This window comes from Anarrhichthys ocellatus, unplaced genomic scaffold (genome assembly GCF_004355925.1).
Source record: "Anarrhichthys ocellatus isolate YVR2014 unplaced genomic scaffold, GSC_Weel_1.0 scaffold70, whole genome shotgun sequence".
NCBI classification, from domain to species: domain Eukaryota; kingdom Metazoa; phylum Chordata; class Actinopteri; order Perciformes; family Anarhichadidae; genus Anarrhichthys; species Anarrhichthys ocellatus.
The window spans coordinates 1-68196 of NW_022280100.1; the positions used below are offsets into that span (position 1 = coordinate 1).

The 68196-nt window shown below is 40.9% G+C and overlaps 3 protein-coding genes across 5 annotated transcripts; 2 read left to right on the top strand and 1 right to left on the bottom strand.

The window, feature by feature from the left end:
* Window positions 1–1199: 1199 nt before the first annotated feature.
* immt (inner membrane protein, mitochondrial (mitofilin)) lies at window positions 1200–13174 on the top strand (the record flags this gene model as incomplete). The annotated part of the gene is made up of 12 exons (XM_031873253.1): window positions 1200–1421; window positions 2915–3050; window positions 4546–4638; window positions 5631–5780; window positions 6132–6265; window positions 6741–6844; window positions 7047–7182; window positions 7876–8005; window positions 8778–9001; window positions 9204–9335; window positions 9632–9761; window positions 12141–13174. Coding segments are annotated over 12 exons (2199 nt in total), but the record flags the coding sequence as incomplete, so codon positions are not given.
* A 3190-nt stretch (window positions 13175–16364) lies between these two features.
* On the bottom strand, window positions 16365–26981 carry hars (histidyl-tRNA synthetase). 3 transcript variants are annotated; one of them, XM_031873255.1, is made up of 14 exons: window positions 26775–26863; window positions 24479–24871; window positions 24245–24334; window positions 23174–23293; window positions 22974–23069; window positions 21585–21710; window positions 21359–21466; window positions 20862–20960; window positions 20566–20659; window positions 19972–20099; window positions 19511–19783; window positions 19038–19154; window positions 17756–17902; window positions 16365–16916 (listed from the first exon to the last, which is right to left on the bottom strand). In XM_031873255.1, exons 2-14 carry the CDS (start codon window positions 24581–24583, stop codon window positions 16857–16859), a joined length of 1563 nt encoding a protein of 520 aa, XP_031729115.1. In that variant the 5' UTR covers window positions 24584–24871; window positions 26775–26863; the 3' UTR covers window positions 16365–16856. The 3 variants fall into 3 exon arrangements, with proteins under 3 accessions (XP_031729115.1, XP_031729116.1, XP_031729114.1); XM_031873256.1 differs by lacking the exon at window positions 24479–24871 and having other exon boundaries at window positions 26775–26981; XM_031873254.1 differs by lacking the exon at window positions 26775–26863 and having other exon boundaries at window positions 24479–26768.
* A 3767-nt stretch (window positions 26982–30748) lies between these two features.
* Window positions 30749–53077, top strand: ugl (ureidoglycolate lyase). The gene is made up of 15 exons (XM_031873266.1): window positions 30749–30778; window positions 31652–31780; window positions 31864–32082; window positions 32597–32687; window positions 32799–32875; window positions 33532–33642; window positions 33732–33791; window positions 34372–34528; window positions 35074–35272; window positions 35891–35969; window positions 36045–36137; window positions 37633–37705; window positions 37812–37879; window positions 40787–40911; window positions 52244–53077. The coding sequence occupies exons 1-15, from the start codon at window positions 30773–30775 to the stop codon at window positions 52413–52415; spliced, it is 1659 nt and encodes a 552-aa protein (XP_031729126.1). The 5' UTR covers window positions 30749–30772; the 3' UTR covers window positions 52416–53077.
* The last annotated feature ends 15119 nt before the right edge of the window (window positions 53078–68196 follow it).

The following is a 68196-nucleotide window of genomic DNA, read 5'->3' on the forward strand; positions in this document are numbered from 1 at the left end:
TATATATGTATGTGTATATATGTATATATATATATGTATGTGTATATATGTATATGTATATATGTATGTGTATATGTGTATATATGTATGTGTATATGTGTATATGTGTATATATGTATGTGTATATGTGTATATGTATGTGTATATATGTATATGTATGTGTATATATGTATATGTATGTGTATATATGTATATATGTATGTGTATATGTATATATGTATGTGTATATATGTATATGTATATATATATATGTATATGTATATATATATATATGTATATGTATATATATATATATGTATATGTATATATATATATATGTATGTGTATATATGTATATGTATATATATATATGTATGTGTATATATATATATATGTATGTGTATATATGTATATGTATATATATATATGTATGTGTATATATGTATATGTGTATATATATATATGTATGTGTATATATATATGTGTATATATGTATGTGTATATATGTATATGTGTATATATATATATGTATGTGTATATATGTATATGTATATATATATGCATGTGTATATATGTATATGTATATATATATATGTATATATATATATGTATATATGTATATGTATATATGTATGTATATATGTGTATGTATATGTGTATATATGTATATATGTATGTATATATATGTGTATGTATATATATGTGTATGTATGTATATATATGTGTATATGTGTATATATATATGTATATGTATGTATATGTATATATGTGTGTATATGTATATATATATGTATATATGTGTGTATATGTACATATGTGTGTATATGTACATATATATGTATATGTATATGTATATGTATGCTATAGCTGCTGATGGGGGTAAAAATAATAAATATATGTTGTGTATAAATATACAACGCTTAACAATCAAATTAACACAATATGACGATATTAAATGTCTAGATGTGTTTGAGTAGTTAAAGAGCAAATATTTGTACGAGTACTGGCACGGAACCATCAGTACGGAGCGTGTTGCAACACGACTACAAAGCAGTGGTCAGTAAGGACAGCATGGATGTCGACTCGCTGTACGAGGGTCTGGGATGGCACTTATGATACGCGTAACGGAAGGGAAGTGGGTGGGGAGCTGGTTTGGAACTGGGCCTTCAATGAGCCTCATGGAGAGCTGGTTTCATTGTCACACCACATGCTGACTTCAGATTCATGTCTCTCCCTCTGCTGTCCTCCTCCACCACAGTGGTGCTGCTGCTAAAGTGATTGCTGCTGGCCTGGTGACAGTAGGCGGTGGCGTTGGAGGTACAATACTCTACGCAAAATGGGACCACAAGTTCAGAGCCGCCGTGGAGAACAATGTTCCATACTCGGACTGGCTCCTGGGTCTGGCTCTGGGACCTGTTCCTCAAGGTGGCATCAACAAACAGGTCAGGATGGATTCACAACATGTTTGGGCAATAAATAAGAGAGCTGGATTCTCTTCTTCTTTAGATCAGACTGTTTCCAGAAAACAAATAAATTCACTCCGACACAGAGCTGGAAAATATATGAATCCATTTATTTATATTACAGATGTGCCGAGCAGGACCTTAGTATCAGGAACACAGTTTAATGGATACGTATCGGTTAAAAGAAAGCAGATCAATATGGGAGTGAGTTTGTATGGGAGTATGAAGAATTGTTTCAGCCACCTGTGACTGACTCTGTTCTGACACACAGCTTTACAAAATCCATTATATCTCCTCCAAAGCTCCGTTTACAAAACTGACAGGTACAAATGATACACGTCATATAAGCTGTCACTGAGTCACCTTCACTGTGTGAGTAAGCTGAGGACAGGACAGAAGGAGACTCTCTGTTGTGTGCTTTCTCTCTGCAGCAGATGTGTGCACAGAAGAATCTCTGTGACACGACTTGAGTTACAGACTGACTCTCCGCCAACTCATCCGCACTATCAGATCAGTAATTAAGTTCATCAACTTAATAGTTCCACGAGCTAGGTCTGAACTTGGAAAAACTGCTTTGAATGTTGGTGCACCTGACTCCTGGAACAAAATACAGCTCCTCTTTAAAATCACTTCACGTAGACCTTTTGGATAATTTAAAAATTAGATCTTAAATCTCCACCTTTTTTTACTACCAAGTCAAGTCTCCCTCAGCTCCTTCTGTATGTCCTGGGAGTTTTTTTTACAAATGTATAAATACACGGTTGATGGTCACTGATGGAACATATCTCCTATAATATTGGAGATTATATGTAAAGCTGTAGAATGCAGTTTGAAAGTGAGTTATCTAAAAGGCTGTTTTAACATTTCATTGAAGGTGTTTAATGTTGCTGAAATAAAGCCACTGAATGCTGTTGAGCAAAGATCCAAACAGTGTATAACACTTAAAAGCCACTGTTTTATTCACCCCAAACCTCATTACTGGAGCAGATTGTGCGCTTAAAGCAATGGCTCTTATATTTATTGTTCTTTATATTTTTCATCTTCAGCTGCTGGCCCCTGTTTTTTGTTAAAGCAGAAACAATCTATGAATTAATCGACAATACTGAATTGTGTTAACTTACTGACTTTCCCCTCTCTGACTCAGGCAGAAGGTAAATGTGCAGTCGCTATATATCTTACATGCATCAACATCTCTACGTCCACTAGATTAACATGGAGGCCTGCCTGTTTATGGTGAATCGTGGTATCGTAGCTCTATTTTTCATTCACCATGAGCGAGCGTAACTCACAGTGATAAAACTCAGTTGATTGAACAAACTCTGATCAGCTGTTCTGAGTTTTCCATCTCCGGGTTCATCAACTCAGTGTTCAGAGTTAGCTGCTTTCTGTGGCAGGGCACTGATTGTGATACGTGGCTCTGTACAAAACGTGTTGAGCCCTCAGGCCTCATGTCTGCTGTTGCTGCTGTGTAGATGGAGATGGCCCAGCCTGCCTCTATGATGGAGAAACCGGTGAAGGCGCCCAAAGAGAAGAAGAAGGTGAAGGAGGCAGAGAGTCCAGCCAAAGAGACAAGTCCCGTCCCATCACAGCCCGCACAGAGCATAGAGGGTAAGTCTCTGATTTGTCATGTACACTCTTGAAACTCTTGACTTGAGTTATTGCCTTTGACCAGGAGGAGTTAGGGGCCAGTGTGATTTATAAGCTGCTAACTGTAGTTTTAATCACCGTAGGTAGATTTCTTTTTACAGCACAAAACAACATGTAAGAACAGTCTTATGGACCCAAGAGGGAGGAAGGCTGAGCCAACAACGTGTTGTGATTGTAAAAGTCTTTCTGTGTGTTTTCTGTGCACCCATAGTGGTCTCTGAGGGTAAGCGCTCTTCTGTGCTCTTCTAGCTGTAGAGTGCTGAGCTCGTGCCTTTCTCTAGACTTTAGAGGTAACACACACAGGCGACAAGGTGGCAACTGCTTTCTCAAATGAATTAAAAAAGCGAAATAAATAATCTATATTTCAAAATCAATCTGTATTTAAATTATCTATTTATTTGCTGTTTCATTCCATTTTGAAATTTGAACTATTGTTTGTTGATTGGTCATCTTAAAATTCAGTCTTTAGTCTTTGTGTTTTATTCCGTTCTTAAATATACATTTAAGTTGTTTATTTATTTATGTATCTTTGATTTATTGCTGTTTTTTTACATCATTTTATCCTGAGCAAGAAGCCGACGACAGTCTGAAGTCACATTTTAAAATACGAGTGAGCAATCTCTCAGCCAACATCAACTCCCTCTCTCTTTGTTTAAATACTATTATTATTAGTAATAGTACAAACCCTGTCCAAATCTTCATCAAATGGCTGATAATCTGTTAAAAACCTCTGCCCAAAGTATAAGAAAACTTAAAGTGTTATATATATATATATATTTCACCAGATAGGTAACAAATCCTGGACTGTTAAGTGATCACTAAATCATATTTGGGTAGGCTAAATATCAACACCTTCAGCATCAGTGTCTGTGTGTCTGTGTGGGGGAGGGGCAGCCTGGATGTGGTGATCCACGGAGAGACGGTGATGATGATGTTGCTCTTGAAGGGAGCGTCCCTGCTGGGGAGGAGGACAGTGATGTAACCGCTATGATGTCCTTACAATCCTCGTGGTCCTTTTAAGGGATAAGTCTACTGTCAGGGAAATATTACATTTAAGCAAAATGACAGAATTCACTGCCTCTACGCTTTATGTCTCAAAGGGGAAGATTCATTAGTACAGTCTGATGGGACTGTACTAATGACTAGTGTTATAATGTAGTTTATAACCTAGTCCTTCACAGCATTTAGGGCACACTGTAATGCAATCCAGAACAACCAACTCTGATAAATGCTTCCATACATTTGAAGCTATTGGTGCAGAAAATTGATCTAGTTTTATTTTACATTTACAAAATCTGTGTATGAGTCATCATGGCTAAATGAGGTGTCGGGGATACCGACTGTAGCAGGAAGTACAGCAGAGGAGGTTAAGAATACTTTGCCAAGTGTTTATATTTCTGTCTGTCTGTGTGCAAAAAGACTCTCTGTAACCTTTCTGTATTCATGTCCCATCCAGAGGCTTCAGCAGAAGCTACTCATATCATCTCAGCCATCAGTGAGATCTCTACAGTCCCTGCTCCATGTGACACAGAGGCAGCAGCAGTAAAAGGTAACACCATTCAGCTGCACCTCTCCACCACTGTACGCTTTGGTATCTTAAAGCTTGGGTTGGTAATATTGAATACACTCCACAGAGCACAACAGGTTTTAGAAGGTATCCAACTCTTTTTCCTCTCTGAAAGTTGCTAAATGTGGTTAGAAAGTCTGCAGCACTGGCCCAATCCCAATCTCCACCCTCACCCACTCACAGACTTTGAGGCGCATTCTTCCCTTCTTTTCATTTGTTATTGAAGCAGTTTTGATAAAACCAAGTAAATAGATTTTTTGATTGGTTGATTTGATATTTAACAATTACCTCTCATCTTGTAAGGCAAGAGCCTGGAAGACGTTCACATCAGCAGAGTAAAACATTAAAAAAAAATCTCCCTCAGGTAGTCCATTCAGCCCAAATGAAATGATTGGACAGGTTGGATGGAAGTACCACGCTAATGTTAGGCTATAAACGAACTACACCACGGTGACACGGCGTGAGTACACAACCACGCTGTGAGGGTGGACTAGTCGGCATGATGGCATTTAGTCATCTCATTAGCTACTGCTTTTTTAAAGTCACCCAAAAGCCTCTAAATTCACAAGAGTATTTACAGAAGACTTTTATATCGCAGAACAGCAGCTTGTGTTAACCACAGACCCTTACAGGCATCTAACCAAAAAGCCATTAATAAACACATTAAATTTGAGCTGACTTGTTTCCTGGTTTTAAGACTCATTCCTGCAGCAGTCTATTTCAACAAATATGACAAACAATGTTTTTGAAGAACACTACCAACCCTAGTTTTAAAGTAAAAGCACAAGTTCAACCTTTGGACATTTAGATCAATGTATAGATGAAACTCAGAAAACTCAAAGATCAGAAACTGCCACCTGGAAGGTACAAAATAACCAAATCTTTAAAAGGATGAGGGTTATATCACAGTGAACACAAGTCAAACACATAGCCACATACAACCAGGTCACATTGTTTGTGCATGTTTTCTCTAGAGGAGTGCGAAGAGTGCCACGAGCATACGGAGCCTCCAGTGACAGCACTGGTTCACCCCGACACAGAGGCCCCGCTGCGAGAGAGACCAGTAGAGGAAGTGGCAGCCAGGCTGGCTCAACAAGACCAGGAGGAACAGGACACCCTCGCATGTAGGCTGACCACACACGCACACCACACACAGACACCACACACACGCACACATAATTAAGCAGTGACATGTCAACCACCTAAATAAGTGGGTAAATGTGTGTTAAGTAGTGAAATAATGGTACCACTTCAACAAAAATGATGGAAAACCATATTTATATATTTTTATTTATTTTCTTCACAATTTCAATCTATACATTAACCTCTCAGAAACATTACAATTCTTTTATTGGCCGATGTCGATGATTAGCTTTTTTAGAAGGAGGTATGAACATTCCACTGCTTAATCTCCTCTACTCTCGACTCTCTCCCGACCTCACGTGTGTCTGTCTGTGTGTGTGTCTGTTTTGCAGCTGTATCAGCCAGTCTTGAGGACTCACTGGCCAGCTCGGCTAAAGCTACACTGCAGGCCATTGGAGCTCAGGAGGCAGCCCTGCAGGCTATCGCACAGCACACACACAAACTGAAGGAGGCTATGGAAGCAGAGGTAAATAATACAGTGCCACTGGTACAGGTGTCGAAAATGTCATTAGATCCATGTGGTTTGTTGTGTTTTAGTGTTAGACCCAGGGGCTGGGACTCCAGAGGCTCCAGTTACGTATTAATCAGTTCCATCATTATCACCATTGACTTTCCACCGTGATGGTAGAGATGAGGATCATTACACAAGGACTTTAAAGATCTCCATCCATCTATTTCCTTCTGCGTATCCGGGGGCCCTGTCGTGGTGGCAGCAGGGCCCACCAGCGTTTTCCAGCTCCTCCTGAGGGATCCGGTGGTGACCTGGGTCTACCTGGGATGTCCTACCAGCTCTAATGAGAGGCTTTCATGAAGCGTCCTGATCAGATTCCTGAACCACCTCACTACAAAAACATTGTACCAGTGTTTCCTGTCATGCAACATTGTTAATGCGGATCATGATTGCTTTGCAGTAGACTGATTACAGTTCATATTAAATCCAGGTCCCACCTCAGGAGAAGTCGGCCCAGTGGAAGGATCTGGAAGCTGCTCTAGCTGATAGAACCGCTGCCGTGAATGCTGCTGGAACTGCTCTGTTGAATGCCAAGTAAGACATATATCTAAGCACACACACACACACCTGCTGGGCTGAATCAGACAGATCCTTGCTCATCGCATCGAGTTTATCATACTAGATTTTGACAATCCTCTCCCTCTTCAGATATGTGGTCTTCGCTCTGTGATGATACACGACAGCTCCACTCCGTCCGCTTCCTCACCCCTTCTCTCCTGTCTCTCTCCCCCTATAGTGAAGCTCTGGGCAGTCTCAAGTCAGAGATTGACCAGTCTAAAGGGCTGAAGGTCTCTGCTGTTCGCCCACTGGTTTTAGCAGCAGAGGAGAATCTCCATAACATGGTGGTGGACTTGGACAAAGTGGTCACGAAGGTAAGGACATTATTTTGGACGTTCTGTACAACCAGACGAAAATACTGTTCAGGGTATTTCTACATTGCATTGAATGAGACCCTTGAATCTACACTTACGTGATTGGCTGAAAGGGAAGCAGCCATCTGATTGGCTACAGATAATTCCCTTTAATGCATTTGTGAATGGAGTCAAGTCATGGGAGTCTCAAAAATGCACACAAACACACACATAAATGTAACAAAATCTAAATATGTTTTGATTAAAATTTCAAATACTGTTAAATACTTCTATTTGGGGATTATATTTTTGTGTGCATTGAAAAATATTCATGTGGCGAGTCTTTTATATATAAATCCTTAAATACATTTATAAGAACGTCTATGTGCATTCATATTATATTATATGATATTGAGACTGATATGACTCCATATGAAAAATGGCGATTCTTTTGGCTCGGCGGTTGCACAACGAGCCCAGTGACCCACAGAGGAAACTCATTTCAGACATTCTGAGACTTTATATCTCAGTGCAACTATCCCGGATAGATATGAATAGTGAGGGGTGGAATGTAGATCTACTGCTAAATGGAAATCAGCTCCCTCTGCGTTTTCATTACCCAACAGAAATGCAGTGCAATGTCAGTACATAAAGCTGCTTAAAATTGTGTGTGTGTGTGTGTGTGTGTGTGTGTGTGTGTGTGTGTGTGTGTAGGTGCAGTCTGCAGAGTCAGAATCTAAGATTGTCACCCAGTACAGTGAACTGGTTAATGAAGCCAAACTACAGTTCCAGAGGGAAGTAAGCAGCCTCACTCCAGAGATCCAGGCCAACTGGAAGGGACTCAGTAAGACCACGCGCACGCACTCAGGCAGTAACAGGAAACACATATTTGACAAAACGTTCTAGTCCAAAAGGGAGGTGGGCAGAATCCATCCCGTGGAAGGTGCTATAAAGAGTTCCTCCAGCAACAGAACAGAACATACACCTGTTTTCATGTTAGAGGCATATTTGATTGTGACACATGAAAACAAATCATGTAAAATGGAATGTAGCATATTCTATGAGAAACGTGTTAAATGTGCATATAATTCCAAAGTTCCTGATCCCATCACCCCACTGATGTCTACGAATACTCTAGTTGCAATTTAGGGGAGTAACAAAATATTGATACACTTGAGTATTGCACTACTATGTTTTATGATACTGTTAAATTCTCTAAAACACTATTGATTTTTAATTGATAATTTACATGCAAAGATTGACAGCAGACAGTGGATCATGTTGGACTCAGATCACACTGTTATGATTTCATGAAAGTAAACTTTTTATTACTCAGATTGTATACATATTGTGGTGTGTTCTCTATGCTATGACGGCTAAAATCATTTTAGTAGTACAGTATATTGATCATAACCCCTGTATCATGATGCGTAGTGTATCGTAAGATTCTTGCCAACACACAGGCCTACTGTCAACACTAGTACATAGTGTATCCTCTTTATCTATGTGGGATGGGACTGTGATGCACTTGTGCTCTCTCATAAAGATAAACACCTGAAGTGGAGTTCTTCCGACAAAACATATTTGCAAAATAACTTAGTGTCTTTGTGTGTTAGCCGGTAAACTGTCAGCGGATGACCTGAACGCCCTGATCGCCCACGCACACCGTCGCATTGACCAGCTGAATCGAGAGCTGGCTGAGCAGAGAGTCAGGGAGCAGATCCACATTGATGCATCGCTGGAGCAGCAGAAGTTGGAGGACCAGAAAGCCCTGGAGAAAGCTGTTCTCACTGCCGTGCAGCACGTCAAGGAGGACACCCGGCTGGAGCAGGAGAGGAAGGTAAGGACGGGACACCAGCGGTTCAGGGTTTGCTGACCTTGATCTGCATTTGGAGCCACCAAGATGTAACGGTGGCTCCAAATATATGGCACAAACGTCCTCTCAGACAGCCATGCATTGAGGCTGTCTCTGTTATTATCAATGTTATGTTATTGTTAATAATGAAGTGTGTGTGTGTGTGTGTGTGTGTGTGTGTGTGTAGCTGTCTGAATTAAGGGAAGTGATGGAGGCAGAGATGAGGACTCAGCTCCGGCGTCAGGCAGCTGCTCACACGGACCACGTCCAAGATGTCCTCAAAGTCCAGGAGACGGAGCTGAGAGCTGATGCTGAGCAGGTCTCCACACTGCCTCACACATTCTTCACACACACTCAATCCAAAAGTTGGCGCACACCGATGAGTAAATGATGCGTCTATTGAACGTCAGTACTTTATCTACTGTTCTTCTTTGATCACATAACTCATTAAATCATTATAGCAAGACTGCACTCAAACTCTGTAAGAGAGGACTCTGTGTGGCCAGGACACGTGAACAGATGCAGCCAGCTTGGTGCCTGCAGCATCCACACATCCACTTAACTGGCATAGTCGTGGGCACGTCACCTTCAACGCTGGGCTGTGTGTTTGTTCAGGTCCTGGGCAGTAAGATGCTGGAGCAGGAGACCCACTACCGCCAGCTGAGCCAGGAACAGCTGGATAACTTCACTCTGGATATGAACACTGCCTACGCAAGACTGAAGGGGATGGAGGAGGCCATAGACAGTGAGATACACACGCACACAATGAATGTTAATTAACTGTAATTGACACTGAAGTACACCATATTGGTGCTTGCTCCAAATACTGGAGGTCCTGATGCAGGATGATTCAAAATTCATCTGTTATTTTCTTGTGGTCTAATAAGTCCAAAAACATTATTAACATGAGCAAATCTCCCAAATCCCAAAGTATAAAGTGTGGAAGAGAGATTTGTTATAGGGTATGTCCCAAGTCTCTTAATTGCATCCCCGTTTCCCTCACTTGCGTCCTTTCCTTGCGTCAGTCCCTCCCAGGGATGCACGGAGGAAACCATACGAGGAGAGAGGAAACGAGGAAATATGTTTTAAGAGACATGAAACGTCCTTTCCTCAGTTGCGTCTCGTGAAGCGACGTCTGTTTCTGATAACGGCGGCCACTGATCACAGCTGATCACAGATGGATCAGCTGTCAGTCGGCTTTAACAGCTGGAGAGACTTTTGAGAAGTTTGTGTCTGTTCACATGATCACTGTACTTAATAATAGTAACTAATGATACTAATAACTAATAAAGACACACAGTAAATTACCACTGTAGAGGTGTTTCTCTCTGTAGTCTGTTACCTCTTTAACAAACTTCTGTTTATAAGCACAGGACCGATTTCTACCGGCAGAATGCGTCTGTACGTTTTGAAATTCAGATTGTGACGTCATTATTAATTAACCCAAACTATGATTATGGTTTCTCTTGACTACTGGAATTAATTTATTAGGCTCGATGTTTCAGGTTAAATTGAAATGATAAAACTCATCAAACCTGACACAGGAATGATCAGCCTCACGTGACTGAATGGAAATGATGATAAATAATGTAAAAAGTGTTTTGTCTCCCCAGCTCTCTCTGACTTTAGTTGTATCCATAATAAAAGTTATTGAGGGAAATATCAGATCATGAAAAGACAAATCTTTCTAATAAATGAAGAAAATTGTTTGTGGTCCTTTTGTTGTTCAGACTACAATGAACATATATTTAAACCAGACGGTGAATCAGAAAACTAATCAAATATAAAACTAGAGTTTAATCTGCGATCTTTCTTCACTCTGGTATGAAACTCCAGCCAGTCACTCCGATCAGCTGCAGCGTCCAATCACATAACTGATGAACAATGAAGGGGGCGTGTCCGCCGTTAAAACACTTCCTGGAAGGCTGTTCTTGTGCATCCTCACTCATGGCTCCTCAGAGATCCCTCCTCGCTCCTCCGAGCCAAATAAGAGTTTTGGGACGGCCGTCAATATGGCGGAGCAGAACAACTTCCGGTTCAATCGAGGAGCGAGGAAATGACAATTAAGAGACTTGACATGTACCCATAGATGACACCCAGGGGAAGGTAATAGGGTCCCAGTTTATTTCCTGTTGCAGAACAAAGAACATGATGAAGAAGGAAAGTGGTGTTCTACATTGATCTGATGTTATCAGAACACTAATTCAAAATTTGAACATATCGATATCAAAACATCAGTCAACATCACGTAACGTATGTATCCGCCAATACATTGCCAGGAAGTTGTTATAGAGTATTGGTATATAGTTGCAAAGCGTGCCATCCACAAGTGACTGCAAAGAGGTCCAACACTTTGAATATATTCCAACATCTTGAAAATAATCATCCAGCCCTTTATGCTGAAGTCAAGGTAAAAAACAGTAACTTGCTAGCTGGACCAAAAGAGTTTAAAGTGGGCCAGGAGTAGTCCATAATAATGTGTGGATATCATACTACCAACAGAGGAGGACTGTGTTCCTACACCTTCATCCTATTTAACAGTATATCCGGACGTTACACTATACAAATAACTGGAATCAGTAGAAGCTGATAAATATTTCAGTTTATTAGCTATATTAGAAATATTATGATTTAATAATCGTGAAAACCAAGAAATTGTGATATTTCCTCCGATAATAATCGTGGTTTCAAAATCACACATTGCGACATCACGAGACCCAAACTGTTGCCTAGCAATGTACTTCTGTTTCAGAACTGACAACACTGATTGGTATTTGACTTCCTTTTGTTAGTCTCCTATCCAAATGTTATGCTGGATGACTTCACAAGTTTGACACTTTGAGAGAGTAGCTCATGTTCACAAATATTAAATATTAAATGATTGTGTGTTGCAAATGCAGTCCGTCCACGACTGTAGAGCGAGTCAGAGAGAGGAGTTACTTGGTCTCTGCTGATAAATGTAGAAATAATAATGTGGGTTTGATCAAAGCTATGAAGCATATATACACTGTTCAGTGGTTTATTTATGATTTATTTAAAGATATGGACTCATGGCAGAATAGTACAACATCTGGACTCTTCATCCCCGGGCTCATGTAAACACCTTCCTGTCTTTTAATTGCAGGTCATGTGGTAGCAGAGGAGGAGGCCCGTAAAGCCCACCAGCTCTGGCTCTCTGTGGAGGCTCTTAACTACTCGTTAAAGATGGCTGACGCTGACTCCCCCACCATGCCTCTAGAGGGCGCTGCTCAGGCTGTGCGAGACAGCTGCCACGACAATCACTTTGCCTTGGCTCTGGCAACGGCCCTTCCAGAAGAATCCCTGCAGCGCGGCGTGTACAGCGAGGCCTCCCTCCGTGCCCGCTTCAACTCCCTTCGATCGCTGGCTCGCCGAGTCGCCCTCGTCGACGAAACTCACAACTCCTTGTACCAGTATTTCTTGTCCTACCTCCAAGCTGCGCTGCTGTTCGAGGCCAAACAGGAAGCCCCACCCGGCCAGCTGGGCAGCGAGGATTTAGACCCATTCAAGCTTCTGTCGTATGCTAGCTTCTGCTTAGAGCATGGGGATCTGGAGTTGGCAGCTAAACTGGTGAACCAGTTGAGAGGAGAGGCCAGGAGAGTGGTGGAGGACTGGCTGACTGAAGCCAGACTCACACTGGAGACTAGGCAGGTGGTCAGTCTGCTGTCTGCTTATGCAAATGCTGTGGGGTTAGGAACCACCCAGGCTCCGTAGGTTGCCACGCTCATGTAACCTGGCAACCCTTAAAGGAACAATCCACTGAAAGTCCCTCTTTTGAGTATCAAGGAGTCTCCACTGGCTTGAAAGGTGGCGAGGTGGTGTTGGGGGAGTGTTTGATGCTCACTAGAGATTGTTAGTGGTGTATTCCTTTAAGGGGACTGAAGTTAACCAAATGATTCAAGTTCAGATGTAACATAAGTAACAGAATCGTTTTAAAGTCACTATGGAGGATATTTTGAATAATTGAATTATTGCACTTATCAATCTAGTCTTGTCAATTCTACTGGTTTGGTTCAGGTATTTACCCCCCCCACCCCCCCTCTAACCCTGAATGAAGCCTAAGACTCGTTGAAGAATGTCCGGCTGCATTTCTTTTTGTCAACACTGCACATGTTCCAATAAATCATCAACTACTATGCTTATGTTAAATGTTTTATTTCCTACTTCACAACTGTTACTATTCCAAAGACTAAGGAAAGATGATCAGGTCTAAAGGAACAAACCAAAAAACAAACAAATCTTCATTCATGTTTTGATTATTGAACTTAGACTTGCATGGCTTAATCTTTGAGACAAGCATATGCTACTGGCAGGATCAACCAGGTAGGTAGACAAACTACACCATAAGAGTTGCTGTCTGATTCAGTGATCAGCTCAAGAGAAAGCAGAACAAGATTAAAATACCTTCAGCCAACACTTAGGGTTGTCCCGGTGCTGGTTCTCCACGTGTGGACAGAGTATACAAAGAAGCCTCCATCAGGTCTTTGGTTGGGTTTGGACTTCACAAGTCACACATTTGACTGCACAGTCACAAGCTGTGCAGTCAAATGTGTAGAAGATAAAGGAAAGGAAGGGCATCAGTGCACATCTGTCCAGCTGTAGGTTGGGGTAAGGGTTTGGGTTAGACGCGTTTCTGGAGGATTAAGGTTTACAAAAACACCAAGATTAGAAAGTCGAGGCCACATGAGAACCTTGAGAGTTGCTGCCAGGATTCAAATACAGTGTAGTGGCCTCCGTCACCTGTGAGGGGAGCAGTACCTCCATGTAACCTGGACGTGAGGAGGTTCATCAGTGATCGGCTCATGTTTATTGGAGCAAAGTTTATCCTACGGTATGTCAACCTGTATGATTAAAGCTATGTGTATAAGAGATGTTTTCAGTTCCTGAACAGAGAGGTGGTCGTGAAGCGTTAAACTTTGTTGTAATGTGAGACTGCAGTGTAATGGACCTGTGAAGTGTCTGTTGATCATAGTGAGATAACATGGTGTGCTCAACATGGACTTAAAGTTAATTAGATTGACATTTACAACCAACACACATCAGAACCTTTGTTTGAGCGGTCACAATAATACAGAAAACCTCTCTCTGTCATTATTACCATCCTCATTTACATACAGCTACATTCATGAAATGTGACCTCTGCATTTAACCCTTCCTAAGCATTTAGGAATATAAATAATTAGTGGGCTGCTGTAAAACATCCAGGCGGTGACTTGGAGTTTCAAGAATGCTTTATTGTCTTGACTGTCCCCAGACAAATGGGACCAAAAGGACACAGACGTCACGGCTCAAAAAGACACTTTGAGTTGGACTGTGAAGCCTCTGCCAAGAAGGAAAACCAAGAAAGATGGTGTTTGGAGATTTGTTTCATCAGTAATGTTTCCCACCTTCTCCCTGCGGTCCAGTCCTCTCAAGGTCTAGTCCACTCGGGGTCCAGTCCTCTCGGGGTTCAATTCTGTGGCTCTCTGCTGTTTCTGCATGAAGACTAAAGGACAACATGAACAGGCTGCTCACAGTATATGACACTGAACAAAGTGTGTGGAACATGATAACTATGTTTGGAACCGAACATTAAATAGGGCAACATGGGTCACATATTATATTATTATTTTCTATGTATCTATATTATTCAGGCTTATAGTGCTTCTATTCACTCTTCCTCGTGTTTCAGTTTTTTATAACTTTGAATCACAGAGGATTTATTATGCTGCATCTTATGTCTCAACCCTTTTAGAACTTTTAAGATAGAGAGCATTTAATTGCTGTAGGACCTGAAATTACAACAATTGAACAACAACCATATTTGGATGAAACATTTCTAAAGGGCTGAGGTTAAGGTGGTTAGACTCAAACTATAACTTATTTGGATATATAATATATTTTATGACAAACTATAATCTGACATTTCATGGCATACTACAATATGACATTTTTCTGACTTTATTTCAACAAACTATACTATGAATTTTTTGGACACTATAATAAGACTTATTGGACATACTATTTAATGACATATTATACTATCACACTTTATGGCATTTTTATGTTGTACTATGAGATTTTCTATGACATACTATAATTTTATGGCATACTATTCTTTGACATTATGGCATTTATATAGCATATACTATATTTTTTATGGGACATCATGCTATGACTTTTAACAACAAACTACTATATTAGTTATGACTTGTGTATGACAACCAAACAATTTCCAAATGATCACGTCGAGCTGAAGTGTTTGGGAAACTGGTTAGCTATCAGGTGAGAATGTTTTTATCAGAACACTGGTACCAGGTTTTAGACCGGGAGTAGAACTGACGGGAGCATCAGATCTTGAATTAAGTTGCATTCACGCTGATCTTTTTATTGACTTATCAATACTGTTGATCAAATTATTTTGAAATGTCTAGAATCTATTGGATTTGAGGAAAAATTATGTCGTTGGTACAAGCTGTTGTGGCTGATGACGTTTAGTCTAGCTTTAAGAGTGAGAAAGGAGTAAAGTTAGAAATGGTAGTTCATCTGTAGATGATGCAATTTTATATACAACAGCACCCTCTGTTGCCTAGAAACCATTCAAAACTTACCTTTCATTGATCTAAATTACTGTTAAATTCAGATAAAACCGAACACATGCTGTTCTCTAGAAAACTTACAAGTCCCACTGAAATGAGTATTATTACTCTTAATGGGACACTAATTGAAAATGTAGCCTCTTATATATATACACATATGTAGGTATACCTACATATAGGTAGGTATATATATATGTAGGTATATAATATCTTGGTTTATGGCTCGATGTCCTTCAAGAAACATAGAAATTAAGTCCCAAGATAGTTCAATAAACCTTTTTATCCATCATGGAGATGTAATTCAGATGCTCTCCTAGCGCTACTCCATCAGTCGGCCCTTACATTCATAACTAGGGATGGTATGAGAACGTTAGGTGAATATTTATAGCATAACTTTGTCAAACAAACACTACATCCTCTCCCAACGTTCCATCAAAGGAATCCATATTTTTGTCAAAGCTTTTGATTAAAAGAGAGTAAAAGTTTACAAAGTGATATGGTTATTGCTCGCACTATGAATGTTTGTAATGTTACGTAAGCAAATGTAACAGATTTCACACATCATTGAAGACATCACTCAATCTTTTTTTGAAAAGAAAAAAAATGTCTTCCGTCTTCTGTGGTTTGGATAGGGATGGGTGATATGATCCAAACTCTATATCACAGTATTGATGGGGGGGGGGGGGGGGTTTACAGCGACAATAACTAGCGTCTATAGACAAAAGCACACAACTTTGTATCAACACAGCAGCTGTTTGATATTGAGCAGAATGATGCGTTTATTTCAGACACTTACAGTACAGCCATCTTTGATACAGGCAGACATGAGCCTTTTTTGTGAGGAGTTGAACTGCAGTAAATCATGTGATGGGTTCAGGAAGTAAATGTCTCTAACATGGTCTGTCATCTTGGTCCTGGACAGATGAACAAAAAGATTTAGCTAATGAATCTGATTAAACTGATCTCCAGCAGCTTTATGGAAAATAAGAAACCTTGACTTGAATAGTTAACATCAATGATTTGTTCCTCACTATTATACAATGTTGACACAAAGCAAGAACGTATCGTTTAGACATAATCCAGAACACATGTCAACTGCAACAAATCATTCTAAAATTAGTTTTTTATGACGGTGTTTCCTTTCAAGAAGCTCTTCATGTTCACACTTAGAGTCACGGTGTGTGAGGCTCTGCAGAGTGTCTGTTTGAAGCGATCGGTGGTAGTAGCTGAACAGAAGGGGAGGACTAGGCCTCAGAGGTCCTCCTCCGGATCTCCTCTATAAGAGCTGCTCTGGAGACATCGACCTGTGGAGAGAAGACAAGGACAGTGAGGTTAGTCCTGAAACGAAGTTCTGACCATGTAAACAGCAGTGTGTGTAGGCACAAAGGGTGTGAGCCATGTGCACCTCACAGCAACGTATCCTCACTCCCCTCTTCATAAACCCTTGGAGAACTAGATCAAGGCTGGCTGGTTGGTGGTACTGAAATCCTCCATCATGCTACCTTACTATTTTTATTTAGCTTAGAGTTTCTAACTATATTGTGAAAGCTGGTTAGCACGAGAGCCAGGCAGCTGGTTAGCATGAGAGCCAGGCAGCTGCTATACTTATCCGACTGCAGCACCACAGTGAGAAAGACACTATAACTAACCAGCTATCTCTATAAATACCTTTATGATCAAACCGACATGCTCTATTTCACACGTCTACGGTTCCGATATTGATCTAGTCTGAAAAAGACAATGACAGTTATGGAATGTTTAAGTTACATCTCCTCTCAACGTTCCTTCTCTATCTAAAACAGTTCACTCAGAGCAGCTGTCAATCACAACGTCACACCCCCTTCTTACAGAATCAAATAACTAATAACTAATTAAAACCTAGAAAAATTAACACTTGAACTCACACGTGATAAGAACTACCTAAAATGAGAGAAACCATCTTTTGGAAAAACATATTTGATGTGTTCTTTCTTGGTTTGGTCCATGTCCCATACGCTAACATAGAGGGGGCGGGGTTACGACCTATACTGGCGATCGAGATGTTTTTACTTAATTTTGGGAAGCTGTCATATCGTCCATCTTAATGTAAATAAAATCAATTCAAATGACTTTTCTGTGTGTGTGTGTTCTGTAGGACTCGTACCTCCTCCCTGGAGGCCACAACGCGGAGCTTCACCACTCCATCCTTCAGCTCCTGTTCTCCCAGTATGGCCACCAGTGGGATCCCAGACTCCTCGCAGTGCTGCAGCTGACTCAGCAGTTTGGGGTTCTTCTTGTACATCACCTCTGCCTGGATATATGCCGACACACAGGAGTCAGTTGACACTACTTTTCAGAATTAAAAGTCTCAATAGTCAGTTCTAAATGACAGCATTGTATCTTAGAACAAAGTGGGGCTCACAGATCAAAACCAAATTTATTGTGGAATTTATGTGAAAAAAAGACATTGCTGTCAAAAAAGATCTTTCCAAGTTACTCTCTCTCCCAAATCACATACCTCCGTCAAGCAGTCCCTTGCAAAAATCCCTACACTGAAAGAAATGTCCACTCTACCAGTACTGCCTGAACCACAAGATATGACACAAAAAAACTCCATGGTGAAATTACAAACACCTCCATGTGAGGGACTGCCTTTGACTTGAAACTTGAGATTGAGACCATAAACTCATGTTTACAATGTTTACTGAGGTAATAAATCAAGAGAGAAGTAGAGTCATTTTCTCATAGACTTCTATACAACCAGAGGAGTCGCCCCCTGGTGGACACTAGAGAGAATGCAGCTTTAAGACACTTCCTCATCGGCTTCACTCGGCAGAACCGGAGGTTGTCCCTGGACAGAAAGTGCTGTCTGACATCGAGCTGAAGAGATGACAATATAACTGAGATCAAATCTTTAAAATACGTCCACAGTAGTACATTACTTTGCTCCCGTACTGGTACGCCTGTCTGGTCTACTGGAGGTCAAACTGTAGCTCAACTGCTTTCAGCTGAACCTACTAACTGAAGCCACAAGCTGCTGTATTTACAAGTTATAACCAGCCATGAGGAAAACACCACATTCAGACTGATGATAGTGGACCACGAACAGAGGTAACTAATGCATGTCATTCGGACTGACCTAAAAGTTATTGTAGTAGTTAATAAATACTGATATTATCATATTATAGATGTAGTTAATTCAAACTAATTCACTTTGAGAAGAACACATACAAATATGAAACACTATCATGTGAGGTTAATGGGTTAATCTGATATCTGTGGTGGAAGTGATGGTCAGGCCACATGACCTCTTCACAAAAATGTGATCCCAGACTAATTTAAAGTCGGCTGTATCAGCTAACATGTTCGCCAAGAGACCAAAGTAATAAAGGAAATAAAACTATACAGAACAAACAACACACTCTCCTTCTCTCACACACACACACCTTAATGCCAGCATTCCAGAGCTCAGTGACAAGTTGGAGTCTTTCCTCCAGCAGGTTCTTCTGAGCTGACGCCACCATGACCTGAACCTCTGTGGTGCGGACCTTCTCTGCTGAGGCCTGAACAACACAACACTGTTAGAGTCTGGACATCTACACAAACTTGATACCAGTCCTTGATACTTCGACCTGAAACAGGTCAGATTTTTTGAAGAAAGAATAACTGTCAGAAAAATTAGGTTTTCTTGTAAAGCTGCATTTCCACCAAGAAGTTCCTGGTATTTTTAGTTTGGGGTTCGTTTTCAAGGAACTAAGAGGGTTCCTTCAGCCCATTCTTGTACATTGAGAAAGTACTCTCTCCTGACCAGGTCCTTTTCAGGGGACAAAATGTCCCCGGAACTTCATTTAGTCCCTGTGATGTTCCTCAAAGAGGCTATAATCATTTCTATGTAACAGATCACAGCGGACGCATTTACCTCAGCCTTCTGCTCCATGATGGAGAAGATCCTCTCGATGCCGATGCTGACGCCCACACACGGCACTTTCCTACCCTTGGGGTCAAACATGCCCACTAGGCCGTCGTATCGACCACCGCCGGCCACGCTGCCCACACTCACACTCTCTTCTGCAGGCGCCCCATTTTGGGCTTCAGTGGACACCAGGGCCACACCCGCCTGAGTCAGCACCGCCTCATAAATGATTCCTGTGTAGTAGTCCAGACCCCGAGCCAGACTGAGGTCAAACACCACCTGAGACGATGAAGAGGAGAGAGCAAAGATAGAAAAGATACCAGATCAGAACAGACAGATACCAGTTACATTGTAAAGAGAGAAGAAAGTAGAAGGTATGATGACAAAGAAATGACTTCAGTGCATAAAAACACAACCATTATTATGGAAGAAATTGTATGGGATGCATGAATGACAGCATGTCTCACCTTGTCTGTGACCTGGAAGAGCTGCAGGTAGGTGAAGAGCAGCTTGATGTCGGACAGGCCAGCACAGGCCTGCTTACTGCGAGACATCTTCTGGTCCTGGAGGAGGCGCTCTGCTAAGTCCATTCCACCTGCAACACACACAGTTGCCTATTTACACATCTAGCAGAGATCTGTTTGTGTACACCTGGGGAATGGAAGTCCAATACTCCTTCAATGCTCCTTCTTGGTCTCCACCAACCCACAGCTGGTGTTGGTGGGTTTATCATGAGATCACCTGCCTGCTGCTGCTGGGATCCAGGCTGATGAGTGAGGAGGTTGTGAGCCTCACAACAATGATAAAGAGCAAAAAGAAACAACAAAGCTCTGTAATTGTCTGTGTGTAAGTCAAAGTTGGTTACAATGTACAACATATATAACGTCCTGGGTTCAATTCAAGCCGTGGGACCTTTGTTGCCCCCCCCCCCCATTCCTTATTTCTACACTGTCCTCTGTCAAAAAGGCAAAAACAAAAAAGATTGAACGGAAGAATGCCTCACTAGTGACCAACATGCCACTGATGTCTCACATCTTGTGTGCATTTGGGTAAAGTCTCACCTTGTAAACTGACGTACCCCCCAATCTGGTCGGCTGCCTCCTCTGACAGGCCCTTCTCATTCACCATCTCCTTCCTCACATCCTCCCAGGTCATCTGGGTTTGGACAAGGAGATGGGTCAAAGCCAGATATTGAGGATTGATGGGGAGAAGATGAAAGAACGAAGGATTCATCACACTAACCACAGTCCGTCTGTTTAGTCTCAAAGTGTTGTCTCCATGTCAATAGATCGACTACATGGAGTTTCAGCTTTTCATCATTGAGTCTGGAACTGAAAAGCTCAGCATGTTCACATACCTTGTCCAGTTTATCCACTGTTGAACAGATGGTGCGGAACTTGTCATCTGGAACACCACACACAGCAAACATTCCATCAAGAATACGTCTGTCGTTGACCTGGACACCGAGGATGTGATAATTAATAATAACAACAACAACAACTTTAATTATACAGCTCCTATTCCAAAGGGTTGGAGTCCGAACAGCAAACACCCTGTCCCCCTCTGTCTTCAGCCTGGACCAGGTAGTGGCCTTATCAGAGGCTACAGGTTGATCCGTAAGGAATGAGAAGCTCAGCCATACAGAACAGAATGTTAAATTCACTTCGCTAAAATAGGGGCGATATGAGATCTGGTTTAACATCTGGTGGCTGTGTTTAGGACACACTGAAGTGAAGTAATCTTCACTTCAGTGTGTCCAAGTCCAGAGGTTCAAGCTAAGATGACACAGAGATGACACCTGCTGACCAGTCTACAAGTTTCATCTGTAAATGTTAGTGAATGGACGTGACCAACCTTGATCCGGAAGTCTCCGAGGTCCAGCCCACTAAGGATTTCATAGACAATCTTCAGACACTCTGCATCTGGAATCATAGCGTCATACTGCCCTGCTATGTCAAAGTCCTGAAACACACACAAACATTCATTAGTTCATTGTCTAAGTGGAGTAAGTCAGGTCGGACCAGATATTCGCTGCGTGGTCCCGGTCAGGAGTCAACACATGTATCGGAGGACGACTCACACACTGGTAGAACTCTCGGTAGCGTCCGCGGGTCATGGCTGGGTTGTCGCGGCGGTAGACCTTAGCGATGTGGTACCGCTTGATGTTGGTGATCTTGTTCATGGCCAGGTAGCGGGCAAAGGGCACCTGAAGAGGGCGGGTCAAGGACAACACACGGCTCTTTGCTTTGATGGAGGGAATCCAAATACAGGAGTTTATGTGGCAGTGTTACTCATCAACAAAAACTTTAAAGCAGTACTCGTTGACAACTTTTTCTTTTCACGATGAAAAGACTAAAATGACTGTAATGAAAGTAACCTTTGAAAATAAAGAGACCGAATGACGAAATGTAATTCCATATTTCTTCACTGAATAAAAACTTACCTTAATGTGACGACAGACAAATGATCAAATGGATAATTACTGTTTTCAAACTAAGTCTTATTCAGAAAACCGGCATGTGTCTGCAGAATTACACACACTGTACCAGAGTTTCCTCCAGCAGCCAAATATATCTCGTTCTAAAGTGGATGTAGCCGTTTGACCCGTTCATAATGACTTAACTCATCTTTGATCCACTGAGTACTGTGGATGTGTAGTTAACATAAAGTCACCAACCATTGAGGTCCAGACCAGTGTTGGGGGGGCACCCTCCGCCCCCCCCTTGAAGGTCGAGTTAATTTTGTTTCATTTTATTTTCTGTATAGCGCCAGATCACAACAGAAGTCATTTAAGGTTCCCTTTCCTATAGAACAGGTATATACCTTGTTCTTTTATTAAACAAACTAAATAGCCTTATGTTATTTATCTTATTGACACGACGGCATGTCATTTCTGTCTGTAATCTGGGAACCCACCGGCTATCCACGAGGATTTAGATTTTCATTGGTTCAAAATGAACTTGTAAAGTGACTACTCGCGAAAGAATCCAGATGTACATGTTGTCTCTCACACCAACTCCAGTCTCACATCTGAAGTCTGGACGGTAAACAGCGAGCATCTCACAGAGAAGACAGTCTTCTGAAGCCCAGCAATTTAGATTCTTACCAGTCGTCAGACCGATATCCAGTGCTACCTTTAACTGATATGTGTTTGCCAGACTTTACAAGCTTCACTCGGAAATAGGAGTCTTTTTACTGACATTTGAGATTTGTCGTTTGTGTTGAGGCAACATAGAAGGTGCAGTGTGTGATATCCGGCCAGCATCTTAGTTTAAAACATTTAAACATGAACTACCACCAACAGGGTGTGAAGAGGTTACAGTGTTTATGTCAAAGACGTCTGTGTGTTAAAGAGAAATCGACTGACATGAGCATGTCATATCTGTTGAGTCCAGTTATCTAGTGTAGACTGAACAGTGGGTCTCCTCCATGTTCCTGGTGCTCCTTGCTGTGTGTCTTTGAAGGATACGGTGAGGTCATATCTGAGGGACAGCAGCTCTCCTCCTTGGTCCTTCAGGTCGTAGATGAGCTTGGACTCTTCTCCATACTTCCCCGTCAACGTTTCCTGGCCACCACAGGGACATCACAAGATACCGTGTTTGAATGCAAGACGTTCATGTTCACATGCACCGAGCGGCAAACCTGTTCAATTGTGTTGTGAAAATGTACCTTCAGTTCAAAAACAGGTGTGTCGATTGTTTCTGCTCCGTGGCGTTTGAAGCAGCCGATGATGGTGCTGAAGACTCTCTCTCTGATGGCCATCTGCTTTGGGTTGTAGTCCCTCGTTCCCTGACACAGAAACACATTTGTTGGGTTTCAATCTGACCGGCAAGTACATTTTCAGCTGCTTCAAATAAATGTTTATTTGGTGAGAATCCATCAGCAGGGTTGTAGTAAATCCACTGGCTGAGAGAACATTACAAACGACTTATAACAATGTTTTCTTCTGTAGCTTGGTGTCAGTTACTGTTTTGTGGCATTTTTCAAGTCAAAGGGTAACTTCAGTACTTTTCAACCTGAATTCTAGTTTCTCATGTTTTTGTGTCTAATTGACTAAGAGGGAAAACAATGCTAACAGCAGCTACTAACAGGCTACAATGTAATCATACCAATAACAGGCTCAGATTGTGATTAAAATAAAGAACTGTGTTTGGAAATATTCTGGTGTACCAAGTTATGGTCATAAAAGATCAACAGTGATACACAACAATGAGATATTTTAACAACGCAACACTTTAGCTTGAACCAAACTAAGAGCTTTTCACTCGGTATTGAAGTTTGGATTTTTTTGAAGTGGTGTCATGTGAAGTACTTATGCATAGTCAAAAAAAAAGAAATATCACTTTCAGTGTGCACTTTATTTACAATATTTTGCCATGCGACAGCCCTTTCTGACTGAACTGAAGCGGTTATCTACGCTCTCTTCAAAGCCACCGTACTCCTTTGACAAAAAGCAGTAAGAATGTGTTCAAACTGTGTGGATGGAATTTACACCAGGCTGAGATCTGATCACGATGCGAGCCACACTGAAACTTGTGCATGTATACCTTCATTGCCATGCGTTTCTCCTTGTCCAAATAGATATCCAAGATTCAAAAGGTGTCCAGATACAGTTCATATTTTAACACCAGGTATGAATTTGGTCTCATTAACACATACTCCTTTTGGTTTTCTATTGCAACAGTGCTCGACTCAGTAAATGCACGTGTGTGTTTGAAACCAGCAGAACTGTGGTCCTACCTTTGCCGTCTTGAGGACAAACTGATGTTTGCCATCGTCTCCTCCTATCTGAGCCTTCAGCTCCAGCAGTTTGGCTACCTCTTCATCAATCTGCAACACACACACCAGAAGATAAGAACTTTGTGAACACTTACATAAATGCCATACTGCGTTGGTCAACATTGGCAAGAAACTTGTAAAAGTACAGGCTACATAATATTACAGGAACAAACACACACAGCACCAGAGGCCTACCTGAGCCACAGTGATCCCAGGGAAAGAATGCAGAGATCGGACCCGTGGTGCCGCCCGAAAGCCCATCAGACCAGAGCCAGCACGAACACAGAACATGCCCAGCATGGTCAGCGCACAGCACGGACAAAAAATATAAAAAACAAGTCCAGGAATTGGACAGATGAAAGTTCAGGAGTGCATCATGGGTACAGCAATGTCCAGTGGTATTGTACAGGGCCAGCCACAGCAGCCAATGACAAGAGTCAGTAGAAGTAGAACCAGTTGAGCAACGATGTCCGGAGGGTTGGATTCACCAGGAAGCGAGGTAGATGATGGTGATGAAGGGTGAGGCAGGCCGAGGTCATGGAGGGTCCGGCAGGAAGAACAGGAGAAAAGTGGTAAGCAACCCTAGCACTAGGGGGGGGCAGGGTATGACCCATCATCATCATCATCACAGCGTGGAGGACAGAACATGAGATCACATGAGACCAAGTCAATCAAAGAAGCCACACACACACACTTCAAACTCCTTACATTTAAACCTGGGCTAATTGAAGATTTTTTCCTAATACAATTTGAAAAATGTCAAGTACCAAATGTGTTCATCGAATGCTGATTGACCACAATGGTAGTCCCATTTACTGAATTTGTGTGAGTTTTCAACTGAGGGAAGGTTCTTACGGCTAAGTGCTGTTTGACTTTATAGAACATTTAACATTTGAAAAGTGTCTTCATCTGTCTTTTGTTAAATGAAAAAACTAAGTTTTGTTGGAGAAGATTTTAGGCATCTAATGCTTCTTGTATTGTCATATACACAAGTGTAGTGTGGAATGAGCTGCCTCACTTTCAGAGTACTGGTATTGTGCATCACTGTCACACTGCCTGCTTACTAGACACTTGAATAGAACAGAGACATGGTTTATGTCATTAGTAACGCCTGTGCTCTGCCTACTATGATATGTATTAAATCTTAATGTTTACTGTGAAAAACACCTATTATGCTTTCCACTCTAACTTACAACAATCAGCGCTCCAGAGGTTGTGTGTGTCACTGGTGATTATGTGGTGTTGGTAAAAGACAGCTCTCAATGACTCCCTGACATAACAGCAAAGAATTCAGACAAACAAGACAATCAAAGGAGGGCAGAAAGCTTACAGAGAAAAAACACCTGAAAGGATCGAGCCTGCTATTCAGCTGAGACATTCACTGAGAAACCACTCTAGCTTTCAATCTTTAAGGTTTTAAACTTTCATTCAGAAGCATTTATGTCACACAAGACCTCAGAATTCCTCCACCTGCTGCAACATCCTCTATGGTGCACAGAGGACGATGTTAAATACCAGTGGAAGGACCAGTAGTTTCAAACAGCGGAGACAAGAAGCAGCACATAGAGCTGGTCTTCAGTAAGAATCTGTGAGCTGGCAGATAATAAAGACACTTCACATTACTGGTATAGTGGCAACTGATGACACCCGGTTACCTAATAGCTAACTAATGTTACCTATTCTAACGTTAAATTGTCACAAGCTGTCACACAACGCCTGCCTGCGTTAATAAGGAGAGCTATTGCATCAACTAACCTATGCGCAGACATGTTTTATTTGCACACACTAAAGTTCATGTCTGAACGAATCGCGACAGGGTTATCTTAAAACGTCCAACTTGTTTGGGTTTTGAGTCGGTGTTAACACTAGCTAGCTAGCTAACCTTAAGTCGACACAACTAAGGAGGGCGGTTAGCGAACGGGGCTAGTTAGCTAGCCCTTCCATTTGAGGCGACTAGCAAGCTAGCAGTTAGCCGGTCTGGCTGAATGAAATCACCGTCAGGAACAAAGTGACGAGCAGTCCCTTCTAACGTCACCTGAAATGTACATTTTTAAAGCAGCGTGTGTTAGCAGGCTAGATAAATATCTAGCTAGAGCTCCCAGTGCGTAGAGCTAGCAAGCTGCTATGTCGTTTTTATACTTCGGTTAGTATCCAAGTATCGCTCAAATTAAGAGCTATTTAGAGTTGACTCACTTATCACTGAAAATATTTCATTATACGAGTTTCATCAATATATGTAACCATTAGTGCACATTAACGAAGTGACTCATAATGAATCAATTGTGGACAGCATTCTAAAGGCCGCCATAATTAAACAAACAGTTTGATCTGGGGGTTTCCTGCTAGCTATGCAGAATGAGTTACGGTATTCTACGTTTATCGGGGCTGAAGCAACGCTGTTCTCAACCTAACGTGAAATGCCAATTGGACACGCTGGTCACCGCATGTTAAGATGTCGCCTTAAAGATCAGCGCTTACTCTCAGTACTGACCTGATCTTTGCTCGCCTTCTCTGACTTTAACTTCCGAACGACTTCCCCTTGGATTTTAATCGCTTCTTGTATCTGTGCCTTGTGCTCCATGGCTTTTCATGAACGTGTTTGCACCGCTACTCACACCGGCGACGTTAGCTGTCAATAGGCTCGTTCGAGTTGAACTGCGCCTCGCCTGGAAAGCAGACGAGAGCAGGCGGACGTAGAAAGGGGCGTTGACAAATAACTGCGTTCAAGTCGGACCGTTTTCAGCCGCCTGCTTCTTCTTCTTCTTTCTTTTGCTTTTTTTGGCGGTTGGCAAACAGCTTTCGGGTGCATTACCGCCTCCCACTGATCTGGAGTGTGGACTAAGGACTCTAACACGACAACCAAACGAAAATAAATACATATACATATATACACACACATACATACATAATAATACATTTCTTTCTCAAATTCTATTCATTAGTGTTGTTGACTCTAAATATTCCAGAAAAAGTTTCCAACATTTGTCACTAAAGCTTTCCTCTCCAATCTCTCTTAGACCTTTTTTCAAAACGTCTCTCTCTGACTCGTACCTCTGACTGGACAATAAAACATGGTCCACGGTTTCTTCTTATCCACAAAATGTACACTTTCCATTATTATGCTTTCTAATAACATCGAGGGAACTGTTCAGACCAGTATGGCCATTCCTTATTCTTGTCATAATCGTCTCCTCTTTTCTAGTTCGTCCACTAGATCCTGCACTCCCAACCAATGGTTTATTTTTAAACAGATATCTTCCTTTACTCCCTTTATTACATTCGTTCTGACATATCTTTTTAATTTGTCCCTTAATCACCACTTTAGCTTCTGACTTACTTATATTTACATTAACGTTATTTTTCCCACTCTTCAAAGCCCTTTTTGCTGCTTTATCTGCCTTCTCATTGCCATCGACTCCAACATGGACCCACACTAAATGAACCGCTATCCGCATTTGATGGATTCTTAAAAATGATTGTAGTATTTCAAACAGTAAATCCTCTCTGCTTCTGGAGTGGCACAATGTCAAACTCGTTAGCACTGCACATGAGTCTGATGCAATCACCACTCTCTCTGGCCTGACGTCCTCTACCCACTGTAAGGCAATAACTATATGGCCATCATCTCACATGTAAACACAGATAAATCATCACTCAGGCTCTTCCCACACTCATAATGGAATTCTGGGATCACTGCTGCTGCTGCTATTCTACCAGTTTTAGGGTCTTTAGATCCATAAATCTATATTTAATTGTGGTAACTGATGTATGACTGATGTAAGCAGGCGGCTGAAAACGGTCCGACTTGAACGCAGTTCTTTGTCAACGCCCCTTTCTACGTCCGCCTGCTCTCGTCTGCTTTCCAGGCGAGACGCAGTTCAACTCGAACGAGCCTAATGGGACTGAAGTGGCGTAAAGCGGATACGGAAACACGTAAAGCTTGCGATTCATTTTTTTCTAAGTAAAATACTTCCTGGCGACGGTAAACAGCAGCAACTCCCAAGTCTCTTAATTGTCATTTCCCCGATCCTCGCGTGAACCAGAAGTTGTTCTGCACCGCCATATTGACGACCGTCCCAAAGCTCTTATTTAGTTCGGACTAGCGAGGCTCGAGGAGAGAGGAGGGATCTCCGAGGAGCCATGATCGAGGACGCACGAGAACAGCCTTCCAGGAAATGTTTTAACGGCCGACACGCCCCCTCATTGTTCATCAGTTATGTGATTGGACGCAGCCAATCGGACTGATCTGATTTTTTTCAACATGTAAACAGTGAAGACGGATCGCAGATTAAACTCAAGATTTATATTTGATTAGTTTTCTGATTCACCATCTGGTTTAAATGTATGTTCATTGTAGACTGAACAACAAAAGGACCACAAACAATTTTCTTCATTTATTGGAAAGATTTGTCTTTTCATGATCTGATATTTCCCTCAATAACTTTTATTATGGATACAACTAAAGTCAGAGAGAGCTGGGGAGACAAAACACTTTTTACATTATTTATCATCATTTCCATTCAGTCACGTGAGGCTGATCATTCCTGAGTGTCAGGTTTGATGAGTTTTATCATTTCAATTTAACCTGAAACATCGAGCCTAATAAATTAATTCCAGTAGTCAAGAGAAACCATAATCATAGTTTGGGTTAATTAATAATGATGTCACAATCTGAATTTCAAAACGTACAGACGCAAATAATTCATAAATAACACATTCCGCCAATAGAAATCGATCTTGTGCTTATAAACAGAACACAGGGCACAGTTTGTTAACAGGTTACAGAGATACAACACCTCTAATCTGGCAGTGAAGATAATTGTATGTCTTTATCAGTTATTAGTATTATTAGATAATAATATTAAGTACAGTGATCATGTGTACAGACACAAACTTCTCAAAAGTCTCTCCAGCTGCTAAAGCCGACTGACAGCTGATCCAGCTGTGATCAGCGGCCACCGTCATCAGAAACAGACGTTGCTTCACGTGACACAACTAAGGAAAGGACGTCTCATGTCTCTTAAAACATATTTCCTTGTTTCCTCTCTCCTCACATGGTTTCCTCCATGTATCCCTGGTGGGAGGGACTAAGACGCAAGGAAAGGACCCAAGTGAGGGAAACGGGGATGCAATGAAGAGACTTGGGATGTACCCTATGTAATAAGTATGGTAGCAACCTTTTCAGTCACTAGATGCTATACGTTTCTAATTGTTTCTAGTGTACATGAGTACATGTGTACACAGTTCAATTTTTAGTTCAATTCAATAAGTTTTATTTGGACAGCCCAATATCACTAGTTTGCCTCAGAAGGCTTCACAATCTGTAGAGAATACACCCTCTGTCCTTGGACCCTAACATCAGATAAGTAACCCCCCCCCTAAAAAAAACCCCACAGTGTCTCCTTCAGAAAAATTTATTGGCATTGTCTGTCCAACCAAAACGTCCCTTTATCATTTTATTCTATTATACATTTGTGTGGTATTGTCATAATTACCATGTTGATTCTTGAGTTAGGGCCAAATGTGTTTTGTGAGGTCATATTGACCTTTGACGAAGAAATTCTTATCAGGTCATTCTTAAGTCCAAGTGGATGTTTGTGCCAAATTTAAAGAAATTCCCAGGTGTTACCGGGATATTGCATTCTTCACTACCTTAAATCAGGACCTGAGATAACATAATTAGCGCCAAGGAGCTACAAGAAAAATTTAAAAGGGTCACAGGGGCTCTCACCTCTCCAGTCCTCTAAAAAAATTAAATGTAGAATAATCCGAGATGTAAAAATTGCTGCTCACAACCCATGACCCCACTAGAGCCACAACCTGTGAAAAGGGGTCACAATTGATTCAAAAAAAGAGGGTACAAGCCGGAAAGACTTGGAACCAGTGCTCTAAAACACTGCAGGAGGCTAAGGTCCTTGGTATCTTTAGGAACCAAAAACTCAAACAAAGAAACGGCCAAAACAAAGATGTAAAGTATATGGATCTTGATTCTTACTTAAGACATATACAGTACAGAAACAGATATTGAAATATTGAAAGGGACGGAAGGAGAGCCAACATAACTTTGAACAGTACTAAGAAGACTTAGTGAAGGCTTGTTTAGTCTCTAGGTTTCCTTTGCTAAGAGATCAAAGCAGGGGTTTGCTCAGGCTGAGACTGGTTAGAACTGGACTGTTGTAGAATGGATAAAGCAAACTGAGGAATGCTGGATCCAAGTTTGAGATTTTCATGTAATTTCCAATTACATCTATTAATTTCCAATACAATAAAATCAAACATTTCTCATACCACCTATGCCTACAGCATTAGTAATCTGACCAAATTCCCAATATTGGGCATGTACAGTGTTTAAATCGCCTCAAAAGTCAATGAATCTTCACATAGGACTTTAAACTCTGCATAAAAACAAATATCTTCCTGTTTAATCACTGCCCAAAGTGAGCGCATAACCAAAGTCCACTTCTACTGCGTGAACAGAGACCTGTCCTCATGTCTGTGAGTACCATTGCATTGCTTTATTTTGCAGCTAAATATACTTAATGGACAGTAAAGAATTCCAAAGTATGGTGAATTTTCTGAGCAGTTTCATTAGCACTAGTGTTCTGTTTCAGGCACATGTTTACTTTGACAAGCCTTAGGAATTTCTTGTGACTGAAAGTGGTAAAGAAACCTGAATGACAACATGTTTTGGTGCTTGAATCAAAGTTAGGTGGCATGTGCTGTAACCAGTGAGCTACTGGGTGCTCTTGAAACATATTCCTCATGGACTTTTTATATTCTTTATTATATTTTATTTATTTATTATTATAATGTGAACATGCTCACTCATGGTAATGAACCCCCAGACAATTATTACCATCAATGCAGCTCTTTCAGGCCTTTCAGCATCTTTCATCCCATTGGTTTCATGTCCCACAAGAGTGAATGGTCATGTTGCTCCCTTTAAGTTGAAGGCATAATAAGGAAGTTGTTTGCCATAACAACTTTATGAGGTGATAATATGTCAAACAAATATGTTCTTTATAGCTGGTTCCACTGCCTCAAAGTGGCCAAAAAGTTCATAAATGCAGGTTTATGTAGAGTGAAGTAGACCTGTGCTACTGTTTCCTTAGGGAATCAGAAACGAGTGCTACTGTGAGTCAGATCACATTTGCATACAGTTAGAACTTCTTCAACTTCTCCATGTTGTACCACTAATTCTGTGACTGTTTGTATCCATCACCAGCATGTGTGTTTAAGTTTTTAAGTTTAAGTTTTATTTATTATTTATTGTTGTTTTTTAGGGCCACTAAAATGAGCCCAATTTCTGCAAATATGGAGATTGACCTGGACCCACTGATATGATATGTTGACTCTTTTCGTCCACAGGGTGCAGTCAGCATGGAGCTGTCCCCACCCCCCTCAGGTCTAGAAGCAGAATATGAGACACTTTTCACCACAGGCTCCCTCCTTTTCCTCCATGAGCTGATCTCCACATTTGATGAGGAGGTGGATCAGGTAAGACAGCTGAAAAGGCTTTTTAAAATTCAATGCAAGACTTGACCCCACTCACGATGAGGGGTCTTTTATACTCCACTCAGGTCCTGCAGCTCCGAGTGTCCAGAAAGGCCCATTTGGACCTCTCAGCTGACCTGCCAAGCTTTCTGGAAAGTACCACACATATCAGGAGGGACCCCGCCTGGAGGGTGCTCCCGGTCCCCCCGAGGCTCCAGAGAAGACATGTGGATATCGGGGACCTGGCTCCCTGTGACACCCAGCGCTTCATTAAAGCTCTGCAGTCATCAGCACAAGGCATACAGGTACCACCTGTGCCCACACGACACCAACACAGAAACTGGACATAGAATGCTATACTGTTGGGTGATAAAAGGCCTATTTACGATTGCTAATGTGGAAATCATTCACATTTATGAATACACTTATATGCAGTAAGTAACTTCAGTATAGTCATATCACACTTAACTCTGTTCATGTGCATCTATGCTATCCTTTGATTCCAGTTAGACATGTGTAGATGTGAGAATTACATACACACAACATTTATGGTAATGCTGTAGGCTAGTTGTGTACAGATGTTAGCATGATAACATGTTGAACCAAGATGGTGAACGTGGTATTACCATAGATGTATATAGAGAACGTACATACTAAATATCAACTAGTTAGCATTATCATTGTGAGCATGTTAACAATAAGCTTAGCATTGAGCTCAAAGCACCATGGTCCCTACAAGCACAGCCTCACAGAGCCACTAGCATCTCTGCAGAGTCCTCACATAACTTCAGACTCTGTGAACTCTCTCTTTGGTTTCAGGTTGACTTTGATGATGGGAACTGTCCTACATATTACAACCAGATCAAAGGCATTCATAACGTCTTTAAGGCAGTTCACAACCAGTTCCCCAGTAAGTGGCTTACTTTATATCAATACTCATGTTGGCACAGCTACATTACTGTATATAGAGGTACGTAAGGTCGACACATTCTCTGACCCACCTCCCTCCATGTGTTCACAGATGTTCCTCACATATCTCAGGCTCCAGTGCTGATGCTTCGCCCTCGTGCCTGGAACATGGTGGAGCACAACATGATGGTAGTATAACCTCTGTAATTCATCTCACTCACTTTATTCAGTCAGTGCAGATTGGGTTTGAAGATTTGACTTTGGCGACTCCTAGTGGTGAATAGTGAATTATATCTACGGAGTGAATATTCACACCCCCTCTCCAGGCTTCAAAATAAACCTCTCACGGTGTTCATTCATTCATGAGTTTAAGATAGTTTTTTTCCAGAATCTCTCCCATTCAGTGACTTAAAAAAACATAAAATAATAAATAACTATACAATATATAATCTGAATCAAGCACTTGATCTCTGTAGCTCTAATGTCTTGGCTACAGCCTTGGCTTTTGGTTGAAAGTTTAATAAAATATTTACACTTATTTACTGGTCAAATAAACATTTGTATTATTTGTGGGAAGTGATATGTTTACTTTTGCTGAAACTTTTTTCAGTACAAATACCAAACATTTACTGGTTGTAACTGCTCAAATATGTCATTTTTACATTTATATGAATGTAATTTGAATACCATCAGACAAAATAAGCAGTTTTCTTAAATCTATTTGGTGCTTTGGTAACATGTGATGGACATTTGTCATTATTTTTGATTTGTTATAGGCTATACTCGTACATGATTAATCAAAAGAAAATAATCCATACATAATGATGACCCTATCTGTTTGCCAGGTGGCAGGGAAGGAGGCTCCTGGTCCTCTCTTTGACTTTGGACTCCTCATGTTTCACTGTGGAGAGACACTTTTTGAAAACAAGAGTGGACCCTTTTTCTACCTCTCAAAAGTAACACACACACACACACACACACCTACACACACACCATCACTCAAAACCATTGTCATGAAGTTCTACTGTTTCTTCTTGTTTTTTAGGTGGAGAGCTTCATGGAGGCCAGACTATGGAACAAAATATTTGTCTGGACACAACAGAAGGTCTGCATGTGTCAGTGTTTATGCACATATCAAATATCTATGTTCTCCTACAAAGTGTTCTTTATATATACAGTTCTATTCTCAAAATTTGATGACTTGTTTTTAACTTCATTCTCAAAATCTCAGATCAATTGTTTTGTGTCCCTAATACCAGGACTTAGTCACAGTATACACACTCCCCTGGTGTAAATTATTTCAAGGCCATCCAACACGCTTTATTCTACACCTCATTTATTACACACATCTGGAGAAGCTAAGTGGTAAATGGTAGATGGAAAAAAGAGACTGATTTTCCTGTTCTAGAAATACATGTTTTTACTTTCACTTTGAGCATTTCTGTTTAAGCCAGTTTTTTATTTCCGGTTTATTGCAGCAATTTTACTCTCCATTTTCAAACTGCCATTTCAATTTTTATTTTTCAGTATTTTTTTCTTATTAACATTTTTGAATGCCTTGTTTATTGTGAGTAGTGGTATAAAATAATCTCTGTGAAACGGTCCCTCATATGTGGTCGTATCTACTGAATTTGTCTGTATCTGTGTGTGTGTGTGTGTGTGTGTGTGTGTGTGTGTGTGTCTAGTTGGGCCTTCCGCTGGGCAGCATTAAGGCGACGGTGCTAATTGAAAATGTATTAGCAGCATTTGAGATGGAGGAGATTCTCCACGAGCTGCGAGACCATTCAGCAGGACTAAACTGTGGCATCTGGGATTATTCAGCCTCCTTTGTCAATAAATTTGGTGAGCCAAACCTTCTGGCCTCCCAATGAACCCTGTGCTTTACACCGAGCCTCTGAACCCAATCATTGCTTCAGGGAAGGTCCATGCATGAATAGACTAATGAATGGGTCTACTGGGAACAGACTCCAGGGGCCCAAAGTTTCAGGGCCCCCCTGGCCTTCACCTAAAAATGTCACTGCAAGAGATACTGTATGTACCACCCAGACATTAAAAGACTACAAAGAGACACAAACTCACAGAGAGACGTGTAACGACTACAAAGAGACACAAATCAACAACTATAAAGTCTCTGTGTCTTGCTCCTGTGTAGAAGAGGTGGTGGGGCCTTTTGCATGTCTGTGCCCAGGGTCCCATTGTCTCATAATTCACCCATGGGTGCATGGCCAACTGTATTATCAGAATTACGGCTCATAGAATAGGTATGATGGAGTGTATTTATCATTATTAATAACGATATACAATCGGCAAATTGTAAACAAAAGTGAAGCTGAAAAACGGCAATCCTTGCCTCATTGAAGTCAAGAGGTCATGCGTTTCTCCTCCAGGTCACCGACAGGCCTTCCTGCTGCCCGACCGCAGTAAATATGTGAACATGGAGAAGCGTTTTCTGCGCAGCTACATGGACCTGCTGGTTCAGACATGTCATCGGAGGGGGGCGCTGGCCACAGGAGGCATGGCAGCCCTGCTGCTGCCTCAGGACCCGCTCAGTGACTCCCACAGCAAAGTGTTGGCTACTGTCACCAGGTAGGAACATCACTGTTCACACACATTGAGACTGAATGACACTTGGACACAATAACAGACAAACCAGTTAAGGCGAAAGGTAAAGAAAAATGTTGTATTTCTCTGTAGGGTCCTTTTCATAATGTTGTCAGACACTTATAATAGCAATCTGAGCCTGTCATTGGCAAAAACAAGCACTTTTAATGGATGTTACGTTACATTGACAAGGACTAATTTCAAAAATTGTTGTCCCGCTAGTTACTTCGACACAAAAATATGTGGAAATATGGTCCAGGTTGAAAAATACCAAAGTTACCCTTAAAGTAAAGTGAATACTCCCTCCACCACTGCACAGAGCAGACTGTCTTTGTCAAACTGTCTCGCTGATGTCCATCACACTGAACCGGTGATGAAGGGTCAAACTGAAAAGCCAGCATTATTTCATTAGTCAAAAGAAATCTGACAAAGTTATTGCCACATCATGTTAATAAACCACATAATATACAGTGTCATCCATGCGTATTTAGCCTGGTGATGTCTGTATTCTTTGCTGAGTTGACAGACGTTATCTTCACAGTTAATGCATTTTTAAATTGAAACATGTTGGCTCCTCTGACACTGTTTCCTCCCACCTGTCAGACTGAAGTTGCTGGAGATCCAGGCAGGTGTGGACGGTTTCATGGTGTATGATCTGAGCTTGATTGAGCCCATGCAGAAAGTGAGTACTGGATCATGAGCCATACAAAGCTCTCTATAAATACATTTTCTGTTGGTAATTCTTCACCTCTTCTAGCTCTTCAAGCTCCACACTGAAGGAGATAACCAGCTTTACCAGCTTCGACATGATGTCACTGTGACTCCTGATGACCTGTTGTCCATGCCTTTGGTCAGTCGCTCAGTTGTCTCAGAATAGGACAGCAGAAGCTGTAACATTTTAACATTATTTAACAAATTTGTTCAGATTCAACCATTGGTAGACTGAAACAAAAAGCCTCTTCTAGCCTTTATGTTCCAATTGACAGATTTAGTGGGCACCAATGGGCAGAAGTGTCTTGAACTTGCATTCTCTCTAATATCCACCAGGGGGCGACTCCTCTGGTTGTATAGAAGTCTATGAGAAAATGACTCTACTTCTCTCTTGATTTATTACCTCAGTAAACATTGTAAACATGAGTTTATGGTCTCAATCTCTAGTTTCAAGTCTTCTTCAATACAGCATGATGTTCATTTAATAAACGATGGTCCATTTAGAGTCAAATAGACCATAAAGCAGGGTATGCTTTAGGGCGGGGCTAGCATTTGATTGACATGTCGCTACCACGGCAACCTGGTCACTTAAAAATGTCTTGTTCAGCAATTGGTTGTACTAAAAGACACTAAGAAGGTGGCTGTTAATTTTATCTGGTAAGTACATCTTGTTTTAGGCCAAAATTAGCATCCCAATTAATATCACAGTTAATGTGAATTATGGATGCACCAAGCTTTAACAGGTAACTTAGTGTTTGTTAATGTTAACGTACATGGCTCCACCAGGATCTCAAGCTCCACCCTCTAATTCAAATATGGTCACATCTGGCTCCAAAAATAGAAGATGGCAATGGCCCAAATGCCAAACTCAAGGCTTCTAAACAGTAGTATACAAACCAATGGGTGACTTCACGGGGACTACATCCACTTATTATACACAGTCTATGCTAGGCACCATGCAAGAAGACTGCTGAAGATATTATTGGGAGGGAATGTCAAATTCATTTACACATGAATGACATGAAATGTCTTAGTTTAGGTAGAATTCTACTCCAGGGATGAACCCGATAAATCCAAAACATATTCCTCTTCAAGTGGAGAGCGCTGTCCAACATGTCACTCCAAAATCTCCCTTAGGTGTTGTAGTGACCGTTGCTTCCCAATAAAAAGTCACTACGGTTGCTGAAATGTTTGTTCTGACACGTGCCATAAATAACGAAGTCGTTTCCAATATAGGCATTTTATTTCTCACATAATCAGAGTTCCACCACTTTCTCTTCAGTTATCCATTTTCTCCATAAACCAATAAATCATAACATTTACATTCGTTAAATGTGCACGGTCAAAAACTGTTTGCTTCTACCTATTAGCAACAACCTGTGTCCAATGACCCCACTGATTATATTACCTGTGCTCTGATTTACATTGGCACTACACCCCCATGTGGTGGGAGGTTGTACAAAAACAAAAACAACAAAATGGCTCTTACAGGTGTAGCATTTTCATACATGAGACAGAGCATGATAGGATGAGAAGGTAATTCTGATCTTGGTAGTTGTATGTAAAAATAACTGGATATGCAGTGTTAGTCTCTAATAATAAAGTATATTCGGATGTATTTTGTTTTTCTCCAGGGAGGAGTCACCCTTTACGGTTTGAAGCATAACATTGCAGTTGGTGTCCTCTTTGTTAATGCTTGGCTATCAGGTATGTACATTCACATACTCTTGTTCTCCTCATGGTTAGGAGCAGGCAGGATGAATGAAGTGAGTCTTATTGTGTGGACTGTTAAAAGCAATTCTCTGTTTCCTAGGTAGAGGTCATTTTTTCTACAGAGGCCAGGTCGAAGATTCAGCCACAGCAGAGATTTCCAGATCACAGGTGGGTTTAGGATTACACGATCCAACTTCAGCAGCCATCCCTGTGGGCCATAACTTACTGCAAAGACAAAAACCTGTCTGCAAATATTAGGGCTTTGTACAAGGAGGATTGTACGACATTTCAGGCCATGTCCACATTACTCCGTTTCCATTTGAAACGCATATGTTTTGCTACGTTTACACTGAGCGACCACACTACGCGGAGTTTTCGAGCACCGAAAACGGAGGAGTTTGAAAACGCTCCCGAAGACGGATAAGTTTGAAAACTCTGGGGCTGCCTCTTCGTGTGGACGGTCGCAAAACAGATACATTCAGAAACGACCACACCCGCCTTCGCTACTTGATTGGTTCTTAGCAGTCATGACGTGTCCTTCCCTGATTCGTCACATGCCTATCACGTGACCCTTACCCGGAAGCTCACAAACAACAACATTGATTACTGATTGACTACCAGGTTAATTTAATATGGACAAGTGATTGCAGGCATTGCTGACCTTGTTGTCTTAACTAGCAGCTGTTGTTCAGTTAAAGTCTGCATTTCTGTGGAGGAAGCAGCTGTTAATGGAGCGATTAGCGAGCGGCGTGACCAGCGGCGTTATCAGCCCTACGGAGCTGACGTCTGAAGTCACGGTTAGCAGTAAATGCTATTCAGTAGGACAGATAGCTAATCCACCAGCAGAGCTACGAGTGAGAACAGACAACAACGAGGAAACGAGTGAGAGACGTGTGTTGACCACATTTATGGACCCATAATCTAGTAAACATGTAAGTGTTGATTTGAAAGTAAAGTTGATGTGAGAGAGAGAGATAGAGAAAGACCCGTAGCGCTGTAACTAAGTCTGAAAAATAAAACGCCTAAAACTTTCCACGCACTGTCTGTTTGAGTTTATAGAGGAATATTTTAGAGGAAGATCTTAAGTATCAAACACAACCTTTCATTATTAAAGACTACTATATTACTCTGTCGTATTTTTTTAAACTAAGCAACCAATCTACTTCCTGTTTACACCGTCACACGCATGCCCAGTGTACGTTAATGGTCACGTGATATCCATTTTGGAAGGTTGCCGTGTGGATGCAGATCAATTCGAAAACGATGCTGAAACACCCATGTGGACGGAAATCATTTCTATTTGTAGTGTGGATGTACTCTCAGTTAGACTCATGACCACCGCGATAGATAAAAGTTATCATTTTGCCTTAGCGTCACCTGCAGGTCAAATGGTATTTATATGCAATATATTTTTGAAGGATTGCCTAGTTTAAGAAAAAGAAAATGGAGGAGTAGGGAAGAAAATGTTTTACAAAATGGGGAAAATGATGTGACTCATCCGACTTTGGCTTTGGTGGGCTTTGAGCAATGCTGATTTCTTTCTGTTGGGCCTACATGAAAGCTATTCAGTTGCTCATTTATGTGCAAAATGCTAGCTAACATCACCATCAACAATGCTAACACGCTGATGTTTAGCAGGAATCATTTTTGTGTATTTGAAAGCTAACATTAGCAAATTAGTACTAATCACAAAGTAGCTGAATCTGATGCAAATGTCATTAGTTTTGCAGGTATTTGGTCATAAAGCAAAGTATTGGACATATTACAATGTTGACCTGATAATTCATGGGAATCCATCTAGTAGTTGTCCAGACTGTTGCTTCAGTCTGGACCACAGTTGTGGGTTGACTGACCGAGACACTGACATTGCTGCTAGCGTGGCTTGAAATTGGCTTACACAGTTCATGAGTCATGAGCAGGCGTAAAAACCTCCGGTTCTGCCAAGTGAAGCCAATGTGGAAGTTTCTTAAAACTTGCATTTCTCAACTGACGACCAGGGGGCGACTCCTCTGGTTGTATAGAAGTCTATGAGAAAATGACTCTACTTTACCTCAGTAAACATTGTAAACATGAGTTTATAGTCTCAATCTCTAGTTTCAAGTCTTCTTCAATACAGCATGATGTTCATTTCGGAAATTATGTTCCATTTAGAGTCAAATAGACCATAAAGCAGGGTATGCTTTAGGGCGGGACTACTGTGATTGACAGGCCGCTGCCGCTACCAGAGACTTATCCGGCGTCACTACGTCAATCCTCTGCCGCATACCAAATATGGTAACTTCTGTTCATTGGTTGCAAAAAAAAACCAACATGGCGACGGTCGTAATCCAAGATGGTGACTGCCGGACTCGAGTCTTCAAAACATCAGTCCACAAACCAATGGGTGACCTCATGATGACTACGTCCTCTTCTTATATACAGTCTAGACAGTAGACTTATATAGTCTTAAGCCAAGCACCTAAGTGCATTATAAGGGTCCAAGTAGTGGCAATATTTCCATCAAAATATTAAAACGTCCAGGATCACCTTTTACATCAATGTCTGTAAAAATGGCATGGCAATCCATCCAATAGCTGTGGCGATATTTCAGACTGAAAGTGGTGGACCAACTGACATTGCCATCGCCAGGAATGAGCCGCTAGCACGGCTAAGAATTTGGTTTCATCTGATTTGATTGAAAGTGCCTTAAAACACAAGCAAGCAACCAACCATAACTTGATTCAAATGTTGCTTAATCCGGATTGCTCTACATAAATGTGTGACATCATGTTTTTATAACTCAGCCCTGCCCCCCAATCAGTAAGAAGAGCACAGACAGATGATGTGAAATCTGCTCTAACTCAGGCAGAAAATAGTACCCGCATGTATATTGTTGCTCAGAGACGCTGGTTGAGAAATTAGGTTTTCAGGGCTTTTAATAGTGCCTGTGCTGTACTGCTTTTCAAACAAAAAACAAAACCGTTATCTCTAAATGAAAAGGCTACGGGGAAACAGGCCTTTTAGTTTGTTAACCAGCCATTTTGACCCTGAGGTACGAATCACCTGACATGATACTGAGTGTGTTTCATGTGTCAGGTGTGGCAGTGGATCCGTCACCAGACTCAGCTGGAGGACGACAGCAGGGTGGTGAGCCGGCGGCTGGTGACTGACCTCATCAAGGAGCTCATGATGGAGCTCAGGGCTCTCTGTCACTCCGTTAGGTAAGCAGACACTCCTTAAGGGCACCTTTTGGGTCGTTTCAGCGATGAGGACACGTGATTATGGTAGATCACCAGCTCCATTGACATTACATTTTTTTTCATTGCCCCAAATAATAGCATACACAGTAGATCTGCTCTGTACATTATATGCCCCATGCTCTCTTGAAAAATGTTTATTTATATTTTTTGTTTTCTTGACAAAACCTTTCTCTGTGCACATACCAGTCAGACTACTGCTGTTCTTTAGCTATAGCTTATAGCTATATCAAATCTGTTCAGAGCCCAATTATGTTCTAAACACACATAAAACAAATATTGTAATGGTGGATTCGTACTGTGAAAAAAATTGATTCAAATACTTCATCATGTGTTATTTTACTGCCGTCTATTCCAATGGACGGAGAAAAAAAAACAGCTATTACAAAAAACAGCTATTACAAACAGCTATTACAATTTTTTTTTTTGTAAATATGTTTTATTGATTTTCACAGTTTTTATCCCACCAGGGAAGAGGATTCACACATGTCTGAGGGCAATTACAGATTGAAATTTAAAACCTCATTCCCGACCCTGCCCACCCAGCCCACCCAATGCAGGGTTACAGGCTATGGAACTTATACATTTAGGTAAATTCAGGTACATTCAGGTGACGGAGATGCAGACATAATATCAAATAATTGCATTAATCGAAAAGGCAGAGTAAAGCAATTTGGAAAATAAAAATAATAGCGAGAAGTTACATGTAAAAAATAAAATGATTAATAGCTAAAGAAAAAAGAAAAAAAAAAGAAAATAAAGAGGAGGAGGAGGGGGGGCTGCTCACTGTTGCTATGGGGCGGATAGGGGATCCACATTAGTCTTTGTGGAGAGGTTCTTGTAAGGAGTCGTAGTATTCTAGAAAAGGTCTCCATGCTTTACGAAAGGTTTGGGAGGACACTCTGAGAGTATATTTATTTTTTTCAAGTGTCAAGAAATACATGACATCTTTGACCCAGTGGGAGAACGAGGGGGGCACGTTGCTTCCATCTCAGAAGGATCAAACGTCGAGCAAGGAGTGAAGGCTACGACCACATTGGCTTTATTTGGTAAACGGGCATGGAAGTCTTCTGGTATTAAGCCAAAAAGTGCGCAAATTGGGTCCGGGTCAAATTGAGCTGCAAACATCTCACTATAAGCTTTAAAAATACTTATCCAAAAGGTGGAGAGTTTCGGGCATAGCCAGAACATGTGCAACAAGTCTGCTGGCTGGCCTTTACATTGAGGACATAACGGATCAGAGTTAGGGTAAATTTTTGCCAATCTAGCATTAGTGTAATGAGCCCTGTGTACCACTTTTAGCTGTATTAAGTTGTGTTTAGCGGATGGAGATGATGTATATATCAAGTCTAAAATAGAGTCCCATTGGTCATTTGTTATAACCACTCCAAGATCTGAGTCCCAGGCTATTCTTAAATTTTCCAAGGAGTGTGGGTTGATATTGTTAATGAGCTCGTAAGTTTGGGATATCAATCCTCTACTGTTCGGTTTCAGTTCTAGGAGGTTGTCAACATGAGATTTCATGGGCTTGTTCGGAAATGAGTCAAACGTGTTTCGTACGAAGCACCTGATCTGCAAGTAGCAGAAAAAATTGTTCCTTGGTAGATCATAGATTTGTGATAATTGGGAGAATAAAGCAAACGTGTCTTCTATGTATAAATTATGGATTGATCTGATCCCTTTATCAAACCATAGAGTAAATGCGTTATCTGTACAGGAGGGAATAAACATATGATTAAATTTGATGGGGGAGCGGGTGGAGGCTCCTTGCAGCCCAAAATGTCTCCTACACTGAGCCCATATTCTTATTGTGTGATTTACCATTATGTTTGTACTCAAGTTATTGCTAAGAAGAGGCAGGGCCGCACAGACCACTGAGCCAAGGTGGTGCCGGCAGGAGGAAAATTCTATTTGTACCCAGTCCGCCTTTCCCACAATTGGCCTGTCTTCAAACCAGTGAAGTAGGTTCTGGATATTGCATGCCCAATAGTAAAAGAGAAAATTGGGTAAAGCTAAGCCTCCTGCGCGCTTTGGTCTTTGGAGTTGAGTCTTGCTAATCCGACTAGGTTTGGTCCCCCATATGAAAGAAATGATATCTTTATCAAGATTTAAAAAAAAATTTTTTTTTTAATCAGGATAGGAATATTTTGAAAGAGATATAAAAATGTGGGTAATACTATCAATTTAATTAGGTTAACACGACACACTACTGATAATGGTAACGAGGCCCAGCGAGTCATATCCTGTTTGCATTTATTCAAAAGGGTAATATAGTTATTTTTAAAAGTAGAATGAAAGGAGCGCGTGACCTCAATCCCCAAGTACCTAATGCCACCCCGGGCCACCTTAAAGGGGAAAAGGCTGGAAGGGAGTGCCTCTGCTTCAGAGTTTAGAGGGAAAAGTTCACTCTTTTGCAAATTTAGCTTATATCCTGATATTTTCCCAAACCGATTCAGGATCTCTAGAATTTAGGGAAGAAATAAGTATTTCCACTCGACCCGGTCAAAGGCCTTCTCTGCATCAAGAGAAACCACTACCTCTGGGCACGTTAAGGGGGCCGAATGGACAACATTGAATAGTTTTCGTAAATTTGAGTGGGAGTGTCGGCCTTGGATAAATCCTGTTTGATCAGCTGAGACAATATCTGGGATCACACTCTCCAGGCGTTTAGCTAAGACCTTAGACAGCACTTTAAAATCCACATTAAGTAGGGAGATAGGGCGATAACATGAGCAGAATACTGGGTCTTTATCGTTCTTAGCCAGTAGGGATATAGAGGCCTGTCTCAGAGTTATAGGAAGAATGCCTAAGGAGAGTGCTTCTTTAAACATTGCTTTAAGAGTTGGTGCCAGCTGATAGGAGAACTTTTTATAAAATTCCATCGTAAACCCGTCCGGGCCTGGTGACTTCTTGTTCTGCATAGATTGTATGGCCATGATGATTTCAGCAACTGATATATCTCCACCTAAACTGGTGTTTTGTTCCTCTGATACGGTAGGGATAGTCAAATTATCAAAGAAGGCACATGAGGGGCTGAGGTCATTGCTAAGTTCTGAGGTGTAAAGGTTAGAATAGAATTGTAAAAAGGTTTTATTTATGTCATTATGATCTATCAACGTTTCTCCTGTGTTTGATTGAATCTTTGTGATATTACGGGTGGTAGCCACTTGGCGGGCTTGCATAGCCAGTAGTCTACTAGATTTATCTCCAAATTCATACACATTATGTCTGGATTTTAAGATTAGACGTGTTGCCTCATCAGTAGATAGAAGATTAAATTCAGTTTGGAGTCTTAACCGTTCCTTATAAAGATCTGTAGTCGGGGAATGAGCATATTTAGACCCCTGGGGGTGCGCGCGAGCTTCTGTGTTATGAGGCAGTGTCGGTGATGAAGGAATACAATTCACGTCGGCAGTTTGACACCAAACACGGAGCTAAATTTATCCTCCAAGAAAAACATCAAATTGTCCAAGAATTAAAAGGCAGACTGCAATCACAGCAGAATATATTTACAGAAGCTACAGCCCAGTGCATGCTAAAGGTATGTGAGCAGATGTCCTCCGATCAGATACAGACTTTTACAAATGTCAGTTTGTGAAGAAACACCATCGCAGACCACTCGGTTCATGAACTAGCAGGCAATCTAACAACACAGCTAGCCGAAGAGATGAGCAGGTACTTGTATTTTTCATTAGCTGTTGATGAAAGCACAGACAACACGGATACAGCGCATCTATCCATGTTTATAAGACCTGACACTCAGTGAGGAGCTCTTGGATGTAGCTGCCATGCACGGGACGACGACGGGGACATTAGTGATGCAGAGAGGTGACAAAAATAGCTTTGAACAAAGTTAATATAATAACTTGTGTTTGATGATATTTGTCTTTGTTATTTTCTTTAAAAGTTTGATCTTTGATAGAGTAATGTGGGTTTCTTAACCCTAAATTAAAAGGATTTATGTTATAATAACAAATGTGCTTACATATTTTTTTACATTTATATAACTGCATGTACAATATTTTTACACTTCAATAAACAACAATCAAATGCAGAGAGAGTTATTTAACAATATGTTAGGGAGTAGTTACAGTTACACAGTCTTAGAGTTACAACCGGCCCTTTGAGGGCGACCATGATGCTGATGTGGCCCAGAGTGAAAATGAGTTTGACACCCCTGCTTTACAGGATACAAACAATGAAAGCAGCTACAATATAAATTAAAGCTGCAAGTCCGATGTATTTTTTTTCCCTTCGGACAGCCTGATGCTGGATATGATACTTTGCAAATAGTGCACTGCTTCCTGTATCCGCTGTGTGGTGCTACAGAACACGTGCAAACATGCATTGTGTTGCTCTATATCAGGGATTCCCAAAGTGTGGTGCCTCTCGGGGGTGCGCGAGAGGAAAAATGTAATGGTGGTCTAATGGTGCAGTCCTGTCTCCTAAAAATTACGTTCCCCCAAAACTAAAATGCATTCTCAATTACGTTTGACCATAAACGTATTTTCTCCCTGATTACATTTGTGTTTGACATATTACAAAAACGTTTCTAATCAACATATCTTTGCCAAACATATTCTTTATTATTTTTCTGTGATCTGCCTCGCCTCTACCCCCGCCCACGAGTTGTTGCCCCGCGGCCTGTTCCGAGGGCTGACAGACCTGACGATGGGGTGCCTCACGGCGGGGGCGGCTGGAGACCTCGCGTCCGGCGCCAATGGGTGAGTGCCCGCCACTCGGAACCATAAAACCAAGTCCCGGATTTCACCCGGGGGACATTCTGGAGGTATTGTGGCCGGGTGATATGCCTCGTTGCTGGGGAGGTATGAGCCGAGAGTGGCGGGGTGTTATGGAGGTATATTTTATTTATTTGTATCCATCTAACCCTAACCATAACTTCCACTAGGAAGCCACGTCCCCACCCAAACCTAACCCTTAAGAGAGTCACGGTTACTCCCGGATTTTACACACGGGCCTTTGTGGAGGTATTGTAGCCGCGTAATGTTCCTCGTTGCTCGCCTGGATGGGCGCGTTTCTGCTGGAGACAGGTGGGGTGTTTTGGTGGTATCTCGCCCGACAATTCGGTGTTGTTCCCGTGCGTGGATGAGCGCATTTCTGCCGGAGACAGGCGGCGTGTTGTGGTAGTATTCTGACCGCGTAATAGGGAGAATGAGAGGCGGTGGTGGAGAGGGGAAAAAAGGTTAAAGTGTTAAAATGTTGATTAGAAACGTATTTGTAATAAGTCAATGTAATAAGTCAAACACAAATCAGGGAGAAAATACGTTTTTAGTCAAACGTAACAGAATGCATTTTAGTTTTGGGGGAACGTAATTTTTAGGAGACAGGACGGTTGAATGGTGTAATAATTAATATTAAATATAATTTTAAAAAATGTAAGTGGGATTTTTCACAAAATAAAAACATGAATTATAAAAATTCCCTTTGGAAGATTTAAATTTAAAATTAAAAACTTACAATTTAATAAATAAAAGCACTTCAGCTCCTGCCGCCAGTCTTTTATGTACACACTAGCCAGCCTAGCTTATGCAGCTAACGTCAGCTAACAGCTAACTTCATTCATTCAGCAACATTCATGCAAATATGCTAAACTGGCTGAAATCGGGGAAACTGTCAGGTGGGACATCTGAAGCTATCAGTCATAAAAGAGGAGAGGGACAGAGAGAGAGTGAGGAATCGGAGGCGAGAGAAACGGAGAGGTGTGTTGAGGAGAGACCAGGAGAAGAAATCGAACGGGAGTCAGAGAAAGATGAGACGGAGGAGACCGAAAAGGAGGAAGGGATAGCACAGACAAATGGGGAGCACATAGGCCCATCGCGGAGTCAAGGTGAAAAAAGAGGAAATATGATGAAAATGATCTGGCTTCACTTGGATTGGCAATGCAGATTGCCCAAAGCCACAGTGCGTGGTGTGCAGTGAGGTTCTGGCTAACAGCTGTCTGAAGCCCTCTTATTTACCTCGCCACCTGAACACCAAGCATGCCAGTGCAAGTCAAAAGCCCCTTACATTTTTTCATATCAAAATTGGAGGAGTTACAAAACAGCCCAAAACAACTGCAGTCTCATTCATGTGTTGGGTCTGCAAAAAACGCACTACGGGCTTCATATCTGGTCAGTTACAGAATAGCAAGAAAGGGGCTACCTCACATAATCGCCGAAGACGTGTGCTTGCCAGCTGCCAAAGAGATGGTGGAATGTATGATTGGAGAGAGAGAAGCAAAACAGTTGGACATGATCCCGTTGTCCAACAACACTGTCGCGCCGAATCGATGCTTTGTCCGAAGACATCCTGGCTACATTAGTCGGTCGCGTGAAGAAGAGTGAGTTTTACTCTCTGCAAGTAGACGAGTCTACAGATGTGGCCAATCTGGCCAATCTTCTGGTGTACGTCCATTACCTTTTCGAAGGCACGGTGCAGGAAGTTTTTTTGTCTTTTTTTATCTTGTAAACAATCGCCACGCGCGAGCAAACTGTTCTCTCATTGGTCCGATTTTTATGCGGCTATAAATAGGCTCTGTTGCTTTTTTTTTTTTTAAGGTGTGGGGGGGATTGGGGGTGCGTGAACCCGGTCGGGATGTAGAAGGGGGTGCGTGGCCTAAAGAGTTTGGGAACCGCTGTGGTAGAGGAATAGGCTATGATTTGCCCACGGACGTATGCTTTAAGAGTTTCCCATAATGTAGCTTGCGAGATCTCTGGGGAGGAGTTAGTCTCTAGAAAGAATTGTATTTGGGCTGAAATGAACTTCACAAAATTGTCATCTGTAAGTAAGAGAGGGTTGAGTCTCCAAATTCTGTTTGGGGGTGGGCGGTTTGGGAGGTCTAAATCAAATGGAATGGCACTGTGATCTGATATAACAATACTATTATACGAGCAGGACTTAACCTTAGGCAGCAGTCTATTATCAAGTAAGAAATAGTCTATGCGGGTATAGTTATGATGCACATTTGAGAAAAAAAGAGTAAGCTCTGGTGTTGGGAAACTTAAACCTCCAAATATCTGAAAGGCCACAATTATGCATGAAATTGTTCACAACTCCAGCCGACTTGGAAAGGTTCTGAGGTTTCTGGGATGACCTATCCAAGGTGACATCCAGCACAAGATTAAAATCACCTCCTATTATAAGCAATCCATTGTCAAGCTTAGGTATTGCAAGAAATAGCTTCTCAAAAAAATTACTGTCATCGCAGTTAGGGGCATACACGTTTACCAAAATCACAGGATTAGCCCAGAGTTGTCCAGTAACAATAACATATCTCACATTTGGGTCACTAATAATCTCTTCGGGATGAAAAAAGGTGTTTTTATTAATCAATATGGCTGTCCCTCTGGCCTTTGCATTAAATCTGGAATGGAACACCTGGACAACCCATTTTCGCTTGAGACCAGCAACGTTGGTGTTACAAAGGTGGGTTTCTTGTAGGAATGCTACGTGTACTGTCAATTGTTGTAGATGAGACATGACCCTTTGTCTCTTAACTGGGTTATTGACTCCTTTTACATTCCAGGATATGAACTTGGTTGGGACGTTAGTCACCTTACTGGACCAACCGCTCATAGTAGTTTAAGAAGAGGGATATAGCAACAGAGCGCTGAAGGGAGGGCAGGGGGGAAACAAAGAACAAAACAAAACAAAATGAGAAAGGAAAAAAAAAAAAAAGGAAAGAAAAAATAAATATTTGACAGGGCAAAAAGTAGCTCTCTTTTTAGCCACTTCAGCGCTGCAGTCGGCGTAAATATGAATTCCCGCGCCCCTGTAGGACAGGGGACCTTTCTCTCGTGCCAGCTGCATTATACGCTGCTTCGTCTGGAAATGATGAATGCAGGCAATGAAGGGAGGAGGCGCGCTCTGTCCACTGCTAAACCACGGGGAAAAGCGTCAGCGCCGAATAATTCTCCTATGAAGGATTCAATGAAGGAAGTTGGGCGGGTGCCCTCCGCTCTCTCAGGTATGCCCGTAATACAGATATTGCACCTCCGTGATCTGTTTTCGAGGTCGTCGACCTTAAACTTCAGTAGTTCGTTCTCCTTCATAAAGCTGCCGACCATGGTCTCCAGTGTAGTTATTCTCCCCTGAAAGTTGTTCATTGACGTCTCAATGGCTTGAATTGTCTGGTCGTGTCTGGTAATAGTGGCGTGGTTGGCTGAAATTTGTGCCGTCAGATTTGTGATTATTCGCTCCTCCATACCGGCCAGTAGTTTCTGCATGTCAACGAGGGATAGCACTGGGTTATTGCCACCGCCATGTGTGGTGTCGCCGCTAGCTAGGTCTGATGCTAGGCCGCCATCATGTCTTTCCTCGCTCTCGCTTTCGGGTTTTTTACCTCCTCTGGCTGTGTTGGGTTTGCCCATGCTGAACTGAATACAGCGTACACCGTAGCAGGAATATATTTTAGAAGCTGGTTCTCCAAGTTTCAGGTGGGTAATTATTAAAGCAAATGCCAAATAAATGTAAAATAGTGACAGAGCCCTTCTGACGAGCTGCCTACTCCGCCATTTGCTAAACCGGAAGTCCTCTTAAGAGACCTTTTAAAAGAAAAAAACCCCACGTTTATTAATTTCTCATGAATGATTAACTCATATCAGTGAATACAGTGATGATTTAAAATAACAGTGTGTAACATTTAGGGGGATTATAATAAACTTAAAACTCCCAAGGTATTGCCTTGTGTTATTCAGTTTATTAAAGACATGTTTCTGACATGGCATTATCCCAGCTCTTTGGTATGAGTCGATTATCAAGCCAACAATGATCCCAGGGTGCCTTTATACTATAGGGGTTTTATTCTGAGAGTACGCTCAATAAGATATACTCACATATTGTTAACAACAGGCCCTCGCAGTACTTTTGATTGGGTCAATGTATATTTGCTCTTTTGAAACTCATCCAGGGTGGTGTTGATGGCAAGTTTTACAAAGCTATTAAAGCATTACATCAGGCCCCTATAGCTTGAGTCCAAGTGAGTGATAGGGCTTCCAGTTTACTTTATGCAGGTGACATAGTCCTTGAAGATGTTGAATATTGTTTGCTCTACATGGAGGCTTGTGATCAGCCAGAGTAAAGCTACTAGAGAAGCTTTGCATGTACAGCTTCCCTTTCCCTCTAGTCTGCTGTCTGATTGTGAGGTCAGGCTGATCTGGGATCAGCTCTTTGACCTGCAGAATCTCCGCCAAAGTTCTCCTCTCAAACGGGTCTTGGAGGAGTAGTGCTCACGCTCGCCTGTAGAGACTTCTCCTGACGAGAATGCGTAACTTTGGCCCCAAGCTGAATCTATTTGAGGACGCTGATTGGCTAAATTGTATGTCACTCATTTATATCTTTAATCAGCAATTTGTTAAACTGCTTCATAGACCCGCCTCCTGTGGGCCATTTCTCCATGGCTGAGACATGCAGACAGGCGGAGAGGACGAGCAGGAAAAGCATATATTTTGCGCAGATATCATATTTTACAAATATTACTGGGTACATTCCATATTTCAAAAACACAAATATTGACAATTTGTATAATTTATTATTATTATTATTATTATTATATATATATATTTTTGTGGCTCAAGGAGGGGTGCTCAAGGTGAGGCCACGCCCCATGGCCCTCTATTGGCCAGCCGCCACTACTGATTCCTATTAATATTTAAACTTTACTTTGGATGAATTCATGTCTTATGAAATAGTGATTGGAATACCAGCAGACTCTGCGGGCCGAACATGATCGATAATCAGCTAAATTCATTTTGTAAAGATATCGATCCACATACTCACAGCTCTATGAATGATTTTGTCCAATTCTTAGCTATGCAGCTGGAATGTGGGGTTGCAAGGATGCCAAAAAGTTCAATTATTTTCAGAATGGAGCCATAAGAGGTTTTCTGGGGATACATGATTTACTCCTCGTCTTGGGATAAAAGGAGATATGGGTATAGGGGCCACTGGATCTTGAACAAAAGAGAGAGATGATACGGCTTTGGAACCGCCTGATGCATTTGCCAGAGATAACAAAAAAATGTTTTTAACTAAGATAAGGCACACAGTCATCCTTGACCAAGGAAATATATTAAATCTTAGAGAGCCAGACTTGGCGTATATCTTTCGTAAAATGCTTTGCTGTGATGGTAACGTAGTGAAACTATATTTTCAGAGACAAATGTTCAAATGACATATTGTCAAATCTCGATCATATGTTCAGATGAAGCAGTGTTATGGACATGGGCCCTTTGTTACTTCCTTTCTAACTAGAGGCCAGAGGTCATTGTGTGCTCTTTTCAGAGCTGGTATCCTACCCCTTGCTATTGAAGTAGGTCGGTTCAAATTCATGCAGGAATTTGCAATAGTTGTGATCTAAAAGATGTTGAAAACTTTCATTTCATATCATTAAATGACGATTTGAGGTTTCCCTTGTTTTATGAAATGTTATATCAAAACCCTGAGCTGTTCTGGGTGGACGATGGGCAGACATTTGAATGATTGTTTAGGGTTGAAGTATTTCGGATTGCAAACACTTTTTAGGTAAAATACGTTTGCTTTGTTTTGTTTCCATCTGCTCCCCGTAATATGATGTTCGTGTACCTTGTTTGTGTTTTTGGTTTCTTTTGGCTGTACATATATGTTTGATTGATGTTTATGAAATTTGAAAAGGAAAAGCATGGCACTAAAATACAGGAATACATCAATTAAATCATTTAACATTTCATGTTTACTTTAAGGACAGTTTAATCTCAAATGATATTTTAGAGTTATGCCCATTTGAATGGTCAGGGGATTTATTTGCAAAGTAACCATATGTTTACTTTGACATTGACAACCAGCCACATAACACAAAAAGAGGCACAGACATTGAACCATAAACCACTTCAGTTTTCGAGCTAATGTCTGTTCTTTATCAAACATCGGTCAGTTTAGATGTTGGGGTCCTAATTCTTCAATACCATTGCTAACAAAATGTTATCGGTCCATTATGTGTAAGCTACAGTTAGCACATAGTGTCTCTGTGGACTTGCCTACGAAAAAAGAAAAGAATGGCTTGAAAGTTAGGAATTACAAAAAACAAGTCAACATTACTCAGCATTATGAAACAGGTAGTTTAAATTCTGAGATAGAGAAACACAAGATTTTTACATATCGATACTTTGATTAAATATATATATACATTCTTTCCGTAACTCTTTGTCTTTTCCTGTTGGAAATAGATTTCTGTATTTGCATCACTGTAGAATATTCTGTCCTATCGGCGCTGTGGCTCAGGTGTTCAGGTGTTATGTCTCTTTCTGTCTGTCTTCTTTAGGGCTAAACAGAGGTTACACACAGCAGCGGACATGTTCCTGGAAGTGGTCCTAAAGAGAGATTTCCCAGATTTTATCACCACCTATTTAATTCAGGACCACACCTTTCTCAGCTCCCAGAACACTGAACAGGTGAAGGCTCTGAACACAGACTTGCCCCAACCCAAACTGTGAGCGTCCAGCAGAAGACTGTTCTCTGCTCAACATGAGGAACATGTTCTGGATCCCGAGGGACTTCTACAGATTGCAATGAAAATTTTTCTTTTAGCTATTTCATAGACTTAATCAGTTAGTTACTATGAGGAACTATTCATTTTGTGTTTATTAGGTGAATTTAATTTCATTTTAATGGGTAAGTAAAAATCAGGAAACACTTATGTGTCAAATTTGATACCATGGATCATGAAAGCATTTTCACAGCCAGAAGTCAGGACCTGTACTGTGATGATGATCCCTTCTTTTGCTTTACATACTAAATAATATTTATACTAGCCAGCTACTATCAACCAAACACTGCTCACCTTCTCCTCCTTCTGATTATTGTATATAAAGCTTTGGCTAATACACAAAATGTTAAAACTGAAGGAATGTTGGAAGTAGATGGTGATCTAAAGAGGGTTTTTAAGATAAATCTAAAAACAAGAGTGATATTGTTGTACTGTAGCTAGCTTCAACATTAATCCAGAATACCACTAAGAAAACACTACGTCACAGCCAGGCTGTGCCTCCTGGTTCCCCCTGTGCCTCTTCTTTTCGTCTGTGGGTACAGCCCAAGTCTCTTAATTGTCATTTCCTCGCTCCTCGCTTGAACCGGAAGTTGTTCTGCACCGCCATATTGACGGCCGTCCCAAAGCTCGGAGGATCGAGGAGGCATCTCTGAGGAGCCATGAGCAAGGACGCACGAGAACAGCCTTCCAGGAAGTGTTTTAACGGCCAACACGCCCCCTCATTGTTCATCAGTTATGTGATTGGACGCTGCAGCCGATCGGACTGATCTGATTTTTTTCAACATGTAAACAGTGAAGACGGATCGCAGATTAAACTCAAGATTTATATTTGATTAGTTTTCTGATTCACCATCTGATTTAAATAAATGTTCATTGTAGTCTGAACAACAAAACGTCAAACACAAACAATTTTCTCCATTTATTAGAAAGATTTGTCTTTTCATGATCTGATATTTCCCTCAATAACTTTTATTATGGATACAATTAAAGTCAGAGAGAGCTGGAGAGACAAAACACTTTTTACATTATTTATCATCATTTCATTCAGTCACGTGAGGGTGATCATTCCTGAGTGTCGGGTTTGATGAGTTTTATTATTTAAATGTAACCTGAAACATTGAGCCTAATAAATTAATGCAGTGTTCAAGAGAAACCATAATCATATTCTGGGTTATTTAATATTGACATCACAATCGACATTTCAAAACGTACAGACGCAAATAATTCATAAATAAGACAAACTGCCGGTAGAAATCGGTCCTGTGAACAAGACACAGAACACAGTATAAATATCACAGAACACGTGTTTGACGTATTACAAATACGTTTCTAATCAACATATCTTTGCCGTGTGTTTCCCACAATGCGCATACATTTGTGTTTGACGTATAACTACGTTATATTACGTTTGACTGAAAATGTATTTTCTCCATGTTTGGTTCGATTTATTACAAATACGTTTCTAATCAACATATCTTTGCCGTGTGTTTCCCACAATGCGCATACGTTTGTGCCCGAACCAGGGAAACCGGGGCACCCTCCCGGAGCCAGACCCAGGAGGGGAGCTCGTAGGCGAGCGTCTGGTGGCCGGGCCTTTGCCCATGGGGCCCGGTCGGGCTTAGCCCGAATAAACACCATGGAGCAGCCACCCTGTGGACCCACCACCTGCAGGAACAAGCATCGGGGTCGGGTGCTATGCAGACCGGGCGGTGGGTCGGGCGGGAGGCCCGGGCATCCCGATCCCCGGCAGCATAGACTAGCTCTAGGGACGTGGAACGTCACCTCGCTAGCGGGGAAAGAGCTGGAGCTGGTGCAGGAGGTGGAGCGATACCAGCTAGAAATAGTTGGACTCACCTCCACACACAGCGTTGGCTCTGGAACCAAGCTCCTGGAGAGGGGTTGGACTTTGTCCTTTTCCGGAGTTGCCCAGGGTGAGAGGCGCCGGGCGGGAGTGGGGATACTCACGAGCCCCCGGCTGAGCGCCGCTGTGTTGGAGTTCTCCCCGGAGAGCGAGAGGGTCGCCTCCATGCGCCTATGGGTTGCGGGGAGCAAGGCTCTGACTGTGGTTTGTGCTTATGCACCAAACAGCAGTTCGGAGTATCCGGCCTTCTTGGAGTCGGTGGGAGGGGTCCTGGAAAGGGCAGATGATGTGGTCCTGTTAGCGTCCTCGGATCGTGACCTCCAGCATTCACTGGGGCGGTTTGCAGCCAAGTGTGAAGCGGCGGGGATGAGAGTTAGCACCTCCAAATCTGAGGCCTTGGTTCTCTGCTGGAAACCGGTGGATTGCTCCCTCCAGGTGGGGACGGAGTGCCTACCTCAAGCGAAGGAGTTCAAGTATCTCGGGGTCTTGTTCACGAGTGAGGGTAAGATGGAGCGGGAGATCGACAGATGGATCGGTGCAGCTGCAGCAGTAAAGCAGGCGCTGCACCGGACCGCCTTGGTGAAGAGGGAGCTGAGCCGGAAGGCAAAGCTCTCAATTTACCACTCGGTCTACGTTCCTACCCTCACCTATGGTCACGAACTCTGGGTCGTGACCGAAAGGACAAGGTCACGGCTACAAGCGGCCGAAATGAGTTTCCTCCGTAGGGTGGCCGGGCTCAGCCTTAGAGATAGAGTAAGGAGCTCGGTCATCAGGAGGGAGCTTGGAGTAGAGCCGCTACTCCTTCGCGTCGAAAGGAGTCAGCTGAGGTGGTTCGGGCATCTAATTAGGATGCCTCCTGGACGCCTCCCACTGGAGGTTTTCCAGGCACGTCCAACTGGGAAGAGACCCCGGGGAAGACCCAGAACACGCTGGAGAGATTACATCTCCCAGCTGGCCTGGGAACGCCTCAGGATCCCCCAGAATGAGATGGAACATGTTGCTGGTGAGAGGGAGGTCTGGGTCGGCCTGCTTGACCTGCTGCCACCGCGACCCGACCCCGGATAAGCGGTGGAAAATGGATGGATGGATGGTATAACTACGTTATATTACGTTTGACTGAAAATGTATTTTCTCCATGATTACGTTTGGTTCGACGTATTACAAATACGTTTCTAATCAACATATTTCTCCTGTATGCTACAATGCAGGGCAAAGACAATGCCCCCCCCCCCCCCCCCCGCCACCTCATCATTTACTTTAATGAATGGGTTAATTTAATTCCCATATATTTTTGTATCTCCTGCAGATTATGACAGCATTAGGCGTCTGCCATTGATGTGTGTCATAGGAACTATTCGTGTATACCATAACAGTAGTTTTTTTCACCTAAACTGATTCAACTCCATCAATGGGAATTCCCGAGTGACGTACGTAGGGACACCCCCATTACCCTTGTTTACGTTATCCTGCTAGCGTTTCATTTTCGACAAAATCCATTGGACTAATTATTATACTGGTTAATGGTTAATTAATCACAGGTGTTTCGGGGCGTTTCATGTCTAACCATTATTTTCATTCTACATTATCATGCCAGCGTTTTGTATTTTTGGGATGTAATGCAAGCTTGGGATCCCTTTTTCAGCTTTTGAACTGTTAATTATCTGATGTGTTCGCACCATAGACTGTATATAATAACGTTCGCATTTTTTTCTGCATAGATCAGGACACGATCGCACTTTGCAGATATAATTATTTCTTTGCACGTTTAACTGGGAATATTTTCATGGCGGACAGGAAGTACGTCACTTTCCCTCGTTTTCTTCTTCGTTATTTACGTACCAGACAATGCATGGCTCCACGAACCAGACAGAATAGCGACCCCACGTGTGTCTACATTGAAATTACATCTTGATTCTTGAAAACAGGTTGCAAAGTTCAGACTGTCAGTTTTTTTATGAAATATTTCAAATCCACCAGTATTCAATTTCAACAATGTTAGAACAGCTGAGGAAAAACTTTTCCAAGTGTTAAATAGGGTTTTTAATGCTTTTCTGAATGGTTGCAAGATTAATATGACTTAATAATAATTGAAATAATAAAATACACAATTTATGAATCGGTAAAATATCACTTTATTGCATGAAGAAATATTCATGTTTTTTGGTTTCCCAAACTGCGAAGGATTATGATGACAGGGGCATGTCTGGAAGAGGTTCATCATCAGAAGAGTCAGCATCAAGGGTCAGAGGGTCCCCGTCCCCATCCCCATCCCACACCTCCTCCTCCTCCTCCTCCTCCAGGGCAGTGGGGTCCATCAAAAACATTCCTGCATATAAAAGCATTACTTATGGTCATCGTTTGCATTCAGGCTGACAGCATTGTAATGTTTGACAATCTAAATTGTATACTACCTGCAAGGTAATATTAAGGAATGCTGGGGTAAACATACAGTGACATGCATAAATGGAGAAAATCAAAAAATGTATTGTAAAAGTAAAAAAGTACTGAAATTCATCTAATGTTGTCATGTTCTGGAAGGTGATATATACACATATACATACAGTGGAGTGAAGACATTTTATCCTGTACAGGGACATTTCTAATCCATTAATACAAATTCAATAAATATTTCAAAGGGATTATTAAGAATATTTTTTCATATATACAATATTAATTGTTGTTTTTTGTATTGTGTTAGATGACAGCTGACTTTAATATATTATATAAGAGATTTTAAGTTATTAATGTGGCATTGCTATATGCCATACCTATAATGTTTGCATGCAAAGAAAATACCTCTCACCAATTTCAACCATTTCTACTCAAAACAACAACAACTGAAGCCAGTATATTTCTCAAAAAAAAGTCTGTATGTAGTATACTAACCTGTATATGCTGAACGCCTCCTTCATCTGTGTCTCCATCTCCTGGAGTTTATTTTTCAACAGATCCTTCAGCCCCTCATATGCCTCCAAGGACATTTTAAAAGGACAGCCTAAAAGGGGGAAATGGGCAATATTGTTCTATACATTTGTGATCATTAAATAACTTTGCATTCAAATGAATCACGATCAAATACATAAACTCATGTCAAATAATGATCATTGGGGTCTTTATATTTCAGTTAAATACATACTCTGTTTATCCAGGTCCTCCTCTATCTGCTGGATCTCTCTTTTCATACTTTTGAAAGAGCCTTTGAGGTAACGGCAGTGGTTACTCATCTCTTTGATGAGAATCCCATCTTCTTCTCGAAGTCGAGACAGCAGCATTTCCTTGTCAAAGACAAGTTTCTTTATCTCGAGGGGAACATTGGATGCTGTAACGAAGTGATAATCTTGCATTTCTCAAACAGTAATGAAAACAAACTTCAATAAATGTTAATAACTGAACACTTCTATTACTCCTGAAGAATAGACAAAATTACAAAGGGTACAAAAGGGACTTTGACTCAATATTGCATCCATGTTTACAAGGTTCATTTAGCACATTACAATTACCTATTTTTTTCAAGTAAGTACAAGTTGTACTTAATTTAACTTGTAATTACTTTGAAAGTGTGACACATGTGTCAGGTGTATTGTATATATTAGTGCTGGGCAAAGATTAAAATATTTAATCGCGATTAATCGCATGGATTTTTTGCGATTAATCGCATTGTTATGGCAAAGTTCAATAATGAATTAAAAAGTAGTGTATTGCGCACTTTTATTTTAAAAGTACTGCTATATGAACAAAGGGGCAATAACATTTGGTTCACGAGATGCAGGTAGCATGTTTTATGCTTAATGTGAATATAATTCATACTTGGTTGGCATCTTATTCTGAAAACCGGATGTTCGTCTGAAGAAACCGGATGTTGTCTCGCGTTAATCTTTCCGCTAACTTTCAAAGTCCTTCGCTCGCTCCCGATCTGTGCCGTTTAAATGCGTTTACCGTGAATTTCAGCATATAGGTGCACTAAAATGAAAGTGTCAAAGGTTAGCCTCGAGGTTAATCAGCTGCTCGCTCAGGTTTGTCTGCTCGGGAGGAAAGGCCCAGGTGAGCGTCCCACCCCCTTTTAATGCCCCCCTATTGAGGGTGGATCCGCCCTGTAGTCGACTGCTATCTGGGTTATAACAGCTAACGTTTAGGTTAGCTTAAATGTAAAAGGGCTTTGACAACAAATGTAAGGCTATATTTTTATTTAAGGTGAAGTAACATACTCACTTCGGATGGAATTCATACATACATCTCTGACAACCCTGATAAGTTGATAAGTTGTGTGTGTGTGTGTGTGTGTTCTGTATGTGCTGCTATTGTTTACCTGAATATGTTGTATATTTTCCTTTTGTCAATAAAAAAAAACATGTTTTCAGGAAGCCTATTGTGATATGCAGTTATACAACGTACATGGATAACATTGAAAATCCCTCCTAAATACAATAATTATGAACTCCACCCCATTAAGCCCAAGTTTGACTTATGGTTACATTTAAAAGGACAATAAATCACTTTTAGAATGAAAAAAAGCATCCACACACTCAAATCTGTGCAAAAATCTTTAAAGAAGGCCAGTAAAAATATCACTTAGGCCTTGTATACTACCTGTATCCCTAACACTGAAACACAGGGTCTGAAAGGGTAAAGAGCCAATGTCATCAAAAACTCTACTCACTGCTGTAATGTTACTGCAAAGTTTGCAAGTCAGCATTCCGGTGTTGGAAACTACAACTTGACACCAAATTTTATTATAAATCTTTACCACATAGCAAACTGTCAATTTGTATATTTATGGTAAAAACCTTGCCCTCTGGCACAGATTGATTACTCAACGGGCCTTCCGGGCAAGAGGCTAATCAACTATAAAGTCTGTGTGCTTTAATCCTATGGTGGGGACTATTGCATGCCTGTGCAAAGGGGCCCATGTGAGGAATTTAAGTTTAAAGCGCTCCTAGTGCTGGATATTATGTGTCACAGTGTTTACTTGTAGGAGTTTTAACCAAGGAGTGTGGTTGAGTGTCTGTGTGAGGGGGTTGAGGAATGTGTTGGAAGAACAGGTCAGGGGCCAAGGAGGGGCTTATTGGACTTCAGCCAATCATTGAGCTGATCGATATGTAATGTGAGACTTTTCAGAGACTTTGGGGGGAAAAGGAGATGTGAATCCCCGGAGATCCTCAGACCTCCTCGGTACCATGGGGCAGACATACCAGTCTGTCGTGTGGTGCGGACGGGGCCTCACTTTCATGATATATATATATACAGCGGGTAAAATAAGTATTGAATGTGTCACCATTTTTCTCAGTAAATATATTTCTAAAGGTGCTGTTGACATGAACTTTTCACCAGATCAACCCAAGTAATCCATACATACAAAGAAATCTAAACAAATTAGTTCAGAAATTAAGTTATGTGTAAAATAATGGAATGACACAGGGAAAAAGTATTGAACACGCTTACTGAAATTGATTAAATACTTCGTACAGAAGCCTTTGTTGGTAATGATGGCTTCAAGACGCCTCCTGTATGGAGAAACTAGTCGCATGCATTGCTCAGGTGTGGTTTTGGCCCATTCTTCCAAACAAACAGACTTCAAATCTTGAAGATTCCGTGGGCCTCTTCTATGAACTCTGATCTTCAGTTCTTTCCATAGATTTTGTATTGAATTCAAGTCAGGTGATCATCTGGGCCATTCTAGCAGCTTTATTTTATTTCTCTTTGGGGCGCAGTCCATTATTGGTAAAATATGGTTTAAGTCAATTTTCACCTATTTAAAAATTAGATATTTGAAATGTAATCACACAAATGTGTTTATTACCCCTTTAAACTAACCTGTGTACTCTCAATTCAGTATTTACAACTTCCAATTTTAGGAAATACACTATTTTTAAAAAAAAACTACAATTCCCTAGAGCTGCACCTTACATCTCGATACAATCAGCACCACAGTTGTAGTTCATCCGGGTTTTTTTTTAAATACTGCAGAGCGGTCGGGTTCCGTCTCATAGCCAAGTTGTTGAGGATCATGGGTAATGTAGCCTTATTATCCAAACATGACGAAAACAACTTTATTTCCATAATCAAATGACCAATGATTGAATTGGATGACATTAACATTAACCTATTATATTGTCAAGTTATGAAGGACACTTTCGTGTTTCAGTGTTGAGTAATGTGGTGACACGACGCAGAGACGATTCAAACAACATGTAACTTAAATCACGTGGGTTTAGGAGCGTCAATAGCAACTATGACAGGTACGGTTAGAAAGCGTTGCATTCCATTCTTGAGAGACCTGAAATAATCTTCGCAATAATTAACAAACTAAAGGTTATATACATTCACTGAACAATATTAGAAAAATGCACATGTATCGCTAGAAATGCATTTCAATGCTGAAACTATATTAAAAATATTGCATTTGGCATAGGAAAAAAAGTAATTCTCGGATAAAATATCGCGGGACTTCTACAATCATCGCTTCGGTGCTGGTCAATTCTGGCGCGGACTAAAAGCCCGGTAACTTCACTGGACTGGCTGTACTTCCTTGGACAGACAACCTCTACTCTGAAGAACCAGAATGGGCAAGACATGTATTTATTACAGGTAGTTCCATAGACAATAGGTCATAAACATGAGCATCATTTATGGTGTAAGGCACACGTGTCAAACTCATGGCCCGCGGGCCGAATCCGGCCTGCCACGTCATTTTATGTGGCCCGCGAATCCACCAGCAAAAAAAAAAAAATTAAAAAATAGACTTGAAAATAAAAATATCCCCATGGTCTAAATTATGAGATAGAAAGTTGAAATTATGAGATAGCATGTTGTGAAGTATTATCACCGTGGCTGGACATTGATTACTTGTCCTCCTAACAGTCACTTGGTAACAATATGGTTAATTAGTTATTACCTTTTTTTTAAAAAAAACAGGTGGACAGGAGAGAGAACAGCCCGTAAAGCGGTTTTCCAACAAGTGATTGAGTTGAAAAAGATCGACAAATAATCCCAAAATGTCCACGAAGAAAAAAATTGATGCAGAGGGAAGAAAATGTAATTTAAGATGGGAAAGCGAATACTTGTCTGTGCTTCAAGGAGAAAAACGGGTCTGTCTTCTGTGTTATGATGCGTGTCGGTGATGAAAGATACAATTCACGTCGGCATTTTGACAACAAACACGGAGCTAAATTTAGCCTCCAAGAAAAACATCAAATTGTCCAAGAATTAAAAAGCAGACTGCAATCACAGCAGAATATATTTACAAAAGTTACAGCCCAGTGCATGCTAAAGGTATGTGAGCAGGTGTGCTCCGACCAGATACAGACTTTTACAAATATCAGTTTGTGAAGAAACACCATCGCAGACCGAGTTCAGGAACTAGCAGCAATCTAACAACACAGCTAGCTAAGAGACGAGCAGGTACTGGTCTTCTTCATTAGCTGTTGATGAAAGCACAGACAACACGGATACAGCGCATCGATCCATGTTTATAAGACCTGACTCTCAGTGAGGAGCTCTTGGATGTAGCTGCCATGCACGGGACGACGACGGGGACATTAGTGATGCAGAGAGGTGACAAAAATAGCTTTGAACAAAGTTATTGTAATAACTTGTGTTTGATGATATTTGTATTTGTTATTTTCTTTAAAAGTTTGATCTTTGATAGAGTAATGTGGGTTTCTTAACCCTAAATTAAAATTATTTATGTTATAATAACAGAAATGTGCTTAAATATCATTTTACATTTATAAAACTACATGTACAATATTTTTACACTTGAATAAACAATAATCAAATGCAGAGACAGTTATTTAACAATATGTTGGGAGTAGTTACAGTTATACAGTCCTACAGTTACAACTGGCCCTTTGAGGGAAACTATGATGCTGATGTGGCCCAGAGTGAAAATGAGTTTGACACCCCTGGTATAAGGTCATTAAAAGTCAGCATTACATTAATTTAACGTTACTGAACTTTGTAAGCTATATTTGATCTAGTTGTATTATCTTTTTGGTCCATATTTGGTCCATGCCTTGATACAGACATTTCATTTAAGATGAAAGGGTTACTGTACATTTAACGTTAACTGTAAATAGAAATTTATGGTACCGTTAAGTTTTAAAACTATTCAACAATACTAAAAATATTATAGGCTAAACTATACAATACCTCTGCTAACAATTGACCATCTCCATGTTTCACGATATACTCTGACAGACTCATGTTTTAAAGGTCCATCAATAACTAACTGTTTACTTCTTCCTTTTGCAGACAAGAAGGGGACACGCAATGTTAAAAGATGCGTGTCATGCCAAGAAAAGATTTATGTTGCCTGCAAGAAGTGTCCTAAATGTAAGGCCCAACAGCCACACAAGGACAGACTTGTAAAGGATAGGAAGAAGTCTGCAGCTGAGGAAAAGGAGTGGAAACAAAGAGTAAAAACAAAACTGCAATGCAGTTAGACTCCAGCTTCAAAATGGTAAGCACACAAGGTAACACAATTGTAAATACTACAGAGATGATTTACTGTTTCCCCCATGCTAGTAACAGTCACCTGTTTCATCAATGAAGGAATAATAGCTCAATAATGTGGTTTTAATAAATAATGTTGGTTCTGAATTAATTTTGTTTTTGATTTTGGGGTGGTTTGTACATGTAACACATTTATATCATAATGGACGGCCTTAAAATCAACTTGGAGGCATAGTGAAAGTGACAGTGTAATCAATATTTTTCACGTGTCCAAAGACATGTAATAGGGCTGTCCTAAAGGACTTGAATGACTTGCATTTACTTAATTCCCTTTCAGTTGGACTGTCTTGCTGCTCTGGGGTACTTTCCTCTTCTGTTTTGGGGAAAAAACGCAGGAATGGCTACACAGCTGATGTCCTTACGAGCATGCAGATGAAGCTGGATGACTGCTTGGAAGAAGATCTCAAAGAAGTTTATGGAAAAGTATTAAAGTGTGAGTATTTCAGTCACTGTATTGATGATGTAATGGAATGTTTCGAGACTAATGTCTATTCATTTGTTTGAAAATCTAATATTGGAGATTATTATTATTTTATTTTTTTATCACAGTGCACTTCAGAAGGTTTCTTCAGCCAAATCCAGAAACCAGTGAAGATTGTAGGACAGAGCAAGGTACAGTACAAGTTGACATTTTTCACCTTAACCTGTTATGTGTAAGGGCGACTGTGGCTAAGTGGAGAGCAGGGCCGTCCTTCAATCAGAGGATCGCCTACGGGTATGAATGTGAATTGTAAGTCGCTTTGGATAAAAGTGTCTGCTAAATGACTGTAATGTAATGTAATGTATGTTGGATAGTTAATGCACTCTTTTAGAAACCGGGGAAAAATTAAAACTTGGAGTTAGTTCACTTTGAGATTCATTCAGTCCATATCAAATGTCAGATCAGAAATCTTGATACGATATTAGTTTGTTAATTAGGAGTATCTAATGATTGCAATCCAGTCAGTCCCTATCATTTTTGCATTTCTTTTCACCGAAGCTGTCACAGAAACTGAATATGTGGTGCTTGATCTATTTCCTGTGCCTGTGGATGATGCTGATTTGGTTGAAGAGACCACAAACAATGCAGAGGGACCAGGAGAGAAAGGTACTTCCTATTGGCACTGACGCACCAATGATTTCAAAACCAACGTATTGTAAAAGGTAGTTTATAAGGCACCACAGTGAACATTTTTAAGTTTGTGATATTACTTCCTGATTTTAGCCCTGACGCTAGATTTCAAAACCAACATATTTTAGATTATAATCCTATCCAAAAAGGAGGACTGGTCAAGTCTCTGATGTTATGCAGAAAGTCACAGCAATGATGTGGAAGTGGTGAAAGAGAGAGAACAAGAAATGACTTCTGTGGAAGAAGCTGGACTAGGTTTGTTATGATTCATATGAATTTAGTTCACTAGTATCATGAATGCAGTCAAACATAATATTTGCATCAGCACTTTAGTTTAAAAAACTACCTGTTAACACAACACTGCATATATCAATGTTATGCTCATTTCACTCATGGGAAAGGATTGATAAATGCCATTTGTAAATTCATTCTAAAACAAATATTATGGTATTATTAACTATGTGTATTATTAACTATGTGTTAGTTAACTATGGAGTTGACAGTGTGCATTAAGAATTTTTAGTCTCGAAATGTTGCCTTATCTTCCACGTTCCTGTTTGTATGCAAGTTTGCAAAGACAACTTTCTCTGCTTGGATATAGCACTTTAGAAGTTGTTAAAATCCACTGATATAATAATTTTTTTTGTAATGATGGAGTTACATTAAATGAAGGATTCAGCATATATGTTTCGGCACTTACTCTACACAACTTTTTTCCTTCAGGTGTATTTGTCACTGAAAGCAAAAGGGGTAAAAGGAAACTTCAAAATACAGGTATGTTTTGAAAATCTATCGATATTTTAACTTCACCCTACTGAGTGCACCTTTCTAGTTGTTACTGTTTCAGAATAATTCCACAAGGGATGGGGCATGTAAATGGCCAGACCCAAAAATAAAACAATTCATTCATTCATAGCTAAGATGTGTAACAGTGATGCTGCAATTCCCTGTATACAATGACATCAAAACAAAGGTTATCTTGAACAAGTAATGGGATTAGCCATTTCACTTACAATAATAACAAAGTGTCCCAATTTTGAATCTAAATAGGTGGAGAATGTGAAGAATGCACCAACAGATCCACTACAGCGTCCTTTCCTTTTTCAAAAATTATTCGACAGTCAGAAGACAAAGTAAGTTTCATGCATCAGTATCATGCATACATTGTATGTAAATATAGGGTAACCTGTGGCAGTGTTAAGACTAAATCTCATGCAAAAGGTCAACAATCACCTGCACAGTGTGTTGTATTAAAGGTACTTCTTCAGTGGTGTCCCTGCAGAACATGGTAAATATCCAATAATGTTCTACCTACATCTATGGTGAGAGGAAGGATTTGGTAAATAACCCACATTGGTAACCCATAATGAATGGTGTTGGACAGGCTACCATTAACAATTTGGCTTTCTTGTATAGGCTTGTCACCTCAACAATTTATACATGAAACAGGAGGCCAATTTCACAATGCAAAGCAGTTTACTTTCACAGTTTATTTTGTAGCTTTCTTTTGTAGTGTGTGGGCTCTATCAAAAAACAAAAAGTAATAGACAAGATCAGAGACAAACTTAAAATTGGAAGACATAAATGCTTGATGACAAACTGATTGCAGCTTGGCAGGGCACTTCCCTGTACAGACAGGAGTACTCTGCATTTACAGTACACCCTGCTTCAGGTGGGATCATGTAACTGTGTTTGGGACTTCTGACTGCAGGACCATAATATTCTACAATTGTTGAAATATATTTGTTAAAACTCTTACTATTGTTGATTCTTTATTTTCACTAGTAAAATGTGGTATTTGACAGCAATTCAAATATATTAATTAGATTAGTTATTCCTTCTGATAAATATATACTGTATGATTCTCTGTTCTTTTTATAAAGACAGATTTTCACAGCCCATTTATTGTGGCAGGGCATTATGTAACCGGGCCATTAAATTTAAAGTAAGAACATAACATTACTGTTTTTATCATTTGTGTCTTATCCCCATCTCTTTTGAACCAGTGGAACTAAGTGGAAGAACACATGGGAGCCCCTGTCCTGCCTTGGATCGATTGGAGTTCAGTAACTGAGGTAAATTACTATAAATTAGGTAAATATAATATGTTGAATATTAAGCAGTAAGGGTAATTTTAGAGACAATTAGAAGGTCAGGGGTCAGTCAGCAGAGCAATGTGTGTGTGTGTGTGTGTGTGTGTGTGAAGCTGTGTTTGTTTGCATGCATGTCAGTGGATGAGGAAGGGTAAATGACACATTAAAATTTGTGCTTCCTGCTTTCTTACAGGAGAATGCTTGTCTGAAGATGATGAAGGGGCACCTACTGACCCAACTACCTACCCACACACGTACACACCTTAATGTGTTAAACACATTAAATCTTAAACTAAATCTGTGTTCAGAATTTATTTTAATTTATTCATTTTTATTTCTGAATAAAACAATTTGACACACAGTGCTGTTGTTGATGTTCATTTTATGAATTGATAAAAGCACACTATTAAAATATGTTTTTTTTTTTCTTTAGCTTTGATCTTGATAGAGAGTTCACATTTATTATATATTGAAGAGTGAATTTACGACATATCTTCAGAAATGTGCAGATATAAGTCATGCTGTGACGGGGACGCTGGCGAGTCTAACGCCGCTCCGCAGTAGGAGCTGGCTCAAATCGTGGCAGCGGCAGCTAGTAGAGGCACTTCCTGTGGCAAGCTCAGCTGCCTCAGCACGTTGTGGCAGCTGCCACGACTTTCCGTGGCAGCTGCCACTGGCTGTGGCAACGATAAACACTTTCACGCTGCAGACTAAAGTAATGCAAATTGTAAATATGGATGATATGCATTGTACTGTTTAGAGTGATAGCAACCCATATAAGCTATTGACTTAGATATATATATATATACAGTATATGTATATATATATATATAGGTATGTATCTATATAAATATATTTACATGTATGTATATATTTATACAATTTGTATACAACTTTTTCTCTGTTTGTCCTGTCTGTCTCAACAGGACAGTAGTTTGGGGGAGGCAGTAAGAAGAACCTGATCACATGAAGCTTGATCTACATCATTCCAGCTATTGTAAACCACAGATGACCAATCACAGATATAGACCCCAAACATCTATATACTAGTTTAGACGACCTACAAATGACCCGCTACTGCCACTCCCTTGCCATTGACCGCTGCCACAAACAGGTCTGTGGCAGTTATTTGTGGCCACTGTCACTGAATGGCCACTGTCACCGAATGGCCGCTGTTTGTGGCAGCGGTCATCGCTATTCATAATATGAATAGCGTTAAGAGGATAAATCCTCTTAAGGATTATGTTTTATAAAATGTCAAATATTGGGAAATTATAAATATCAAAATGTCATTTGAGCTGACTTTGCCTTTAATTTTCTCAAAGATTGTACAGTAAAATTACATTACATTGGACATGGAGATATATGGGGTCATCATGAACAGAACTCCAACGGAAATTTTAGCTAACCAATGAAGGAAATGTTTTTTTTTACAGATCAAAGATTATTATTAGGCAATATTATAATTTTCGAACCCTTTTTCAATTAAAGATTATACAGCAGTGTAATTTCAGATTTTTTTATTGTTGGATTTCATATAATGTACAAAATGACGTTGTTTTTTAACAAATTGGGCAAATTATTGATGAAATATAGGTCTATTTCCGGGCTTTTTGGGCTATCCAAGCACCCGTACCGTAGCACCACGAATAGACGAGCATTACATTTCAAGTGCCGGCTGACGTGACCGAGGTTCCGCGGATGACGGACCACATGACCGCAGTCCTCAGGCGGGCATGGTTCTGCAATACTCCACCTCGCAACTCCTCCAACTCAACAACTTCTCTGCTCCTCCGTGTATCTCAGCCATTAAAACGCTTGGGCTCCTCCGTCGGCCCCGGTGCATCCGCGGAGCCTCCCGCAGAAAGTTTGTTTGCTCCTGGCCTGATCGCTCCACTCTTTCCATCCCCTCCCTCTGGTCAGCCGAGCGCACTATGAACACAGCACCCTACCTTCCCATTCCGCACAGCTTCTCCAGTTATTCTTTTTTTTACCAAAGTGTTCTGTTTGTTTGTTTTGTTTGTCTTTGCCCTGTAAAGCGTCTTTGGGTATCTTGAAAAGCGCTATAGAAAATCGATGTATTATTATTATTATTATTATTATTATAATCTTGCAACCATTCAGAAAAGCATTAAAAACCCTATTTAACACT

What these genes read in the sequence shown, in the direction of transcription:
- hars (XM_031873255.1), bottom strand. Translation starts at nt 24,583, where the DNA reads ATGCTGGGCATGTTCTGTGTTCGTGCTGGCTCTGGTCTGATGGGCTTT. An exon ending in CACCTGTTTTTGAACTGAAG is followed by an intron (nt 23,070 to 23,173) that starts GTACATTTTCAC and finishes TGTGGTGGCCAG; the next exon opens with GAAACGTTGACGGGGAAGTA. An exon ending in ACCGAGAGTTCTACCAGTGT is followed by an intron (nt 21,467 to 21,584) that starts GTGAGTCGTCCT and finishes TGTGTGTTTCAG; the next exon opens with GACTTTGACATAGCAGGGCA.
- ugl (XM_031873266.1), top strand. An exon ending in AGTTCACAACCAGTTCCCCA is followed by an intron (nt 32,688 to 32,798) that starts GTAAGTGGCTTA and finishes ATGTGTTCACAG; the next exon opens with ATGTTCCTCACATATCTCAG. An exon ending in TGATTGAGCCCATGCAGAAA is followed by an intron (nt 35,970 to 36,044) that starts GTGAGTACTGGA and finishes CACCTCTTCTAG; the next exon opens with CTCTTCAAGCTCCACACTGA.